This window comes from Capricornis sumatraensis, chromosome 9, assembly GCF_032405125.1.
Source record: "Capricornis sumatraensis isolate serow.1 chromosome 9, serow.2, whole genome shotgun sequence".
Classification (NCBI taxonomy): domain Eukaryota; kingdom Metazoa; phylum Chordata; class Mammalia; order Artiodactyla; family Bovidae; genus Capricornis; species Capricornis sumatraensis.
The window spans coordinates 68711815-68783903 of NC_091077.1; the positions used below are offsets into that span (position 1 = coordinate 68711815).

Sequence of the window (72089 nt, forward strand, 5' to 3'; positions counted from 1 at the left end):
GAGCAACTGAACAACAACAAAAGACTCTGGCCAATATTCCACTATCATTCTTGGGGAAATGGTAAAAAAGTTTAAAACAAAGACTCCATATTCAAAACAATGCTTTCACTCTCTGGTTTATAAAGTGAAATATCACTGAAAGGTACAGCTTTGATCATTTTTGTTTTCCAAGTAAGGTTGAAGCTGTCTGATAAAAGCACCCCAGGTACTAATAGCTATGTGTCTCCAGTTCTCTTACAGGGTCTATGTATCCTGGCACTTATCCCATGCCTTTCGAATAGACCTGACACAAGTTCAGCTATAATCTGCTTTTGTGAGTGAACTTCAGTGATTTCAAACTCTACAACTGCATAGCACAACATGCGTAAGTGTAGATCTACGTAGATCCAGATGATTCAATATTCAGTTTAATCATTAGAATGATCAGCTTATCTCAATTTGCCCAGGAATTTCCTGGTTTTAGCACTGGTCCTAGATCCTCCCCTCCCCCTCAACCTCACCCCTCAGTTTGAGCAAACCAGGACCATTGGTCATCCTATACATTTCCACTACTGTGACCCAAGTGATTATGCACAGCTTAAAAGAAAAGATCCTTTCCGGGAGGGCTTATCAGCCTCCACAGACCATGTCCAACATAATACAGGCGAAAACATGGCTTTTGGAAGTTCTTCCTTTGAAAAAATAATACATATAAAATGCTGTTCATTATTTTTTAGAAACAAAACATTTCCTGAAGTGGTTTCAGAGAAGCTGGAGGTATAAAAGTATACCAAACAGTTCTCCTCCTACATCTCCATCTCCCCACTTTTCCTGCGAGCATTCATCATTTAGTGAAAAGTTAACTACGATTCCTATGTGTTACGCATCAGAAAGAAGACATGTAGGGTTAGGTCAGGCAGTTAGAAGGAAGAAGGTAGAGATAAAGGGTAAATCTGTCTAGAGGATGTGGAACTTCTCATCAAGTAGAACTAGAAAGTAACTTGCTTGCAGAAAAGTAGTTTTATACTTGAAGCCCTTGGAATCTCTTTAAAATCCTAAAAAGTTAAGATGATTCAGAACGCTGGAAAAGGATGTTCCTCAGTAGAATCTATCCTAACACATAGGCTATATTTTTTCAGACTAACACTGTTCACCTCAAAATTATATCTCTTTAAGATACTGCAAGTTGTGCATTGAATCCCCAGAACTTTATTTTGACATCAAATGATAAAAATTCCAAACGAGTACTTTCAAAAGTACTTGTATTTTTGGCTCAGAAATAATCCATCTGACAGCTGGTTTTCACTGTGAAAAATATACTTATATGGGAATTTAATACATTTGTCCACTTGAAGCTTTGGATGCAGTATCAACTTTCATTAAAAAGTCAGTTTGGTGGACAATCGAAATTTATAACAACTCTAAGTTTGAGCTCTTCAATCTTTTAAGACCATCAGATACTTAATGGAGAAAACAGTTTAATGAGCCACCACCTTCTTTCAGTAAAGGATTTGAGGATTTTTCCAGTTAATGCAGAAAACCAAATTGGAAGCCAGCAATTGAAAACTGAAGCAACCAACTATAAGTAGCATTTTTCAGAATGGATTCTGTTAGTAGACATTATGTTAAAACAAATAAATAGAAAAAAATTATACTCAAGCTAAGGTAGAAAAGCACAAGATAAACTGGGGTCAACATAGTTCTTCACAGCAAGATTTTTGAGAAGCAAGCAGGGGCTACTCTCTAGTTGTGATGCATGGGCTTCTCACTGCAGTGGCTTCTCAGTGGCAGAGAATGAGCTCTAGGTGTGCGGGCTTCAGTAGTTTGGTGCATGGGCTTGGTTGCTCCATGGCATGTGGGATCCTCCTGCACCAGGATCGAACCAGTGACCCTTGCATTGCAAGCTGGATTCTTAACCACTCGAACACCAGAGAAGCGCCTCCAATTATAATAGGAATGAACAAGGCATCGAAACCTATTAGAATGCACTTGTGGTTTCCAGCTTGGAGAATTTCACTCTGACAACTTGGAGAGGCAAATGAATTCATTCCTAGGGCAGCACTCTGTTTAGTCTATAGGGTCTCTAGTCAGGGCTAACAATGCTTTGAAGAGCTATAAATGAGCTTAACTGCTACTGGATATTGTTTCACCTAAGAGATACCCATATTTCCCAGCTGAAATTATACTGTAGATCTATAAACCATCAAACTGACTTCTGTTCCCAGCATTAAGGAAGAGGAGGGAAAATATTAAAAACGGGTTGCCCTGACTCAACAGTCATTAAAATGAAGATGGAGGGGTTAGAATTTGCAGTGCAGGACTAGCCTAAAGACATAGTTCGGAAATACTGAACCATGCTCTATATTATTCCACTGCCTTACAAAGGCATTCCCCCAACCAATTTGTAAGAACAAGTTCTGTTGGAAATACTGTCCCACACCTCTCAGAATGGCTATCACCAAAAAGTCTACAAACAACAAATGTTAGCACAGATGTGCAGAAAAGGAAACCCCAGTCAGGTGGCGCTAGTGGTAAAGAACCCACCTACCAATGCAAGAGACATAAGAAATGTGGGTTCAATCCCTGGGTCAGGGAGATCCCCTGGAGAAGGAAATGGCAACCCACTCCAGTATTCTTGCCTGGAGAATGCCATGGACAGAGAAGCCTGGTGGGCTACAATCCATGGGGTCACAAAGAGTCAGACATGACTGAAAGCAACTTAGCACATACTACACTACTGGTAGAAATGTAAACTGGTAAAGCCACTGTGGAAAACAGCATGAAGATTCCTCAAAAAACTAAATATAGAGGTGCCATATGACCCAGCAATTCCACTCCTGGGTATGTACCCAAAGAGAATGAAAACATTAATTTGAAAAGAAACATGTACCCCAATGTTCACAGCAACATTATTTACGAAAGCCAAGATACGGATGCAACCTAAGCGTCAATACATGAATGGATAAGGATATACAAGCACACACATACACACACAAAATGGAATATTACTCAGTCATAAGAAAAAAATGAAATTTAGCCAATTTGCAGCAACATGGATGGAGTTGGAGAGTACTATGCTTTTTTTTTGGCTGTGCCATGTAGCATGAGGATCTTAGTTCTCTGATCAGGGATCAAATCCATGCCCCCTGTAGTGGAAGCCCACAGTCCTAACTACTGGACTGTCAGGTAATTTCTTATTATGCTTAATGAAATTAGTCAAATAGAGAAAGACAAATACTGTATGTTTTCATTTACATGAGAAATCTAAAATATAAAACAAATGAATATAGCAAAACAGAAACAGATTCACAGATATTGAGAATTAGTTTGTGAGGAGAAGAATTGGCAGAGGGGCAAAATAGGGATGGGGGTTAAGAGGTACAAACTACCACGTATAAAATAAGCTACTGGATATAGTGTACAGAACAAATATACCCAGTATTTTATAATAACTTTAAATAGAGTATAACCTATAAAAACACTGAATCACTATGTTGTACATCTAATACTAATTAGTATAATATTGTAAATAAGCTATACTTCAGTAAAAAAGAGTAAGTTACTCTAAACCCAGTTTAGTCACTAAGGTGTTATTAAAATGAGATGGGATAAAATGGCTCAAACTCACATACAATGGTGTAGACATCTGTCAGGTGTAGACATTAAATGTGCTGTATTTCCAACATGAAGTTACATGTTCATTCTCTACCAAGAAATTCAAGTTTTGATCCTTAACCACATTCACATAACACTGCACAGAGTAATAATAAATATAAAATATGAAAATAAAAATTTTATTGGGAAAAGGAAATGCTACATATAATAAGTCTATGGTTGATGAAATATATTACATTAACAGCCTTTGTTTAAGGGGCAAATACAGGTTTAGTAAAGGAAGAAGTTGGAAGCTTAAGACAGGTATCCCTACACAACTTCCAAGCAGTTTTAAGTAAAAAAAAAAAAAAACCTCAATTTGCATAAATTATATATATCATTGAGGGAAAGCTATATTGGTTTGTGGTTACTTCTAATCATCAATTCACTTTGTGTCTTGTATTAATAGATCTTTTCTACCCTGATCCCAGCTCTGGTGGTTCCCATCCAGTTCTAATATGGTTCTCTCTGTTCATAAGTGGGTATTTACCAAGAGGTCACACTGCAAACAGAATTCTTTTGCTCATTGTGAATTAAACAAATGCCACGTGCTCTTAAATAAACTCTATGGTTTTAAAGACAACTGCCTGAACCAAACTTGGAAGAGCTCTTCCACTGAGGGGAGTGCTTAAGTCATAGGTACAATTTGTAAAGAGTTTGGAAATGGCACCAGAATATGTGCACACCATCTTCACTGATACAGCTTCAAGTAAACTAATAGGATCTGGACAATTCTAGAGACTATTAAGTAAAAATAAATATCTGCATGTGGTATGGGCACCATTCTCATTTGAAAAATACTCGTTTGGCTTACTTCTATCCCCTAATAACAAAACATCCAACAAGAACAATTTTCTCTATGTTTATTTAATTATAACAAAAGTAGAACAATGCACACCAAATGGAAATATATCCAAAAAAGATGATAAAAATGTTTAGGAACAGAAATGGCTAATTTAGCTGAAGGAATTACTCAGGTTCCATTAAAACACATTTGCAACTTATAATTGGCTATTAGTATAAATTAAATTTAGTAACTGAGTCCCAATTTACTACTAAAAGTTATCAAAATATTTTCAAAATGTTACATAAAAACTGAAATATTTGTAAGTATTACATAAACACCAAACCAAAAAATCATATAAAGAAAAATAAATGCATCCTGAGATAAAATACAAATCACACTTAAGACAAATTATACACTCCCTTTCCTCTCACATATAATTGTGAGGATTCAGTATTTTGCACATTCCAAGATAAAGTAATGATAATATATGCTGATGCAAATTTCAGCCATAAAAATAAACTACTTCATATCTTAAATATTCTTATGATGAAACATCAGACTCCAGTTTCACTAATCAAAACTTTATGAAGGCATAAATTGCATTTGGTTTTGACTACTCAAATCATGGCTGAAAACTCTCAGCAAAGCATTCTAGGCTTTTTTTTCTCACACCAAGTGACCCAGAATATATTCAAGAAATGTTTATTTTCTGTGCATATTTGTTTTAAAATTATAAATTCCTGAGCACTTTTTCTTCTTCCTCCTCATCACTGTCAGTGACATTGACTTGCTGGATACTAGAGGGAGTTGATGTCGGGGCTGTGAAGACATTCTCCAAGGCTCCAATGTCCAGCTGAGGCATGGGATTTAAGTATTCTTCCCCACTGTGGCTATGACTATTATAGTAAGAAGTCCCATCCATGTTCTCACAACTTCGAGAATCTTCATTGTGAGCGCGTTCATCTGGGTAGTCTCTAAAAGGATAGTCTCTATTTAAAGCTGAAAACATAGCCTCATGTTTTTGGTACCTGTCTTCATAATAACCAAGGCATTCTGGCATTGAACTTGGAAAATTTCCATAGCCAAAGGGAGGCCGACTATAAGGGCACGTGCTGTAGCAGAAAGACAAAAAAGGAATTACATCATACATTGCCCACATGTTGTCTTGTGTGCAGATTAATTGAGCAAGTTTAACTACACCATCTCTGGAGCCTACAGAGCTCCCAAGATAACTTTTTGCAACCACTTCATGTATTCATCCACATGTTGCCTAGTCCTAACATGAAATAACTGGCAAAGTAAGCTTGTAACTATTATCTCTCATCAGCCTCACACTTTGTATCTTTTGGTAGCCTCAATAAAATAAAAATTATTAACAGTTATCTGGTCCTTTTTCTCACAACACTTTATGCCATGTAAGGTTTTAGAAATGCAGACACCTGTTGTGCTTGCTTAAAAACTGACACTTGGTAAGCAGTGTAACAATTGTTCTTACTACTAATGAAACAAACCTTATGGTGGGGGAAATGTGAAACTGGTTGAAACCAAGAATTCTTGGGGTGGAGGGAGGGCACTCAGAGGATAACAATTTAACTTTTAAATTCACATTTAGTAATGAATTATATTAAAAACACTCAATACTGGAATGACTTAGAACTGATATTCAGCTGTAATTTTTCAGACTGTTTCTCAAAAAAGAAAAAAATTTGGAGAATGGAGATATGAAGAATTGAAAAGATTATTTTGCTGTTTTAAAACCAATGGTTATTCTTTTAAGGCAAATCTAAAATTCTGCCATTCAAGCTTACTTGTCAGTTTTTTTTCAACAAAGTATTACTCTCCACGTCAAAGGCACAAAACAGGAATCATAGGAAGACATATACAGAAAAGTCTATCCAAAATTTGCCTGGACTCACAGACTCCATTTAGTGACAGATAAGCATTAGTCGCGCAGTAGTGTCTGACTCTGTGACATCATAACTATATATATATATCCCACCAGGCTCCTCTCTCCACGAATTCTCCAGTCAAGGATACTAGAGTGGGCTGCCATTTCCTCCTCCAGGAGGGACAGATAATATAAGTATAATTACCATGCTCATTAACAAAACCCAAGACAAGCTGGGTGTTTCATTTCATGCTCCCACTTCTCTTCTAAAGGTTAACTTTGTTTCCTTCCCTTTAAAAATGTAAGTGCAACTAATAGACTCCAATCTCAATTTCTTTGGAAATGGAGGGTTTCTTCGGTGGTGGTGATCTAACCCACATCTTCAATGCTAGAGACTTGACCCAGGTTCAATATTAGAAATATGGAGCATGGCTTCTGAAACTTTCCAGATTTCCATTGCTATTGCCACAGCCTCACTCAGGCATTTTAATTTATCTATATGTGCTGAACACATAGTACTGGAAGCTGATGACTTGGCTCCGGGGCTCTTCCACCTTTATGTCTCTCCACCTGTTGGATTCCACATGCTTCATATTCCACAAATATTTCACAAAGTTCAGTCCCTCAGTCGCGTCTGATTCTGTGCGACCCCGTGGACTGCGGCACGCCAGGCCTCCCTGTCTATCAGTAACTCCCGGAGCTTACTCAAACTCATGTCCATCGAGACGGTGATGCCATCCAACCATCTCATCCTTTGTTGTCCCCTTCTCCTCCTGCCTTCATTCTTTCTCAGCATCAGAGTCTTTTCAAATGAGTCAGTTCTTCGCATGAGGTGGCCAAAGTACTGGAGTTTCAGCTTCAGCATCAGTCCTTCCAATGAATATTCAGGACTGATTTCCTTTAGTATGGACTGGTTGGATCTCCTTGCAGTCCAAGAGACTCTCAAGAGTCTTCTCCAAAATCACAGTTCAAAAGCATCAATTCTCTGACACTCAGCTTTTTTTTTATAGTCCAAGTCTCACATACATACATGACCACTGGAAAAACCATAGGTTTGACTAGACAGACCTTCATTGACAAAGCAATCTCTCTGCTTTTTAATATGCTGTCTAGGTTGGTCATAACTTTTCTTCCAAGTAAGCGTCTCTTAATTTGATGGCTGCAGTAACCATCTGCAGTGATTCTGGAGCCCAAGGAAATAAAGTCTGTCACTGTTTTCACTGTTTCCCCATCTATTTGCTATGAAGTGATGGGACCGGATGCCATGATCTTAGTTTTCTGAATGCTGAGTTTTAAGCCAATTTTTTCACTCTTCTCTTTCCCTTTCTCTTTCCTCTTTAGTTCTTCTTTGCTTTCTGCCATAATAGTGGTATCTGCATATTTGAGGTTATTGATATTTCTCCCAGCAATCTTGATTCCAGCTTGTGCTTCATCCAGTCCAGCATTTCTCATGATGTACTCTGCATATAAGTTAAATGAGCAGGGTGACAATATATAGGGTGTCAACGAAGGTCCGTCTAGTCAAACCTATGGTTTTTCCAGTGGTCATGTATGTATGTGAGACTTGGACTATACGTACTCCTTTCTCTATTTGGAACCAGTTTGTTGATCCATGTCCAGTTCTAACTGTTGCTTCTTGACCTGCATACAGATTTCTCAAGAGGCAGGTCAGGTGGTCTGGTATTCCCATCTCTTTCAGAATTTCCCACAGTTTGTTGTGATCCACACTGTTAAAGGCTTTGGTGTAGTCAATAAAGCAGAAGTAGATGATTTTCTGGAACTTTCTTGCTTTTTTGATGATCCAACCGATGTTGACAATTTGATCTCTGGTTCCTCTGCCTTTTCTAAATCCAGCTTGAATATCTGGAAGTTCACAGTTCACGAACTGAGAAGTCTGGTTTGGAGAATTTCGAGCATTACTTAGCTAGCGTGTGAGATGCGTGCAACCGTGTGGTAGTTTGAGTATTCTTTGACATTGTCGTTCTTTGGGACTGGGATGAAAACTGACCTTTTTCAGTCCTGTGGCCTCTGCTGAGTTTTCCAAATTTGCTGGTATATTGAGTATAGCACTTTCACAGCATCATCTTTTAAGATTTTAAATAGCTCAACTGGAATTTTATCACCTCCACTAGCTTTGTTTGTAGTGATGCTTCCTAAGGCCCACTTTACTTCAAATTTCAGGTGAGTGAGTGATCACAGCATTGTGATTATCTGGATTATGAAGATCTTTTTTGTATAGTTCTGTGTATTCTTGCCACCTATTCTTAATATTTTTTGCTTGTTAGGTCCATACCATTTCTGTCCTTTATTGTGCCCATCTTTGCATGAAAAGTTCCTTTGGTATCTCTGATTTTCTTGAAGAGATCTCCAGTCTTTCCCATTCTATCGTTTTCCTCTATTTCTTTGCACTGATCACTGGGGAAGGCTTTCTTATCTCTCCTTGCTATTCTTTGGAACTCTGCATTCAAATGGGTATATCTTTCCTTTTCTCCTTTGCTTTTCACTTCTTTTCATAGCAATTTGTAAGGCCTCCTCAGACAACCATTTTGCCTTTTTCCATTTCTTTTTCTTAGGGATGGTCTTGATAACTGCCTCCTGCACATGTCACACGGAGAAGGCAATGGCACCCCACTCCAGTACTCTTGCCTGGAAAATCCCATGGATGGAGGAGCCTGGTGGGCTGCAGTCCATGGGGTCGCTAAGGGTCGGACACGACTGAGTGACTTCACTTTAACTTTTCACTTTCATACACTGGAGAAGGAAATGGCAACCCACTCCAGTGTTCTTGCCTGGAGAACCCCAGGGACAGGGGAGCCTGGTGGGCGGCCATCTATGGGGTCACATAGAGTTGGACACGACTGAAGTGACTTAGCAGCAGCAGCAGCACATGTCACAAACCTCCGGGCTTCCCTGGTTGCACAGACAGTAAAGAATCTGTCCACAATGCAGGATACCCAGGTTCAATCCCTGGGTCAGGAAGATCCCCTGGAGAAGGAAATGGAAACCCACTCCAGTTTCCTTGCCTGGAGAATTCCATGGACAGAGGAGCCAGGCAGGCTACAGTCTATGGGTGTCTCAAAGAATCAGACACAGCTGAACAACTAACAAATATTACAATGGGGGACTCAAATCAACTTCCTCCACAGTCTTCTTCTCTTTAGCTAGAAACAATTCACCTACTAACTAGTCTTTCAGAACTCAGTATAGTCAAGACACCAAATCACAAGATTTAGTGGACAATTTAATTAAAAAAAATCTAAAATCCAAGTAGTATATACTTGATATGTGCTAAAGTGTGCTGTAATGCAAACATCACATGGCTATATTGGTGTGGTAAAACAAGTTAGTATTATTTCTGGAGAACAAAGACAAGAATCATCCTAAAAGGTTACCTGGATGAAAATGAATAACTGTAGAAGCACCGCAGTGTAGTGGGGAAAGCACTACCATAGTGATAACTCAGTGTTGTTTAAATTTGCAATTCCCTAATGATACATGATGTGGAGCATCTTATCTATGCTTGTCATTTTTTATGTTCTCTGCTGAGGTACCTGATGAGGTCTTTTGTCCATTTTTAATTGGGTTGTTCATTTTCTTATTATTGAGTTTTCAGAGTTCTTTGTATATTTAGGTAACAGTCCTTTATCAGATACATCTTTCAGAAATATTTTCTCCTAATCTGTGGCTTGTCCCCTCATCCTCTTGATAACACACTTTTTGACACTAAATATTAATAGCATTGTGGAATTTGAAGCAAAGAATTGTGAGTCCTTCATCTTTGTTTTCCTTTTTTAAGATTTTCTTTTTACTATTCCAGATCACTTACAATTCCATATAAATTTTAGAATCAGCTTTTCCATTTCTGGAAAAAAGTCACTGGGATTTTCAAAAGGATTGTATTGATTTTGCAAATCCTTTCGGGAAGTATTGTCATCTTAATAATAAGTCTGTCCGTGCATATACATGAACACCTTCCCATTTACTTCAGTCTAATTTATTTCAGCAGTTTTATGGATTTCAGTTTACAAGTTTTGTACTTCCTTGGTGAGATTTATTTCTCTATATTTTACTCTTTTTAATGCTACTATAAAAAGTAATTGCATTCTCAATTTCCTTTTTGGTTTGCTTACTGCTAGTGTACAAAAAGACAACTGAATTTTGTAAATTGATCTTATCCCCTGCAACTTTGCCAAATTCATTCATTCGCTCTAATAAATTTTTGTGGATTTTTTGGGACTTTCTATTTATAAGATTATCCATATATAGGATCATGTGTGAAAGACGTAATTTTGAATTAATGTCTTTAATTTGAATGCCTTTTTTTCTTGCCTAATTGCTCAGGCTAGAACTTCCAGTGCCATGTTGAATAGCAGTGGTGAAAGCAGACATCCTTATCTTGTTCCCCAAATTATAGAAGGAAAGCTTTCGGGCCTTCATCATTGAGTATAATGTTAATTGTCAGTTTTTGATAAATGTCTGTTATTATATAAAAGAACTTCTATTCCTATTTTGCTGAGTAAGTTTTGAAATCAGGAATTAATTTTTATCATGAAAAGGTGCTGAATTTTATCAGATGCTTTTTCAGCACCAGTTGAGATGATCAAATGGTTTTGCTCATTCATTGTTCTAATGAAGTGTACTGAATATGACACTGATTGATTTTCTGATGTTCAATCACACTTAGAATTCTTGAGGGAAATCCCACTTGGTCATGGCATATAATCCTTTTAATACACTGCTGGATTCAGCTTACTAGTATTTTGTCGGTCATATGTTTCTATTCACAATATTCTTTTTTGTGATGTCTTTTTCTGGCTTGGGTAACAGAGTAATGCTGGCCTTAGAATCATTCCCTTTTATATATTTTGGAAGAATATGAGCAGGATTAGTGTTAATTCTTCTTTAAAACTTTAGTAGAATTCACCAGTGAAGAAGAAGTCCAGGGTTTTTCTTTGTTGGGAGGTTTTTAATTACTGATTCAATCTCTTGATATATTTAGTCAAGACTTATTTCTTGATAAGTCTGGTTCAGATTTTCTATTTCTTCTGGAGGCTGCTGCTGCTACTGTTGCTGCTGCTGCTAAGTCACTTCAGTCCTGTCCGACTCTGTGCAACCCCATAGACAGCAGCCCCCAAGGCTTACCCGTCCCTGGGATTCTCCAGGCAAGAACACTGGAGTGGGTTGCCATTTCCTTCTCCAATGCATGAAAGTGAAAAGTGAAAGTGAAGTTGCTCAGTTGTGTCCGACTCTTCGGGACCCCATGTACTGCAGCCTAGCAGGCTCATCTGTCCATGGGATTTTCCAGGCAAGAGTACTGGAGTGGGGTGCCATTGCCAGTTTTGGTAATTCATGTGTTTGTCCATTTCATCTAGGTCTTCTAACTTGGTATACAATTATTCTATAATTATTATCCTATAATCATTTTTATTTCTGTGAGATCAGGATAATGTACTTGACTTCATTTCTATAGATTTCATTACTACAGATTTAGTAATTTATGTCTTTTTTTCTTAGCTTAGCTATAAAAGTCTGTCAGTATTGTTATCATTTCAAAAAGGTAATTTTTTTTACTTTTTTTTCTCTATTTCATTAAGCTATTGTTTTTCTACTCTTTACTCCATTACTAGCTTTGGGTTTTATTTGCTCTTTTGTTTCTAGTTCCTTAGGGCATAAAATTAGGTTGTTAATTTGAGATCTTCCTTTTTAAATGTAGGCTAGGGCAGCTATGAATTCCTCTATCAGCACTGCTTCTGTTATATAATTCCTTAAGTTTGGGTATGTTGTGTTTTCATTCATCTCTATTTCCTAATTTTCCTTATGATGTCTTATATGACCAATTGGTTGCTTAAGAGTGTGTTGTTTAATTTCCAATATTTGTGAATTTTCCAGTTTTTCTTTCTGTTATTGATGACTAGTTTCATTCCATCATAGCTGGAAAAGAAACTCTGTATGGTTTCAAACTTTTAAAAATTTCTGAGACTCGTTTTGTGATCTAACATATGGCATATCCTACAGAATATACCATTTTCACTTGTTAAGAATGTATAGCCTGTTGTTGGGTTCAGACCATATATATCTGTTAGATCTAGTTGATTCATAGAGTCTTCTATTTCCTTTTTGCCCTTCATCCATTTTTAGATGAATGATCTTCCATTATTATATAAAGTATTCATAGCTGATATCATACTCAATGGTTAACAGTTCATAAAGTTTTCCCTCTAAAATCAGGAACAAAACAAGGATGCCTACTCTTGCTTTTATTCAACATAGTACCAAAAGCCCTGGCCAGGGCAGTTAGGTAAGTAAAAGAAATACAAAGAATTCATATTGGAAACAAGGAAGTAAGATTGTCTCTATCTACAAATGGCATAATAATATATCTGAGTGAGTGAGTGAAGTCGCTCAGTCGTGTCTGACTCTTTGCAACCCCATGGAGTGTAGCCTACCAGGCTCCTCCATCCATGGAATTCTCCAGGCAAGAGTACTGGAGTGGGTTGCCATTTCCTTCTCCAGGGGATCTTCCCGACCCAGGGATCAAACCCGGGTCTCCTGCATTGCAGGCAGATGCTTTACCATCTGAGCCACCAGGGAAACCCCAATAATATATCTAGAAAACCCTAAAAAGTCAACCAAAAAAAAAACCCTGTTAGAATTAGTGAACTCAGTAAAGCTGCACGATACAAAATCAATTTGCAAAAATCAGCTGCATTCCTATACACTAACAACAAACTGCCAGAAAAAGAAATTAAGAAAATCAAGCCCATTTATAATTGCAACCAAAAGAATAAAATACCTAGAAATAAATTTAACCAAGGGTGTGAAGACGGATACACTGAAAACTGTAAGACACTGATGAAAAAAATTGAAGAAAGCACAAATAAATGAAAATTTATTCTGTGCTCACGAATTAGAAAAAATAATATTGTTAAAATGTCTGTATTATCCAAAGCAATCTACAGATTCAATGAAATAACCTATTAAAATCCAGTGGCATTTTTCACAGAAACAACATATCATCCCAATTTTTTTGTGGAAACACAAAAGACAGTGAATAGTCAAAACAATCTTGAGAAAGAAGAATAAAGCTAGAAGCATTACAATCTCTGATTTCAAACTATAGTAAGCAAAACAATATGTATTGGTATAAAAATAATGCATAAGCTCAGTGGAACAGAAAAGACAGCTATAAATAAACCCATGCCTATGTGGTTAATTAATTCATAGCTATTAACAAACATAGATAATGGGGAAAAGACAGTAACTTCAATAAATGGTGTTAGAAAAATTAAGATAGCTAAATGCACATATCATACATAAAACTCAAGTCAAAACGGATTAAAGACTTTAACATAAGGCCTGGAGCCTTAAAACTCCTCGAAGAAAACATAGGCAGTAAGCTCCTGACATCTGAATTGGTGATTTTTTTTTTGATTTAACAGCAAAGGCAACAAAAGCAAAAATTAACAAGTGGGCTACATCAAACTAAAAAGCTTCCGTACTAAAAGGAAGCCCATCAACAAAATGAAAAGACAACCTACCAAATGAGAGAAAACATTTGCAAACCATACAAAACATTTGATACAGAATTAATATCCAAATTTATGAAGAATTCATATAACTCAATAGCAAAAAAAACAAACAAACCTCATTTAAAAATGGGCAGAGGATCTAAATACACAATTTTTTTTTTTTTCCCACAAAGTCATACAGGTATCCAACAGGTCCAAGAAAAGGTGCTCAGTATCACTATTATCAGGGAAATACAAATTAACACCACAATGCTATCAGGAAATGCTGCCATTTGCCACAAAATGGATGGACCTTGAGGACATTATGCTAAGTGAAGTAAGTCAGAGAAAGACAAAAACCATTTGGTCTCACTTATAAGAGGAATCTAAAAACAAAAACCAACCAAACAAAAAAACCCATCTCATAGATACAGAACAGTTGGGTGGTTGCCAGAGATTGGGAGTGAGAGGTGAGCAAAATGGATAAACATGGTCCCAATACGCAAACTTTTTATTTAAAAAATAAGTAAGCCCTCAGGATGTTATGTAGAGCACAGTGACTACAGTTAATACTGAATTGTATTTTTGAAAGTTTCTAACTGATTAAATCTTAAAATTCTCATCACAAGAAAAAAAAAATTTACGTTGTACACCTGAAACTAATGTCAATTATATCTCAATAAAAAATAAAGTAGTAAGTCTTCAACAATTATTACATAACTGTGGATTTTTCCCTTCAATCCTGTCAATTTTTGCTTCATATAGAGTAATCATATATGTATGTAATTATAATTGCTATATCTTTTTAATGTTTTAAAGTAAATATATGGGAGTTCCCTGGTGGCCTAGTGATTAATTAAGGTTTCCAGGTTTTCACTGCTGCAGCCTGGGTTCAATCCCTGGTCAAGGAATTGAGACCTTGCATAGCCAAAATAGAGAGAGATAAACAAAATATGTAATGACTTTGTCTCTTGTAACAATTTTTAACATAAAGTTTATTTTGTTTAATATTATCGTAGCCATCTCAGCTCTCTTTTGGTTCCTATTTGCGTGGAATATCTGTTTCTTTTTCACTTTCAACCTATTTGTGTCATTGGATCTAAAGTGAGTCTCTTGTGGGAATTCCTTGGTGGTCCAGTGGTTAGGATTCTGCACATTCACTGCAGGGTGCACAGGCTCAATCTCCGGTCAGGGAACTAAGATTCCACATGCCACATGATGTAGCCAAAAACAAAAAAAGTTAAAATCTGCTCAGTGAATACTATGTTTATTTAGTGTATGTGCTGCCAAAGCGAGCACTACCATGTTTATTTAATAAAGTGAGTTTCTTACAGATAAGATTTTTTCCCCCAAGTTTCTTCTAAGCTTTTTCAGTCTGTCTGCTGCTTGTCCTGTCTGTTGTCCCTTAACCCAGGCAGCTGTGGACAGTATTACATCTTTAAATATTTTCCACAAACACAAGCTGGGAGGCCACCCCACCCCTAAGGGAGTTCTTAGGAGAGTCAAATTAAGGTTCCCCCTGAGCCAACTCCTCAGGAAGTCAACAGACAGGTCAAAAAGCACAATCATAACACTCTCTTTAAGAACAAGGTCTGTGTTGCCTCCTCTAATAGCAACAAGTCACACGAGGAACATGAGTCACCATTTCCTTGCCCATCACTGAACAAGATAACCAGGGATAGTTGTGGCAAAAATTTCACAATGCTATCTTATCAAAATTTAGCAGCTTCTTTCTTCATTAAACACCTCTTCAGATGATTCTGACACTGTTTTTGCCAACATAATTATTGCTTCAGTGGAGAGGTAGATTCTTAGAGATCCCCATTGTGCAACTCTTTGTGACATTCTACCTCAACGGTATTTCATGTTTTTCAAAGTTTTGAGATTATGTTGTTAAATTTATTCCAAAGGTTCTTAAAATCTTCATTTTATTGTAAATGGGATTGTTTTCTCAATTTCATTTTCTGTTTACTCATTGCTACTATATAGCAATACAATTCTTTTATATATTTATATAGGTCTTATATCCTGAAAACTTGTTGAATTCTTGTGTTACTTGTAATAGCTTTTCTATGGATTCCTCAAGACTTCCTGTATATAACATTGTGTGACACATAAATACAATTTTACTTCTTCTTTTACAATCTAGATACCTTCTAGATACCTTTTGCTGCTAAGTCACTTTAGTCGTGTCCAACTCTGTGCGACCCCATAGACGGCAGCCCACCAGGCTCCCCTGTCCCTGGGATTCTCCAGGCAAGAACACTGGAGTGGGTTGCCATTTCCTTCTCCAATGCATGAAAGTGAAAAGTGAAAGTGAAGTCACTCAGTCATGTCTGACTCTGTGCGACCCCATAGACTGCAGCCTACCAGGCTCCTCCATCCATGGGATTTTCCGGGCAAGAGTACTGGAGTGGGGTGCCATTACCTTTTATACCTTTTATTTTTCATGTCTAATTGTCCTATACTAGTGAGAGTGACGGAGAAGGCAATGGCACCCCACTCCAGTACTCTTGCCTGGAAAATCCCATGGAAAGAGGAGCCTGGTAGGCTGTGGTCCATGGGGTTGCGAAGAGTCAGACACGACTGAGCGACTTCACTTTCACTTTTCACTTCCATGCACTTTTCACTGCCATGCATTGGAGAAGGAAATGGCAACCCACTCCAGTGTTCTTGCCTGGAGAATCCCAGGGACAGGGGAGCCTGGTGGGCTGCCGTCTATGGGGTCACACAGAGTCGGACATGACTGAAGTGACTTAGGATTAGTCAGAGTGAAAGTCAGTTGTGTCTGACTCTTTGCGAACCCATGGACTATACACTCCATGGAATTCTCCAGGCCAGAATACTGGAGTGGGTAGCCTTTCCCTTCACCAGGGGACCTTCCCAACTCAGGGATCGAACACAGGTCTCCTGAATTGCAGGCAGATTCTTTACCATCTGAGCCACAGGGGAAGCCCAATTGTCCTAGACTAGACCTCAAAAAAAATACTGAATAGAAGTGACAAAAATGTACACCTGTCTTATTCTTGATATTAATTGGATCTTGCTGATCTCCAGTCTCTGCCATTAAGTATAACGTTAGGTGTTTTTTGTTGACTGTGAGGGTTACTCCATTTCTTCTAAGGCATTCTTGCCCACAGTAGTAGATATAATGATCATTTGAGTTAAACTCACCCATTCCAGTCCATTTTAGTTCACTGCTTCCTAAAATATCAATGTTCACTCTTGCTACGTCCTGTTTGATCACTTCCAATTTGTCTTGATTCATGAGCCAATGAATTCCAGGTTCTTAGGCAATATTGCTTTTCACAGCATTAGACTTTACTTCCATCACCAGTCACATCCACAACCAGGTGCTGTTTTTGCTTTGGCTCTGTCTCTTCATTCTTTCTGGAGTTATTTCTCACTGATCTCCTGTAGCAAATTGGGCACCTGCCGACGTGAGGAGTTCATCTTTCAGTGTCCTACCTTTTTGGAGTTTCATGCTATTCATTGGGTTCTCAGGCAAGAATCAGTTCAGTTCAGTCGCTCAGTCATGTCCAACTCTTTGTGATGCCAGGCCTTCCTGTCCATCACCAACTCCCAGAGTTTGCTCAAACTCATTCCATTGAGTTGGTGATGCCATCCAACCACCTCATCCTCTGTTGTCTCCTTCTCCTCCCATCTTCAATCTTTCCCAGCATCAGGATCTTTTCCAGGGAGTCAGTTCTTCGCATCAGGTGGCCAAAGTATTGGAGCTTCAGCATCAGTCCTTCCAGTGAATATTCAGGACTGATTTCCTTTAGGATGGGCTTTCCCTTCTCTTCTTTTCTCAGCTATTTGTAAGGCAAATATCCATACAATATCACAGTAATCCAAGGCTATGCCTTGACCAGTAATGCTGAAGAAGGTGAAGTTGAATGGTTCTATGAAGACCTACAAGACCTTCTAGAACTAACACCAGAAAAAGATGTCCTTTTAATTCTAGAGGACTGGAATCCAAAAGTAGGAAGTCAATACCTGGAGTAGCAGGCAAATTTGGCCTTGGAGTACAGAATGAAGCAGGACAAAGGCTAATAGAGTTTTGCCAAGAGAACACACTGGTCATAGCAAACACCCTCTTCGAACAACAAAAAAGAAGACTCTACACATGGACATCACCAGATGGTCAAAACTGAAATCAGATTGATTATATTCTTTGCAGGCAAAGATGGAGAAGCTCTATACAGTCAGCAAAAACAAGTCTAGACGCTGACTGTGCCTCAGAGCATGAACTCCTTATTGCCAAATTCAGACTTAAACTGAAGAAAGTAGGGAAAACCACTAGACCATTCAGGTATGACCTAAATCAAATCCCTTACAATTATACAGTGGAAGTGAGAAACAGATTCAAAGGATTGGATCTAATAGACAGACTGCAGAACTATGGACAGAGGTTCTTGACATTGTACAAAAGACAGGGTTAAGACCATGCCCAAGAAAAAGAAAGGCAAAAAGGCTAAATGGTTATCTGACGAGGCCTTACAAATAGCTGAGGAAAGAAGAGAAGGGAAAGCCAAAGGAGTAAAGGAAAGATATACCCATTTGAATGCAGAGTTCCAAAGAATAGCAAGGAGAGATAAGAAACCCTTCCTCAGTGATCAGTGCAAAGAAATAGAGCAAAACAACAGAATGGGAAAGACTAGAGATCTCTTCAAGAAAACTAGAGATACCAAGGGAACTTTGCATAAAAGATGGGCAGAATAAAGGACAGAAATGGTATGGACCTAACAGAAGCAGAAGACATTAAGAAGTGGCAAAAATACACAGAAGAACTACACAAAAAAGATCTTCATGACCCAGATAATCACAATGGTGTGATCACTCACCTAGAGCCAGACATCCTGGAATGTGAAGTCAAGTGGGCCTTAGGAAGCATCACTACTAATGAACCTAGTGGAGGTGATGGAATTCCAGTCGAGCTATTTCAAATCCTAAGATGATGCCGTGAAAGTGCTACACTCAATATGCCAGGAAATTTGGAAAATGGAGCAGTGGCCACAGGACTGGAAAAGGTCAGTTTTTATTCCAATCCCAAAGAGAGGCAATGCCAAAGAATGCTCTAACTACCACACAATTGTACTCATCTCACACACTAGTAAAGTAATGCTCAAAATTCTCCAAGCCAAGCTTCAACAGTATGTGATCTGTGAACTTCCAGATATTTGAGCTGGATTTAGAAAACATAGAGGAACCAGAGATCTAATTGCCAACATCAGTTGGATCATCAAAAAAGCAAGAGAGTTCCAGAAAAACATCTGCTTCTGCTTTATTGACTACACCTTTGACTCTCCTCTAAGACTGTGACCAAGCCTTTGACTGTGTGGATCACAGCAAACTGCGGAAAATTCTTAAAGCTATAGGAATACCAGACCATCTTACCTGCCTCTTGAGAACTCTGTGTGCAGGTCAGGAAGCAACAGTTAGAACTTGACATGAACAACAGACTGGTTCCAAATAGGAAAAGGAGTATGTTGGGCTGTATATTGTCACCCTGCTTATGTCACTTCTGCTTATATGCAGAGTACATCTTGAGAAACGCTGGGCTGCATGAAGCACAAGCTGGAATCAAGATTGCCAGGAGAAATATCAATAACCTCAGATACACAGATGACACCAACCTTATGGCAGAAAGCGAAGACTAAAGAGCCTCTTGATCAAAGTGAAAGAGGAGAGTGAAAAAATTGGCTTAAAACTCAACATTCAGAAAACGAAGATCATGGCATCAAGTCCATCACTTCATGGCAAATAGATGGGGAAACAGTGGAAACAGTGACAGACTTTTTTTCTTGGGCTCCATAATCACTGCAGATGGTGACTGCAGCCAGGAAATTAGAAGAAATTTCTAATTTCTTGCTTGCTCTGTGGAAGAAAAGCTATTACTGACCTGCTGCTGCTACTCCTGCTAAGTTGCTTCAGTTGTGTCCAACTCTGTGTGACCCCATAGACAGCAGCCCACCAGGCTCCGCCGTCCCTGGGATTCTCCAGGCAAGAACACTGGAGCAGGTTGCCATTTCCTTCTCCAATGCATGGAAGTGAAAAGTGAAAGTGAAGTCGCTCAGTCGTGTCTGACTCTTCGCAACCCCATGGACTGCAACCTACTAGGCTCCTCCATCCATGGGATTTTCCAGGCAAGAGTACTGGAGTGGGTTACCATTGCCTTCTCCATTACCAACCTAGATAGGATATTAAAAAGTAGAGACATTACTTTGCCAACAAAGGTCCCTCTAGTCAAAGCTATGGTTTTTCCAGTAGTCTTGTACAGATGTGACAGTTGGACTATAAAGAAAGCTGAGCACCAAAGATTTGATGTTTTTGAACTGTGGTGTTGGCGAAGACTCTTGAGCGTCCCTTGGACAGCAAGGAGATTCAACCAGCCCATCCTAAAGGAAATCAGCCCTGAATATTCACCGGAAGGACAGATGCTGAAGCTCCAATACTTTGGCTTGCCTGATACGAAGAACTGACTCCTTGGAAAAGACTGGGAAAGATTGGAGGTGGGAGGAGAAGGGCGCAACAGAGGATGAGATGGTTGGATCGCATCACCGACTCAATGGACATGAGTTTGAGTAAACTCTGGAAGTTGGGTGATGGACAGGGAAGCCTGGTGTGCCGCAGTCCATGGGGGTGCAAAGAGTCAGACACTACTGAGCAACTGAAGTGAACTAGGTCTTTTTTGGTAGTTTTTAACTAGTTGAGGAAGTTTCCCTATATTCCTAGCTTGCTGGAATATTTCACATTCAACATGAAGTGTTGTTCATTCATGTCAAATGCTTTTTTCTGGAAAAAAATCTTTCTGAAAAGATAGTGTAGTTTTGTTCCTGATTTTAATTCATAAGGTATATTACATTAATCAATTTCCAAATGGCTTGATTTTCAAACAACTCACAATCCTGGAATAAATCTAAGTTGTTTATGGTGTATAATCCTCTTGTTAGCCTGCTGAATTTAGTTTGCTAGTATTTTGTTGATCATTTTTGTCTCTCAAAGAGATACTGAACTGTAGTTTTTCTTTATTGTGTTTGTCTTTCTCTGATTTTTGCTATCAAAGCAATGCTGACCTCATGGAATTAGTCCCTTCTATTTTTTGAAAGTTTGTCTATAAAGTGTTAACTGTAGATAACATATATTAAGATCTTGATTTTTATCCAATTATATAATATATGCCTTTTGAGTATTTAATCATCAACATTTAATGTGATTTATGTCTGCCACTTTAGTTTTTGCTTTATATGTGTCTCATATTTCCCTTTTTGCCTTCTATTCCTTCTTTACTGCACAAAGTAAATATTCCCCATTGTAACTTTTTAGTTCCTTTAATAACTTCTCCACTATTTCCTTAGTGATTGCTCTAGCATTAATCATATACATCTTACCTTATCAAAATCAACTTCAGATTTTTACTAACTTAATTCCAAGAAATACAGAATGTTGCTTGTATATAGCTATTCCTTCTTATTCCTTTTTGTACTATTATTGTTATATAAATTAAGCCTATATGTGTTCTAAAACCAGCAATATATTGGTATGATTATTACATAATTTTATGCCTATTAAATAAACTTAGAGAAAGGAAAGCACATACATATTCTGAAGTTTCTTTTCTTTTCATTTATACTTATTTTCTTAAGTTTTGGCTGCACCTCACAGCATGGAGGATCTTAGTTCTTTGATGAAGAACGGAACCCAAGCCTCCTGCAGTAGAAGTATGGACCACTGGATTGTCAGGGAAGTCCCTGAAGTTTGTTATAGTCACCACCTCATGGATTATTGACGGTTCTCTTAATTTGTTCCTGTGGATTCAAGTGACCATCTGCTATCATTTCCTTATCCAAAACAACTTTGCCTCCAACTCCTTCTGCTTTTATTATCAAATATATTTCTATATATTATGGTCCCCAAAATTATTATTTGCATATTGTTTATATAATTGCTTTTCAGTTCAGTTCAGTTCAGTCACTCAAGTCATGTCCGACTCTTTGTGACCCCATGAATTGCAGCACACCAGGCCTCCCGGTCCATCACCAACTCCCAGACTTCACTCAAACTCACATCTATCCAGTCGGTGATGGCATTCAGCCATCTCATCCTCTGTCGTCCCCTTCTCCTTCTGCCCCCAATCCCTCCCAGCATCAGAGTCTTTTCCAATGAGTCAACTCTTCGCATGAGGTGGCCAAAGTACTGGAGTTTCAGCTTCAGCATCAGTCCTTCCAGAGTATACCCTGGACCGATCTCCTTGCAGGCCAAGTGACTCTCAAGAGTCTTCTCCAACACCACAGTTCAAAAGCATCAATTCTTCGGCGCTCAGCTTTCTTCACAGTACAACTCTCACATCCATACATGACTACTGGAAAAACCATAGCCTTGACTAGACAGACCTTTGTTGGCAAAGTAATGTCTCTGCTTTCGAATATACTATCTAGGTTGGTCATAACCTTTCTTCCAAGGAGTAGGCGTCTTTTACTTTCATGGCTGCAATCACCATCTATAGTGATTTTGGAGCCCAAAAAAATGAAGTCTGACACTGTTTCCACTGTTTCCCCATCTATTTCCCATGAAGCGATGGGACCAGATGCCATGGTCTTCGTTTTCTGAATGTTGAGCTTTAAACCAACTTTTTCACTCTCCTCTTTCACTTTCATCAAGAGGCTTTTTAGTTCCTCTTCACTTTCTGCCATAAGGGTGGTGTCATCTGCATATCTGAGGTTATTGATAATTTCTCCCGGCAATCTTGATTCCAGCTTGGGCTTCTTCCAGCCCAGCGTTTCTCATGATGTACTCTGCATAGAAGTTAAATAAGTAGGGTGACAATATACAGCCTTGACGTACTCCTTTTCCTGTTTGGAACCAGTCTGTTCTTCCACGTCCAGTTCTAACTTTGCTTCCTGACCTGCATATAGGTTTCTCAAGAGGCAGGTCAGGTGGTCTGGTATTCCCATCTCTTCCAGAATTTTCCACAGTTTATTGTGATCCACACAGTCAAAGGCTTTGGCATAGTCAAAAAAGCAGAAATAGATGTTTTTCTGGAACTCTCTTGCTTTTTCCATGATCCAGCAGATGTTGGCAATTTGATCTCTGGTTCCTCTGCCTTTTCTAAAACCAGCTTGAACATCTGGAAGTTCACGGTTCATGTATTGCTGAAGCCTGGCTTGGAGAATATTGAGCATTATTTTACTAGCGTGTGAGATGAGTGCAATTGCGTGGTAGTTTGAGCATTCTTTGGCATTGCCTTTCTTTGGGATAATTGCTTTCAAAACCAGTCAAAAGAAGATTCATACAGCCTTTATGTTGTCTTATAGTATTTTTTGTTAACTTTTATTAGAATATAGTTGATTTACAAAGTTGTTTGTAAATTATAGCTAGTTTCTGCTATATAGGAAAATTATATACATATATATGCATGTATATATATATATATCTACTCCATTTTAGGTTTCCTATACTATCTTTTGTAACTCTATTTTTACCTTTGCTGGGGCTCTTCGGCATTTTGTGTTTTTTTATCCCAACTACCATTTGGGATCATTTACTTTCAGCCTGAAGAACTCCCTTTGTATTTCTCATAATGCAAATGTGCTAGCAATCTCAGTTTTGGATTATCTCAGAAATGTCTTCACCTTGGCTTAATTTTTTAAAAATGGCTTCACCGAATATAAAATTCTTAGCTGACTGGGGTTTTTCTTCAGTACTTCAAATATATATTCTAGTGTCCATTGCTTCTGATGGAAAGTCAGGTGTTAATTTTATTGGGGTTTCCCTGTACATGATATGAGTGTCTATCTGCCTGACTCTCTCACTTTCTCTTTCGGTTCAGATTTCAGTATTTTACTATGATGTGGCCCTCTGTGAATCTCCTGGCTTTCTTAAATGTATAATATTTTTCATAAAATATGAGAAGTCTTCAGCTATTAAATCTTCAAATACTTTTTGCTGTTCCTCTCCTCCCTTCCGATACTTTTACATATACATTGGTGCACTTAATGATCACAGTTCTGATGCTCTGTTCATTTTTCTTCATTCTTTTTTCTCTTTATTCTTCAGGTTATGTAATCGCTACCAGTCTACTTTAAAGGTTTCTGATTCGTTCTCATGTCAGTTCAAGTTTACTTTTGAGCCCCTCTAGTGAAGTTTTCATTTTGGTTATTGTGCTTTTCAATTCCAGAATTTCCATTTGGTTCTTTTTATAATTTCTATGCCTTTAATGATAGTATTTGTGAAAAGACATCATCATCACAACTTCTTTTACTTCTTTAAAAATGGTTTCCTTTAATTGCTTGAATATAGTTATAACGTCTTGGAAGCCTATGTTAAATCTGAGATACGAGCCCTACCACAGGTAGCTCCTGCTGCTTATTTTTCTCCTCCATGTATGAATGGCGCTTTCCTTTTCTTTGCATGTCATAATTTTTGGTTGAAAACAGGACATTTTCAGTAACTCAGGAGCAATAACTTTCAGGAATTTGGGACAATAACTCTCTTTAACTTTTCCAGGTCTAGTTTTTTTTTTTTTGCTTGTTTTTTTTTTGACTTAAATTTTAGTGAAGTGTATTTTCTCTGTAGTGTAAACCCTGAGTGTCACTTCTTAGAGGGCACAGATTTGGACATGAATACAGTCACCCTAGGATGATAATGGTTTTAGCAGGACTCTATCTCTTTCTTTGATTTTTGTGTTAAGCTCTTGATTCATTTGCCATTACATACAGCTTGAGGATTATACTTATTGCTGGCTGATTGCTCCAACGTTTCAAAATGTCTTGGGGCAGAGACTGTTCCACAGTGTGATCCAATTAAATTCAGACAGGGGTCAATTTTGAGAAGTCTCTGAGGTTTGTTCTGACTGCAGGAGGGTTCTTAGCATTTCTTTCCCTAGATTTTTGTGTACTAGTTGGCATACAGTTAGATTCTTAGTCTTAGTTCTCAGATCAGGAATCAAACCCTTACCACCTGCAGTGGAAGGCCAGAATCTTAACCAGTGGACCATCAGGGAAGTCCTAGCTTCTTAGTTTTGATTAAGTGATGCCTCTTTTATTTGCCTACCACCAGAATCTCCTTGTTTTCAAGAATATCCTTATGTATGAACTTCCCCACACTGTTTCAGAGAAGTCAAATTCCTTTGGAGAGAGTTTCTGAGCTCTCTGTTCTTATGGAAAAATTTCTGGTTTTCTTCTGCCAGCATAGAACATCTCTTCTAAAAGTGACCTGGATCAAGGATGCTCAGGGTCACAGTACTCTCTGTTTGTCATCCTTAAGAGTTGAACACTTATCCTGTTAGCAGGTGCTGAACAAAAGAAAGGAACCCCCAATCTCTTGGTCACACTCACCATGAATTTAACCTCTTTACTAAGAGCTGGAGAGGATGAAAAATGCTACATCTCTCTGTAAGATATTGTATCCCTTGATTAGGAGCTGAGGGGAGAGAAAGCTATTTTCTTGGCCACTCAGAGTTGGATTCCATCAAGTTAACTGAGGGTGCTGCTGCTGCTGCTGCTGCTGCTGCTAAGTCACTTCAGTCGTGTCCAACTCTGTGAGACCCCATAGACGCCAGCCCACCAGGCTCCCCCGTCCCTGGGATTCTCCAGGCAAGAACACTGGAGTGGGTTGCCATTTCCTTCTCCAATGCAGGAAAGTGAAAAGTGAAAGTGAAGTCATTCAGTCATGTCTGATTCCCAGTGACCCCATGGGCTGCAGCCTACCAGGCTCCTCCATCCACAGGATTTTCCAGGCAAGAGTACTAGAGTGGGTTGCCACTGCCTTCAGTAAGGGAGTATTTTTCATGGCCCAAGTGTCATAGACTCTTGCTCTTCTTACGAAGTTTTAAGGTGTATTCTTGAATACATGTTTCCTTATCTGCTGTATGCCCTTAGGACACTTCCCAGAGAATTTAAGTAGTTGGTCTTTAAAAATAGTTGTTACCAGTTATGGTTGTTTGCTTGGGAGTAGTAGATTCACAGAACTCCTCGTGCTGCCACTTCAGAAATGAAACTCCCTCTCTCTTATCCTTATAATCATACTATTTCTATTAATATCCTTAAGCTTTGTTTTAGATACAGTTAGTTACTAGAAAACAGTAACTTTGATCACTTCAGGTCTTGATTTTAAGAATTTTTAGATAAAACCATAGCAACATTTAGTCTAGATCTACCTAAAACAAGACTCTCCAAGTAGTCAATATCCCATCAAGGTTTTCTAATCTGTTTGGTGAGAAAAATAAATATTCCCAGCCTGGTGTGAGTGCTGGGCAATGCTGTCTCTGATTTGTTGGACAGTTTTTTCACCAATCTTGGGTAATATTCCTCACATGCATCAGCTGATCAGCATTCAGCTGAATACTCAAAAAGGAACCTATGCAGAGATTCAGAATTCTTGCACTGTGCAACCTTCTTCTCTCAAGCACTCTATCCCAAGAATTCTAGCTAACTTGGTTTCACTGGACTCTCGGTTCTAGCTGCTCAACTTGGCGAGTCTACAAGGATCTCCTTCCTGTTTCCATGGTTTCCATGTGTTGCTCCTTCCTGTTTCCATGTCTCCTTCCATGGCTTCCAGGGCGGTAAGCAGGGGAGATTTCACGGTTTACCTCATTTGTTTTCTCTCTCTCAAGGATCTTCATATCATTGCTGATAAACAGTGTCTTGAAAATCATATATTTTGCCTTTTTTAAAAAATCATTTCAGATGAGGGTAGATTCAGCCCTAATCTTGGCTGATACAGAAGTCCTCTTTAATTATTTGAAATATGGTTTTTAGTCTCTTCCTGATATTCAGTTCTGAAATCTGAAATCAGTTCTGAAATTCTGAAAGAGATGAGAATACCAGACCACCTGTCCTGCCTCTTGAGAAACCTGTATGCAACAGTTAGAACTGGACGTGGAACAGACTGGTTCCAAATAGGAAAAGGAGTACATCAAGGCTGTATATTGTCACCCTGCTTATTTAACTTCTATGCAGAGTACGTCATGAGAAACGCTGGGCTGAAGAAGCACAAGCTGGAATCAAGACTGCCGGGAGAAATATCAATAACCTCAGATATGCAGATGACACCACCCTTATGGCAGAAAGCAAAGAGAAACTAAAAAGCCTCTTGATGAAAGTGAAAGAGGGCAGTGAAAGAGTTGGCTTAAAGTGCAACATTCAGAAAACAAAGATCACGGCATCCAGTCCCATCACTTCATGGCAAATAGATGGGAAAACAGTGGTTGACTTTATTTTTCTGGGCTCCAAAATCACTGCAGATGGTGATTGCAGCCATGAAATTAAAAGATGCTTACTTCTTGGAAGGAAAGTTGCAACCAACCTAGACAGCATATTAAAAAGCAGAGACATTACTTTGCCAACAAAGGCCCATTTAGTCAAGGCTATAGTTTTTCCACTGGTCATGTATGGATATGAGAGTTGGACTATAAAGAAAGCTGAGAACCAAAGAATTGATACTTTTGAACTGTGGTGTTGCAGAAGACTCTTGAGAGTCCCTTGGACTGCAAGGAGATCCAACCAGTCCATCCTAAAGGAGATCAGTCCTGGGTGTTCATTGGAAGGACTGATGTTGAAGCTGAAACTCCAATACTTTGGCTACCTGATGCGAAGAGCTGACTCATTTGAAAAGACCCTGATGCTGGGGAAGATTGAGGACAGGAGGAGAAGGGGAGGACAGAGGATAAGATGGTTGGATGCCGTCACTGACTCAGTGGATATGGGTTTCAGTGGACTCTGGGAGTTGGTGATGGACAGGGAGGCCTGGCATGCTGCAGTTCATGGGGTCTCTCAAGAGTTGGACACGACTGAGCGATTGAACTGAACTGAAATTCAGTTATTTCACATTCTTGGGTATTATTCTTACTATTTGTAGCATGTATTGACTCTTGCTCTTAATGAATCCTGTCCTTGTGTTCTATATGCTAAAGTTCACCTTTAATAATAATTCTCTCCCTTTGGAAATTCATAAGTGGCTTGAATGGTTGAGGTATCCCCTTTAGAATAGTTGTCCCAGGTAAGTCATCCCAGAACTAATTTGTGTGTTAGTTTATCAAGTGGATAGGGTGATTTCAGATTCTCAATCAGTGTGCAGTGTAATCTGGAGTTTTTATATCTAACAGAAGGCCTTTTTCCATATATAGCCCTGGATAAAGACAAGTTTCCTTTGTGCTTGTGCAGTGATAAAAAAATCTTCTATTCCTTTATCAAAGTTGAGAGGCCTTTCTAAGGTCTTAGCTTTATGAAGGGGCTTCCCTGGTGGTTCAGAGGATAAAGAATCCACGTGCAATGTGGGAGACCTGGGTTCTATCCCTAGTTTGGGAGGATTCCCTGGATGAGGCCATGACAACCCACTCTAGTATTCTTGCCTGGAGAATCCCCATGGACAGAGGAGCCTGGTGGGCTACAGTCCATAGGGTCACACAGAGTCAGATATGACTGAAGTGACAAAGGAGCAGCAACAGAAGCTTTATGAAGAGGTTTTAGTTTCACCTCCTCACCTTGAAAAGAGTCAAGACCTCTCCTATGTAGGCATTAAAACCCAAGTTTATAAATGCTGAGACTATTTCTGAATCTGCAAACTATCCCCAAGACCACGGTACAAGTTTTCAGCTTATTGGTCATTTGACAAAGGAGGGTTTATTTTCCTTTCTTGTGATTTCAGCTAGGTATTAAATTGTTCATATTTCAAATTCAACATTTATAATAGTTATAGCAGAAGGTATTCCATATTACGGAGAAGGCAATGGCACCCCACTCCAGTACTCTTGCCTGGAAAATCCCATGGACGGAGGAGCCTGGGCTGCAGTCCATGGGGTCGCTGAGAGTTGGACACGACTCAGTGATTTCACTTTCACTTTTCACTTTCATGCATTGGAGAAGGAAATGGCAACCCACGCCAGTGTTCTTGCTTGGAGAATTCAAGGGATGGCGGAGCCTGGTGGGCTGCCGTCTATGGGGTCACACAGAATCAGACACAACTGAAGCAACTTAGCAACAGCAGCATTCCATATTAGCTGAATCTATCTTGTTTGGGAACTATAAATTCTATCCTCCATAAGAATTTGGCAAAATATTGTATATGTATGTAGATGTACATTATAATAGGAAATGGTTCGAAAACCTCAATCAAATTCTTTCATAGATCTATAAGCCAAACAAGGATTAAGGATAACTGCTTTGTAACATTTGATCTGTTTGTCCAAAATCTTACAATTAAGATGCTATATATTACCACAATATAGAATTTTTTGACTTAACTTCCCTAAGAGATATACAGATATGTTTGATTATAGCTTTATATATTTAAAGCTAATAAATTTCAAGTTATCATTCATATCCATTCTATAACCCTAATCGCAATACACTTTTGAACACATTTTTTTACTCAATGGCCAACAGAATGAAGATTCTAGATATCTTCATTGTATGTGAAAGTATAAATACTGCAAAAAGAAGGAAGAATAGAAGAAAAGGTGGGGGTAAAAAGGATAACTAAGAAAGTAATGGATTGATTATATTCTTTGCAGCCAAAGATGGAGAAGCTCTATACAGTCAGCAAAAACAAGACCAGGAGCTGACTGTGGCTCAGATCACAAACTCCTTATTACCAAATTCAGACTTAAATTGAAGAAAGTAGGGAAAACCACTAGACCACTCAGGTGTGACCTAAATCAAATCCCTTATGAATATACAGTGGAAGTGAGAAATAGATTTAAGGGACTAGATCTGATAGATAGAGTGCCAAATGAACTATGGACGGAGATTCGTGACATTGTACAGGAGACAGGGATCAAGACCATCCCAATGGAAAAGAAATGCAAAAATGCAAAATGGCTGTCTGGGGAAGCCTTACAAATAGCTGTGAAAAGAAGAGAAGCGAAAAGCAAAGGAGAAAAGGAAAGATATAAGCATCTGAATGCGGAGTTCCAAAGAATAGCAAGAAGAGATAAGAAAGCCTTCCTCAGTGATCAATGGAAAGAAATAGAGGAAAACAACAGAGAAAACTAGAGATACCAAGGGAACATTTCTTGCAAAGATGGGCTCGATAAAGGAAATGGTATGGACCTAACAGAAGCAGAAGATATTAAGAAGAGGTGGTAAGAATACACAGAAGAACTGTACAAAAAAGATCTTCACAACCAAGATAATCACAATGGTGTAATCACTCACCTAGAGCTAGACATCCTGGAATGTGAAGTCAAGTGGGCTTTAGAAAGCATCACTACAAACAAAGCTAGTGGAGGTGATGGAATTCTAGTTGAGCTATTTCAAATCCTGGAAGATGATGCTGTGAAAGTGCTGCACTCAATATGACAGAAAATTTGGAAAACTCAGCAGTGGCCACAGGACCGGAAAAAGTCAGTTTTCATTCCAATCCCAAAGAAAGGCAATGTCAAAGAATGCTCAAACTACCACACAATTGCACTCATCCCTCATGCAAGTAGAGTAATGCTCAAAATTCTCCAAGCCAGGCTTCAGCAATATGTGAACAATGAACTCCCTGATGTTCAAGCTGGTTTTAGAAAAGGCAGAGGAACAGAGATCAAATTGCCAACATCTGCTGGATCATGGAAAAAGCAAAAGAGTTCCAGAAAAACAACTATTTCTGCTTTTTTGACTATGCCAAAGCCTTTGACTGTGTGGATCACAATCAACTGTGGAAAATTCTGGAAGAGATGGGAATACCAGACCACCTGACCTGCCTCTTGAGAAACCTATATGCAGGTTAGGAAGCAACAGTTAGAACTGGACATGGAACAACAGACTGGTTCCAAATAGGAAAAGGAGTACGTCAAGGCTGTATATTGTCACCCTGCTTATTTAACTTCTATGCAAAGTGCATCATGAGAAACGCTGGACTGGAAGAAGCACAAGCTGGAATCAAGATTGCCGGGAGAAATCTCAATAACCTCAGATATGCAGATGATGCCACCCTTATGGCAGAAAGTGAAGAGGAACTAAAAAGCCTCTTGATGAAAGTGAAAGAGGAGAGTGAAAAAGTTGGCTTAAAGCTCAACATTCAGAAAACGAAGACCATGGTATCTGGTCCCATCACTTCATGGGAAATAGATGGGGAAACAGTGGAAACAGTGTCAGACTTCATTTTTTGGGGCTCCAAAATCACTGTAGATGGTGACTGCAGCCATGAAATTAAAAGATGCTTATTCCTTGGAAGGAAAGTTATGACCAACCTAGATAGTATATTCAAAAGCAGAAGTGTTACTTTGCCAACAAAGGTCCGTCTAGTCAAGGCTGTCGTTTTTCCAGTGGTCATGTATGGATGTGAGAGTTGGGACTGTGAAGAAAGCTGAGCGCCGAAGAATTGATGCTTTTGAACTGTGGTGTTGGAGAAGACTCTTGAGAATCCCTTGAACTGCAAGGAGATCCAACCAGTCCATTCTGAAGGAGATCAGCCCTGGGTGTTCTTTGGAAGGAATGATGCTAAAGCTGAAACTCCAGTACTTTGACCACCTCATGCAAAGAGTTGACTCATTGGAAAAGACTCTGATGCTGGGAGAGATTGAGGGTAGGAGGAGAAGGGGATGACAGAGGATGAGATGGCTGAATGGCATCACTGACTCGATGGACTTGAGTTTGAGTGAACTCCGGGAGTTGGTGATGGACAGGGAGGCCTGGCGTGCTGCGATTGATGGGGCTGCAAAGAGTCGGACACAACTAAGTGACTGAACTGAACTGAACATAGTACAGAAAGAGAGAGTCTTAATAAGCATAGTGTGAAGATGGTTACTATATAAGGGCAGGAGGATTTAGCCCCAGACCTAGGGATCAGTATTTCTAAGTGTCTCTCTGTTTCATAAAATGATTCCTTGATTAAACTGCCTAAGCTCCATGGTTTCTACTCTAGATAAACAGGGAAAAATATCAAATATGTTTGTTTGGGATATAGTTTCCAAATATATATATCAAATGTCATTATAATTATGGTATTGGAATGGCTGAACAAGTGCATATGTAATTTGATTAGGGAAGAAGTATCTTTATAGAAGATTCTGTTATTAGTTGGGAGAAGAGCCAAAAATTGAGAAAAAATCAATTAAATCTGATATTTAGCCAGACTCGATTTTACTAAAGTATATTATCTAAACAAACATAAATAAGATTACCCATATCCTTGGGGAAGTTATTATCACACACATTAACAGGTAGAAGTTATAAAGGAAATTAGACAATATTATAATTAATAAGGCCGGTCTTATTTTGGAAAACTATATTTGGCTTAATGTTTATAGCTGACATACTTCTTTGACATTCTTACATGAAATAAAATTCAGTATAATACTGCTGACTCACTTCATTTAGTTCATCTAATAGCATTATTCAGTTCAGTTCAGTTCAGTTGCTTGACTCTTTGTGACCCCATCAATCACAGCATGCCAGGCCTCCCTGTCCATCACTAACTACCAGAGTTTACTCAGACTCACGTCCATCGAGTCAGTGATGCCATCCAGCCATCTCATCCTCTGTCGTCCCCTTCTCCTCCTGCCCCCAATCGCTCCCAGCATCAGAGTCTTTTCCAATGAGTCAACTCTTCGCATGAGGTGGTCAAAGTACTGGAGTTTCAGCTTTAGCATCATTCCTTCCAAAGAAATCCCAGGGCTGATCTCCTTCAGAATGGACTGGTTGGATCTCCTTGCAGTCCAAGGGACTCTCCAGAGTCTTCTCCAACACCACACTTCAAAAGCATCAATTCTTCGGCGCTCAGCTCTCTTCACAGTCCAACTCTCACATCCATACATGGCTACTGGAAAAACCATAGCCTTGACTAGACGGACCTTTGTTGGCAAAGTAATGTCTCTGCTTTTCAATATGCTATCTAGGTTGGTCATAACTTTTATTCCAAGGAGTAAGCATCTTTTAATTTCATGGCTGCAGTCACCATCTACAGTGATTTTGGAGCCCCAAAATAAAGTCTGACACTGTTTCCACTGTTTCCCCATCTATTTCCCATGAAGTGATGGGACCGGATGCCATGATCTTCGTTTTCTGAATGTTGAGCTTTAAGCCAACTTTTTCACTCTCCTCTTTCACTTTCATCAAGAGGCTTTTTAGTTCCTCTTCACTTTCTGACATAAGGGTGGCATCATCTGCATATCTGAGGTTATTGAGATTTCTCCCGGCAATCTTGATTCCAGCTTGTGCTTCTTCCAGTCCAGCGTTTCTCATGATGTACTCTGCATAGAAGTTAAATAAGCAGGGTGACAATATACAGCCTTGACGTACTCCTTTTCCTATTTGGAACCAGTCTGTTGTTCCATGTCCAGTTCTAACTGTTTAATTAGCAATAATACCATTCAAGGTGGAGATATATTTTCTGTCTTCTAATGACATATTTTCCCGAGTTTCTTTTCAAAATGTTCTTTAAGCCATCAATGGTTTGTAAATTAACAGCCAGTTCCTGTAAATCTTGTCATGAGTAAGGAAGATAAATTTCCTATGATTTTATTTATTTATTGTATAAAAAAAAACTTCCTGCCCAAAAGTCTACTTGACTACACTACTTTTCCATTCAAAAATACAGGATGCATTTTACATGTGATTCTCTTCTAGCAACTAACAGCTACCAAGCAAGAGAAGCCATTATATCGAGAAGCCTTAGTGATACAGTGAAAAAAAAAAAACCACCATAGAATTAAAAATCAGATATTAAATCTAAGTTTGACTACTGGCTCTGCTGTTTACCAGCTGTGTGACTTTGCTTCTGCTGCTAACTCACTTCAGTCATGTCCGACTCTGTGAAACCCCACAGACAGCAGCCCACCAGGCTCCCCCATCCCTGGGATTCTCCATGCAAGAATACTGAAGTGGGTTGCCATTTCCTTCTCCAATGCATGAAAGTGAAAAGTGACCTTAACAAAGCTATTTATTTAACAGCTGATCAGTTTCTTTATCTGAAAAAGTAAAGGGATAATTATGCCCAAAACAAAGGATTACTGTGAGAATTTTAGATAAAAATACCAAGCTCTCAAAATGCTAAAAAGAAAAAAACAACAACTGCAGTAAGATTGTGCTATACACCTATTCTAGATGCCTCTTCTTCTCCTTTAATATAAGTACTGTTCAAGTCTTTCTTGTACTACAAAATGAATTATGTAACAAAGATAAAATTTCACCAATTTTAAGTTTGTGAACCTCAAGGTTCTAACTAAGGCTGATCTTTTCAAACCTACTCATTTATTAAATTCCAGCTATGTCCTTAGCACTCTTCTCATATGTTAAAAAAAAAAACAAAACTGTAAAATTCTCTAAAATTCCTATAAAATCTCAGGCCCTAACAGCAATAAGAAGAGATCCTAGCCTTAGGAGTCTCTTAAAGTTTGATTTCTTGAACTAAAAGACTTCTGAAAGCTGTTAAAGAAGAGCCCATTGGAAAAACAAAACAAACCACAACAGCAGTATCTCCCTTTCTCCTAATTTGATCTTCTATTTTCACTTTCTTTTAGTTCTGTACTAAAGACTTGAAAGCCAGCAATTCCACTATGAATTGAAGCAACATAATATTTACTGCAAAACTTCTTTGAGGCTTTGATACACCCAAGTAGGGAGTAGTTTTACTTTCTAAATATAAAAGATGGGTATTAAACATTCTGAACAGAAACCATCTCTGTTTATACCTTTAAGAGCAACTGAAAAGTAGAGATTAGTGCCACTCTATCAAAATGCTTTCAAAGTTAAATTCTATCACTCCAAAATGAAAAGTTACAAATTTGTTTTCCTTAGACACATACCTGTGAAAATAATTTCTTTTACTGGTAATTTACCTAATAAACTTTTTGGTTTATTAACAAGAGTCCTGAGAGGGTAAATAACTTTGGACAAGTCATTTAACCTCTTAGGCCAGTGTGTTCTATATTGTTGCTATTCAAAGTATTCCACAAACCACAGAATTGACATCACTTGGGAGCTTGTTAGAAATGCAGAATATCTGGCTTACTGTAACCCTGTATAGGAACCTACTGTAACCCAGACCTACTGACTCAGAATCTGCATTTTATTAAGATCACATGTGATTTATATACATATAGAAGTTTTAGAACCACACTTACTATTCAGTAAGGGGGTTGACCTAAATGATCTTAAGATCACTTACAACTGATGATTTTTTTCAAGAGAGAAATCAGATCTGACAACATTGGAGCCTATATTCTCATGTGGCAACAGTAGGCTGGAACTCAGTAGCAACTGCCCCATAAGATGGGGCATGCACTCTCCTTGGCTCCCCAAGTCCTATTCAGCCCTTCCATGTACTCATGTCAACTGGTTGGCCCCTATCTGGCCACTAAACTAAATTAGATACCAAACAGGATTGAGGAAGTTCCTTTTTCAGTAAATAAGAGAGGCTTTTGGGGGTTAAAATTCATTAACTATGAATGAATAGTTTTAGGTGAAAGGTGAAAGCACTTTCAGGTGAAAGGAAATAAACTATTCATTTACCTTGATGGGAAGTAGTGAGGTCCAGGTAGGAAGTAAGGGTGATGAAAAGAGAATCTTGGTGGTGTCCCAAACAATGCAGCTGGATGGCCAAGGGGAGGGGGCTGGTAGACATGTGAGTGTGGAATAGGAGGAGCCTGGGAAATTGGAGTACTTCTGGGACAAGTGGAAACGCTGGGATAGTCCTTGGGAGGTTGGATGGTTGAGGTTGAAAATCTGGAATGGGCAGGACTTGCACTAGTCGGAATCCTGTTGGTGCTCTCCAGAGAAACAGGAGTGGGTCTCTTCACAGAGCGATTGACTCCAGAATGCAGCCGATGAGTGTCCGCTTGGGAGGGCCCAGCAAAGCGCTGGGGTGGGAGTGCTGGACGAAGGGGCAGACTTGGAGCTTGGACAGGCACCTGGGCAGTACTGGAGACGCTGGGCTGGAAAAGTGTGATGGGACTTGGACGCTGGACTGCAGGTGTGGGCAGCTGGATGGTCGGTGGAGATTCACCTTCAGAAATAAAAACAGCATAGGTCAGGCATGAATTGAGTCACTATTTTTTCTTTTTTCAACAGAACTTAATGAACTGTATAACCAGAAGCCTCCATTAGCCTCCTTACCTAAGAACATCACCATTCTATTTCTTTCATAGCATCCTGACAAACTGAAGCCATCTTGTTCATTTATTTTACATTCTTGTCTCTCTTTTCCACCTAGATTCTAAATGCCCTAAGAGGAGAGACCTTTTCTGTTTTGTTCATTACTATATCCCCAGGGTTCAAAATTCTGCCTGACACAGAATAGGTCCTTAAAAAAATATTTTTTGGATGAATAAATAAATGAATAAAATGTCTGAGTGAATGACAAATACAAATGCTGGAATATATATATAAATATTTCTAAAAGAAACAATATGAAACTATTGATAGTGGTTCCTTTTAAAAGATGGTCATCTGGAAGAGGAGACAGGGCCATGGGAAGCCAGACTTTCATTTTATACCTATTGGGACTATCTGAATTTTCTATTCTCTCAATATATCAATTTTATGTATTAATAGAGGTTTCATCATAACAGTATGGGTCATTTTTTTATTTTGTATACTCTATGATAAACTAAATTATGAATGACATTTTTTAATTGAAAAAAACTAAAGAAACCATCAGTAAAATTATTTTGCTTTATTGCCTCCAATGTGAATACATAAGGAAATTGCCAAAAGAGACCATGACTTGCCATCGGTCAGCAATTTGTGAGATAGGAAAGAATATTATTGCAGCATGGCAAGATGGAGATAGCAGAATTTTTAGAGGCAACTAAAATAATCATGTCTTTTATCTTTTTGATCTTGAAGAAGAAGGACTGCTGACTGAGTTACTAAGTTACTCAAAAGACACATTTAGCCTAAATTTAACTAAACTTCTCCGAAGAAATACAGAGAGAAGCCAAAGTAAGAGATTCATGATCGAGTTTATTTCAGTGCAGTTACGTCTCTGTTAGTATAGAAAACGCAGTCCAAGAGCAGACTCTGTGGTTAGGAATGTTTCTGCCAGAGGTCAAAAGGACTGTCAATCTTCTCTCAGTCTTGGCCAGGTAACACATCCCTCTCCTTCCTTCTCTCCAGGTAAGTCAAATAACTACCACCCTTAAACCTGGAAGTAGGGAATGGAGATATCCATCTGCTTCAAGATGGCCTCTGACCCAGTGAAATAGAGGCAACACAGAGCAGTGTACAGATGAAGCTATCATGATTCTCAGTTAATGGGGTTAAATGGACTAGCCCTCCCATATGTGAGGCACAGGCTTTAAGCCTTTCTGATTAATCAAGCATAAAGTAATCTCCCTTTTCATGTTCCTTCAGAAACTATAAATCTATCACATATTATAAAAATAGTGTAAATTTGCAGGTCTGCTACCCTTACCACAATCACAAAACTGGGAGCTCAAGAGCAGGAACAGTTTAATTCATAGCAGTAGCTCCATTTTCTGGCACAGAACCTGGTTAATAACAGTTAAGAAAGGTATGTATGACTAGATGGAAAGAAAAAACAAACAAGCTTACAGCTGACAGAACCTCTATCTCTGATCTTGTACGAAAAAAATCTCCTCCTCTAAATACATATTACACCAGGCTGACTTGTAAAATCTCTCAGTTTTATTCACTGAATAATCACTGCACTCAAGACATCTGCTCCTAAAATCTACCTCTGATGCAGATTTTCTTTTCCTGTGCAGTATGAAGTTTAGTAAGAAGAAGTGTTGTGTACCACTTCTGAGACTGGTCCATAAAAATCTCTCATGCACAATCCTCTAGGCTGTTAGTCCTCAAAAAAGAAATACGCTCTTTTTAGGCAAAGGAAACAAAAAATTATAGGAGCTGTAGTTACTTCAGTTACTGAAGAAGAAAGGGACTCAATCTTTTAGCTGATAGCAAATGTTCTTTTCTACCAAAGATATTTTTTTATAAAATAAGGGGAACCGGTCAAGCAAGAGGTGATAAAACCATGCACTCATTTACTTAAACAAACATTTACAAGCAACTAACATTTTGACCTGAGGTAAAAAATCAGATGCATAGAGAGTTATATGGAAGTATAATAAAGATGTCCTAAATGTCAAAATTCAGGTTGCTATACCAAGAGGTTAATGTGTCCAACACCTAATCATCACTGATAAACTCAGTGAATAGGGAAGACTTGTGGAAAGGGCAGAGATCTAACATATCGCACTGTAGATAAGGTGCCGGGGTCCAGCCCCGGTGGATCCAGGGAATTTGAAGCGGAGACGGTATTGGTGAGGAAAAAACTTATTTATTTATTAAGATAAGATTAGATTAGGAAGAAATAGTGTAGTAGGAAAATTAAGTGGAGAAAAAGAGGCTGAATAACTTGGTTTATGTGGAAAGCCAATAAAGTTCCAGACAAGGAGCTTGCACCATCTATGTTAGGCCACCGGTGTCCTCTTGAATAGCGGGGGGTGCCCCACCCTGGGCTCCCCCTCTGTGGATCTTAGAAGCCGAGGCAAGTAAGTAGACATGGCGAGCCTCCACACCCCAGATGGGAATTCAGCCAGAAAATAGAGTAAAGAGGAGACACGGGGGAAACCAGTCCAGTGACTTGCCCAGCCTCTATTGTCTAGAAAGGCCTTTTATACCTCTTTGATTGTACATAGAGATCAATGGGTAATACAAAATTATGCAGCGTTAGCAGCCCAGACTCTTATCAAAACCAGGCTTTTCTCTCTGCATACCTAGTTGTATACACAAGTCTTACGTGATTTACATCATCTTCCGGCCAAAAGGGCCAATTAACATTTTACAGCCTTTTTTCTGATAAGGGTTTGTCAACCAGAAGACTTATTTGTGTTGATCTTCCCAAAGTCTGGTGCCACTCTCAGAAAGCACTAAATAAAGTTACATTCTTACATAGCAAAGATACAGCAATTTATAACAAGCAAAAGGAGTACAGTGATTTATAACAAAAGAAAAGTAATTAACTCAAAAGTCTAGTGTTGCTAACATCAAAACTATTATATGTCCTTTTCCATATCCCATTTACATTGATTAACATCCTCCCAGGTGCCTAAAAGATAAAGAATATGGAGGCCTGGCAGCAATCATTGAGTCAACAGTGAAATCTCACCACCAATATGATTTTTTAGCTCTTTAGAAAAGGCTCTGTATCTTAAGATGCTTTAAGCTTAGTGCCTCTTGCGGTTGTGGGGCTGTAAGCAATTCCCAAGCTGTAAGAGGTCCGGGGGAACCTGTTAGGCAAGCTAGAGAGTTATCAGAGGGGGTTTAACTGAAACATCCCTTTCAAATGCAGGAGACTAAAGCCCTGAGTTGACTTTTTCCAGAGTGTGTCAGAAGAGTGGAAAAGCAGAGTACAAAGGCCGGCAGATTTTTGGTTTTTGGGGTACATGCTCAGGAAATACCAGGGGGACACCCTGAGATCTGATTCGCCTTGCCCATCAGATCTCTGCCACATGACCTTGTCACAGGTGGGATTCCTCACGCTGGCTCCCAGCATCAAGGTATGGAAAAGACTATCTAGTCACTTGGTTTCTCTCTTACTAGCACACAGCTAGGTTACACTTTCCAGCCTGCCTTGCAGTTAGGAGTGGTCATACGGTTCAATACAACCGATGAAGTAAGTGTTGTATACCACTTCTGAAACTGAACCATAAAAAAAACTCTCATGTACAATCCTCCATGCTCTTTTCCCTTCTGCAAGTTCATGCACACTTGGCTAATACATATCAGAGATGGAAGAGCCATAGGGTAGAAGAAACCTGTGTCTATGAATCCCTTGGAAGAAAGTCAGAGATTTTTATTTTGGACTTTACATGGGTGAAAATGTAAACCATGATTCTATTTAAACTATTATGTTTAGGAGACTGTTGAAGCAGCTAGCATTATCTAATTGTAACATGAGGTAAAGAGCAGAATTTTAGATCTATAGGACACTATGTAAGGAAAGGAAAAAATTATAGTTATTACTAGCTGTCCATAGTTTCGACAAATTCCTCTCACCCATTCCTAAAGAAGAAGACTCCACTACCTGTGCTGAAAGGATGAAGGATGTAACCAGGCTTTTGTTGTGTGACTGGGATGAACAGAAAGGAGTAGAGAATGGCAGAAACTGAGGACAGACCAAATTTCTCTGCAAGAAAAAGCTGTAAAGAAGTAGAAAGAAGGATAGAAGACCAGCGTATGGCTAAGAAGAGAGAAACAGAGGCAGAAAAAGGAGGAGAGGAGAGAGAGAGAAATAGGGTAAGAGTCGGAGGCATAGAGACAGATGGAAAATGGAGGCTTGGGAAGAACAGTTAGATAACTGCTAAGGATGGTGGGGCTTTGGGGAGAGAAATGGTAAAGAGGAGTCCTAAGAAGACTTAATATAGTTTGAGCCATATGATTCCTCCTCCTTTGCTCCACAAGAAAACCCACAATGAGCTACATTACTTTTCAAGGAATTTTCAAGCCATATTTTTGTTTCTTCTGAACATAAAACTTCACAAGAACTGATCTTTAGACAAGGACAAGATAAGATTGTTTTTGGATTACAAAAATATTAGAATATTGGAGGTTTTTTGTGTTATTTCTGTTAAAAAAGAAGAGATGGATAAACCAAAATGATATTATATGTCTACAACCAAAAAATTAGAAGAGTAGTAAACATTTTTGAGCAAGCTCCGGAAGTTGGTGATAGGCAGGGAAGACTGGCATGCTGCAGTCCATGGAGTCACAAAGAGTGGGACACGACTGAGCGACTGAACCAAACTGAATTTAATATAAAATTAAAATGCTGGCATAACTGGCATCAAAGACATTTAATAAAGCGAAGTGTCCAAAAAACTATTCTGGACTATTAAGTTGTAAGTACTTTCAGAAACTGGAAACAGGAGATAAGCTCAATATGGGGGATTAAACGTGAGAGACAAATTAGATTTTTGGAACTACAAATACGGGCTAGGAAAATAAGGCTCATAGGGATAACTAAAATAAAAAGTTTACAGAAGAATGAAGGTTATTTTATATGATAATGCTAAAAACCCAAAAGGAAAAAAATGTGCCTTAAAAATCAAAAAGTTGTTGTGGCTAACTGACCAAATCAAAGTAAAAGTGAAGTCGTTCAGTCACGTCTGACTCTTTGTGGCCCCATGAGTGGTAGCCTGCCAGGCTCCTCGTCCATGGGATTTTCCAGGCAAGAATACTGGAGTGGTTTGCCATTTCCTTCTCCAGGGGATCTTTCTGACCCAGGGTTTGAATCCAGGTCTCTCATACTGCAGGCAGACTCTTTACCATCTGAGCCACCAGGGAAGCTTGACCAAATTAAAGAGTACCCACAAAAAGGAAAGATGTCTTTAAAATGAAGAGCTCGTCCAAATCGTAAAAGAGAAGCCAGAGTGTGTAAGTGTGATGCAAGTAAAAATTAGACAGTTTAAAAGAAAATTGAAGAAATTACATCTGTAGGACCTTAAAATCAATAGTAAGTGCCTTTTAAAATACTTTTACAGAAAGAAGAGACTCAATGGAATCAATGGGATAATCATTACAGTGTAAAAGTCAACTGAAAGAATGGAGAGACTCAAAATCCACTTCCTACTACAGACCTTAAGAAGATATCTGAACCTACTTCATTTTCACAGCAGATAGTTTAAAAATATTACATCAAATGCAGTATAATAGCAAGTTCACAGAATGTTCTAATCCAAATTGATAAAATGAATATATGAGATCTCAGGTGGCATTAACCTAAGAGCTTTAAAGAAACTCAAAAGTTAGAACTGAGAAAATATTGGATGAAGTAGATACAAATGGTCTCTCTGCCAAAAATGTCAATCAAGAGCATGTTTGGAAGGTCAACATAATACCAGGTTATCAGAAGTAGTGAACTTGTTTTTGGAAGTAGTAAGTTTACTTTAGAGCCATAGTTTGGTGAGTCGATTTTCTACACTAGTAAAATCTATACAATATATTTGTATACAAACCTTTCTAGAAAAAGAACAAATTGTTTCTGTTGAGATAAATTATACCTCACTAATTTGGTATCTTTCTTCCATGGAAATAAACAAGTTTGAAAGAACACAATTACCATGATTTCATATTTAGAATATAAAATTAGTTGATCAAACACAAAAAAGGAATGGTATGAACATTTGTATCTGTAGATAATGAGCATTTAAAGGTAGACTTTAAAAGCAGATTTTCTGAGGGATTTGTACTATAATTTTTTCTTATTTAAGAGTTTTATAAATGATTTACAATGTAAAATATACAGTGACATTTCCAAACTTGCAACTGATACCAACTCCTCAAAGTACTATACACCAAGCTGATGAGTAAAACTAAAAGAACATATTTCAAAAGCTGTATGATTGGGCAGCAGAACAGCCAATAAGTCTCATCATAACTATTGTATAACAATTATATATATGTAACTATTATACATATAACTATATATATACCTGGGGAAAGAATTTCAAAATTTTATATTTAAAAGATAATGATTTTTATAATTTGAGGTCCAAGAAACAAATCTTTACTGATACTACCTAAGAAGAAATAAGAGAAATTTAAAAATAAAAAAGCCAACAAAAAAGATACCTAGATTTGATTACTTTATATATGGTTCTAAAAAACTTCCTATAATTTTGTTTTTCATACTTATATAAAACATCATGAATGTAAGAGCTCTACCACTTTCAATTTCCCCAAACCTTTGCTCAGAACTGCATAAAGTTAATATATTCTATTAAAATGTCAGCTGCCTCAAGCAAGAACACTGATAAATATGTTTCTGAAAAAAGAAAACATACAGCATTTATTTAACTGTGGATAGAATGACATGGAAGAAAAGCTTTAGAAAAAGGTGTAAAAAGAAGGAATATAGATGATAAAAGCATAAATCATAAATAACATAACAGATTACACAAGGTAAGTTTTTTTTTTTAAAAAAAAAAAAGCATAATTAAACCCAGTTTGAATATAGAATTAAAAGAGATACTACAAAATAGCAAAGGTACTGAGAGAGGAACAGGGTGATAGGAGCAGCTTTCTTTGCCTTGAGTCTGGATACCCTTGATCTGGCCTTGTTGGTATTTATGACTATAATAATACACAGGGGAAAAAAACGAAAATGCCTAAGTTCGTAATAAGTCAATTTTAAAACTGGAGAGAACAGCAGTTTTAGGACAAGAGATAGTAAGCAGGGAATGTACAAAGCTCTGCCTCAGAGATGACTAAAATAGGCTCTGGAAGAACAAACTAATGATGGATAGCCCTATAAACGTTCTTAAGATATTAAATTCTCAATTTGGGGTTCTTAAAAGCAAAAGACAGGAATGAAGTAAAGAACTGATAATAGAGGAGAAATTTTAGAGAAAGACAATATAATGAACCAAATATCTGGTAGAAGATAGATTACTTCCATTGCTTTTCTAGAGCAGCAAAAAAAAAAAAAACAAAAAAAAAAAAAAAAAGGTCTTAACAGGTCAGTCACCATTATTAAATTCCAGGACAGGATGCCTCATACCTCATCAGCAAGGCATGCTAACACTAAAAACACATTCCTATTTCCTATTGAATTACCTCAAGTCATTTCATGCATTATCTGCATAATCTATGGACTCATTCTGATTTGCTTAAAAGGTCTGACATGGAATATTTACTAGCCTGGCAAACCAAGGACTTTGATGTCTACTGAAAATTTTCCTTCTCTGATTTAATGTTTTCACTTTCTCACTTTTGATTTTTTTCTTAATATTGTTGTTTAAACTCTTAAGCTATCAGAAGCAAAATTTCAAGTCGAGAGGCAAAATTACCACATAAGCCATTACAAAATTATAATCTACAAAACCAACTCACCAACTGGATGAGTGATGGTGTTCTGTAGGCTGGGAATTACCACAGAGTAGGTAGGTGAGCGATAAGGATAAATTGTTGTTGGATTTGTAGAGATGATATTCTGTGTGGTACCAGAAAATACATTGGAAACGCTTAGAGGGAAGCGTTTTCGCTTCCCTGGACGAGGTTGATAAACCCAACCTAGAGAAGAAGATTAACCATTTTTAATTTGAACCTACAAATCCTATTTAGCCTTTAAATAGTTCTTTTCACATTAAAAGTCCAAAATGCTTCTAAGTCTTAGTTGTCTAAAGTATCTTTTCCAATTCTATGATACTATTTTTGAGCATTTCAGCATATCTATCCATATGGCTCCTAGCTAGTGGTCAATGTTGTAACTAATAATTCAAAGGAAGACCAAGAGCAAATGTCTTTTCTCCAAAGACACATGATGAATTTACAGTAAAATCAACATTAAAGGCACTGAGTCTGAATTCCAAAGTTTTTCCTCTACCTATTAAAAAAAAAATGCCCCAGTAAGATGCTATTTGTCTCCTCCCGTTTTTTTTACTTTCTGTAAGATACAATTATCTATGTCTTACCATGAAGTGGTTATTAATGACCAGTCACTATTTTTATGCCTTCTTTGGGAAAAGTCACCCTTTTAGACTTGGCAGACTCCACATCCACAAACCACCCAATTTCCTTCTAAACTCAGAAAAATGGAGTTATGGCAGTTGTTGCCACTGTACAACCAAAAGAATCACTGGTTCCCTGTAACCACTACTCTGACCATTGCCAGCCTGAATCTCTCTATTACTTTAGGAAAAAAATTCTTTCCATGCACAATGTGTTGGTCATACCAACATATATTAAGCTTTTACCAAGCTTAATAACAATGTCCTCACTGCTGGGGAGAAAGTCAGAATTTATTTCAAACTATATCATGATGAGGATAAATTTATCAGGCAGGAGGCAGGACTAAATTCTGATAACCATATAACATTAAAATGGAGCTTGGTGCTAATGCCTGCAGTGTGCACTGCATATTTTTCTGTTGCTATGAGCCGAACACTTCATTTTCTAATATATTTGAAATATCATAGCATAGAACTCTGGAGCTTCATCTTCATTAAATTTATATTTTTATATTAAATCAAAACCACTGTAAAACTGTATATCCCCAGGTTTGCATTAGTAGGCAAATATAAGACCAGATCAGGTTTGCATTGGTTGGCAAATATGAGACCAGATATCGTTCTACTTTGTTCTGTTTAAGAAAACTTAACGTCCAGTGTCAATTCAATCGTTACTATAATATTAACCATAATTTTCTCTATTGTACATATCAGACCAGAAAAAAATTACATTTTGTCTTTCAATCTCATCCTAACCTATTCTTTACCTAAATAAATAAATTTAAAAGAAATTAGAAAGAGGCTTTGTTCATTTCATTTGATTACCAGGAAATTCCTCTCTGTGCTTTTCTTTAATCTTTTGTGCTTCATCATAATAGGGTTTCTTTTGTTCTTCACTAAGTTTGTTCCACTCTAACCCGAGCTGGACACTGATTTCTGCATTGTTGGCTGCTGGGTTAGCTTTGGCTAGTGCTGGCCGGTGGATTCTTGCCCAAACCATAAATGCATTCATGGGTCGCTTCACATGACCATTTCTGTCCTTACTGAAGGGAGTATCTGGTATTCCTATGTGACAAAAATTAAAAGACTAAATTAATGTGCCACACACACACACACAATTTTAAAGTGAAGTGCACCTCCAACTATATTTACTTTTTAAACATATGGAGAAAATATTCACTTCAGTATAGTCAAAGAACTGCCAGTATTCCATAATTCCTCATAACCCTTGAACTCAGCATTCTAAACTGTGGTTTAGAATGATTGTTCTTTTCCTCAGAAAGAATATTATTATTGAAGACACTGTAAAATGCTGGCTTATTACTTCCTTGAGTTATATTAATGCTTCTAACAACAATTAATATTTGGCTTATTTCCCATTAAAAATATTCTATTAATGGGGAACAAGAACTATAACTGATTCATGACTATAATCCTAGCACTAGGTGGGTGTACCCTAAAAATTTAAAGGAATTCACTTACATGCTGCTGAGTGCCCATTCAAGCAAAAATACTTATAATATTACAGTGTTAGTTATATTTCATTATTAAAGTGAAGCACCTGCCAAGGTGGGTCATTAACACTAGTCCCATGTCCTGGGAAAAAAGAGGAAAATAATAAAGGTGACTTTCTGAAAGTCACAGGGGCAACTGAAATTACAATAAAGGAAGTTGTTTAAAGTCACATTTCTTATATAATTCATCAAAAGCCACTGTCTACAAATTTCACATATTCTATCTTAAGGTTACTTGACATATAAAATTTTAAAATGCACAAAGGATGAAACAAGTATTATAAAGAAAGCTTTCCCTTTCTCTTCTTTAGAAAATGAAAACGAAGTTTAAAAATTACTAAAAGTGAAAAGCAAGAGGGTGGGAAGGAAGAATCAATAAAGAAAATAAGAACAAATACAGTAAATATAAAATTAATGAAAATATAAAGTGAAGATTAATATGAATTTCCACATTTACAGGCATAATTGTCTGAATTAAATCTTAAAATAAGAATTTTCTAGGTATGTATTTGGAAATAATGGATAGAAATAAGATACCTACTTTTAATTGTTACTACTATAATTATGGTTTTATTTGAAAACTTTTATTCTACTTTCATTTTCTGTATTTCTGTAAGTCCTTAGCTTTTAGAATACTGTTACAATTAATTATGTAGTCTTTTCTCCTAGAAAATGCTTACTCATTTTTAAAAAAAGAAAAATTATTTCTAAATCCAGTATAAACTTTCCCTTTTCTTACACTTTTTTTATTAATACACGTAAAAACACTGAGCTACAATCACACAACATTTTAAAATGTTGATTACCTGCAGCAATATAAACTGAGAATGTTGTATTTACGTAGAAAGACTATTTCTATTTTTGTGTATAAGCATTAGTCACACCTAAATCTCATTTAATGGGCCTTTAAAAAAAGAGGTTATTTTTAATGTTTGGGAATCTTGAACGTGTTAGTGTATTTTACTGGTATATGTACAAGTCAGAAGTGATACCTGTGCAGACTTTGCCCTGAATCCATGATTTTATTTTTCTAGTTTAGGCTTCTCAACAGCTGATATGTCAGCTATGGGCAATAGACGAAGTCTGAAAACCAGATTGATTCCCCTGCTGTCTAATACCTGCATCTGAGGGAAGCACCGTGAGCGGGACATCTTTGGTTTCAATTTTTACAGAAGGCTCCAGTAAGGACTGCATTTTAATAGGCACTGGTGTCAACGGGACCTTGGTCAATCGTATCAGCTCTGAAGGTGGTGGTCCCTGAAACTGGATCCTGGCCCCAGGGGGTACGGTGTGAAGAGTCAAAGGGATCCTGAGGTCTTGCTGATGTGGCCCAAAGGCAGTGGACGGCTGGGTCAGGATGACATCCTTGCTGCCATGGGCCAGGCCATTGGACGCGGGCTCTGTACTGAGCCTGCAGTCCTCTCGAAGTCTCTCAGGCGCCTCCGTTTTGATGACTCCTTCTCTGAGGGCTGCCAGGCTTTTGCCTTCTTCGCCTTTTGCTGCGTAGCTCACAATCTCCTCCGCCTCCAACTTGCCCTTCTTCTCGTCCCGCCGGCGGCTGTTGAGGGGCCCAGAGCCTTCTGCCTTCACCGTCCTGGAGGTTTTAGGGCACGCCTCAACGGCCCTCCGAGGCCCAGCCAACAGATCCAAGCCAGGTCCCGGCTCCTGCTTCTCCGCCTTAACGTGCAGCGCTCGGGGCTGCAACGGGTGCAACTCAGGCCTGCAGGGGACGCCCTCAGATGCGGGGGGCGGCGGCGGCAGCAGGAGCAGCTCGGGCCTCAGCTGCAGCAGCCGCGCCTGCGCGGGAGAGGTGGCTGCGCCTTCCTCCCGGGCCTGAGGCAGTGGTGGCCCGGGTGGCAGCAGTAACACCTGCTCCGGCTTCACCTGCAGCAGCCGTCGTGCCGCTGGCTGTACGCTCAACGCCGAGGGCTCCCCACACGACGAGGCGACGGTCGCAATGGCGGCCGCGCACGGGGTGGGCGGCGACGGACAGGGCTCCGCGGCCGCTGCCCGGAAGGAGGCACCCTCGACGGGCAGCGAGGGCGGAGCAGGACGCAGCGGGCGCGGCGGGGTCGCCCGTGGCAGTTGGCGCTGCTGAAGCGGCTGCTCCGGCCTGGCTCTCTCCATGGGGGGAGGGGGACGCCCCGGCCTGGTCCCAGGACGGATTGTGAGCTCAGCCGTTTGTTGGCGACCTTCCCCCTACCCCTTTCAGTTAAGACCCTTCCAAGGTCTTTGCTACCCAGAAACCTACGCGGTTCAAAAAGCAGTCCTTGGTCTTGGCCTCGCCCAATCACAAGCGTTCTGGTACCCCAGCCCGCCAATCACAGGGGCGTTCTCCGGCCCCTCCTGACTTCCGCGCTCCTCTCGTGCGGAGCCCTCGAATCACTCTTGATGGCCTGGGCCGTGACACATGCTGCCTATTTTCCCTGTCTGACTATCCCTCTCTTCCGGAGTTCTCTTCCGGCCGTTGTCCTTAGTTACCCCTCCCCCGCCCAGAGCGCCCGACAATGGCGTTGCCCGGAAACAGAGCTGTTCGAAGCCACTAACCTCCAGGGGCTGAAGTCTCGTGAGTCATTTACTAGAGCTGGAGATCCCGGCCTTGTATACGCAGTTTGCACTTCCGGAATAACCCATGGACCCCTACCGTCAAGGGGGACTTTGGATTTATGCTACGGGAAAGGGCAAATTTTGCAACGTCTCAATAACCTTATTACTTAATCTTGCAGGGGAGAGTGTTGGACTTAACCATTAGTGCTAGACTTTACGTTAATCACCACTCCTATGGGCAGAAATACACCACTTGTACTTGCAAAACACATCCCAAATTCTTCCACCTCTTGCGGTTTTTCCCATTACTCCGTTCTGATCTTACAGCATCTTTTCACCTGGATACTGCTATAGCTGTATATAGTAAATAGTTTTCTTGCTTTTCGTTTTGGTACCACTACACTCCAGTTGCCAAGAATCTGAAAAATACAGATCTAATCCTCTCATAACCTTCCCCGCCCCCACCCCCAAAAATCTTCTCAGGACTCTCCACAGGTCAGACAATAAAGGTTTACTATTCTTGGCGGAATCCATAAGGCCTCAAATGGCTTGGGCTCTAGTTCTCCTACTTAATCACTCTAGCTCTAGCTTCAGCTACTGCTACCTCTTATCATTTCTACTACTTCAGAGATGTTTGCATATGCCCGCAGTTGTATTTTTCCCTTGTGTCTCCTTCACATCTCCTGGCATTTCAAATAGTTCAACTAGCACTTCCTCAAAGAAATGTTCTCTGACTCGGAAAATAAGGTCAAATCTCCTTTATGGCCTCATATCTCTATCACTTCTTTTAAAGCTCTTACCACAATTTGTTATTATGTATCTCTTTGTCATTATTCTCCTGCCTCCCCCACTTTGCTTTACAGCAAGCCCCGTGCATAGGAATGTTCCCAGAGCACCTTTATAAATTGAATTTGTCTGTAAGTCCAGCAGAGGTACCCACCAGAGGTATCCTAGGTACCCAACTGTACATAAAACAAAACATTTTTAATCTTATAGTAGTGTACCTTGAAAAGTATGGTAGAACAGTGTGAAGATTGGCATACAGGGGCTGGCATCAAGGGAATAAACAAGAAAGGTGGGAAATTGTAGAACTGCAGTATTGTCAGCAATAGGAGACAAAGAGTAAGCTGCAGTTTCACTTGTGCCTCCCGTGACTGGACATGCAAAAACACGTTTGCATCTTTAAAATTTTGCAACTTGAAGGTTGGTGTGTAGGGGACTTGTATTCTCCTTGAGGACAGACTGTGTTTTGTTCATTTCTGAATCGCCAACGCCAGTCATGGAGCCTGGTGTATAGTAGACATTCCACAATACTTGCTGAGTGAATAAGGACTGCCAAAATCTAATAATCGGAGAAGGCAATGGCACCCCACTCCAGTACCCTTGCCTGGAAAATCCCATGGACGGAAGAGCCTGGTAGGCTGCAGTCCATGGGGTCCCAAAGAGTCGGACACCACTGAGCGACTTCACTTTCACTTTTCAATTTTATGCATTGAAGAAGGAAATGGCAACCCACTCCAGTGTTCTTGCCTGGAGAATCCCAGGGACGGGGGAGCCTGGTGGGCTGCCGTCTATGGGATCGCACAGAGTCGGACACGACTGAAGCAACTTAGCAGCAGCAGCATAGTCTAATAATATAATAATCACAATCTATATTAGGGGCTTACTTTTATCTAGGCATTGGTTCAAGTTCTTTGCATTCTTATGCCTCTCCTTTACCTAGAACTGTGTTTGTTTCCATTAAATATCACCAAGAAAAAGAAAGAAATCTTGTATTAACATTTGTTATATTTCTAAGTGATGTCCTGACCAAAAGCTATAGATAAATCTTGAAGCAGATAATTATTTTGCCACCAGGACAAGTTAGCTCTCAAAGACCTGAACCCAGTTCTCTTTCTAATACCATGTTGTCAAATGTGGCAAATAGGAGTTCTTACAACTGGAAGGTAAATAAAAGCAGTGGTTCGCAAACTTTTACCTCAGGAATCTTTTATATCCACAAAAATGAAGATTCCAAAGAGCTTTTATTTATGTGATTTTATTTATCAATGTTTGCCATATTATAAAAAAAAACTGGAGGACTTAAAAATAGTTATCAATTCAAATATCAATAATAAACCCATTAGATATTAACATAACACATTTTCATGATAAAACTGTTTACCCCCGAATTAGAAGAGTGGAATTGTGAATCTAATGTCTAACTTAGGTTTTTTAAAAAAAGTTAGATTCTCATGGCTGTTTCTGCATTCAGTTTGTTGTGATTCAGGTCATACAGGCTCTAGATAGCTTCATTATACACTCATGAGTGTATGAAGTAAAAAAGGCAAATATTGTCTAAGACTTATTATAAAAGTAGTGTTAACTTAGCAGGAACTCTGAAAGAGTCAGTTCCTGAACCACACTTTGATCAAGCTGGTTGCACAGTCATGTCAGGCTCTTTATGTTCCCATGGACTGTTGCCTGTCCAGATCCTCTGTCCATGGGATTCTCCAGGCAAGAATACTGGAGTGGGTTGCCATTTCCTTTGATGGGGTATCTTGCTGACCCAGGGATTGAACCCACATCTCCTGCATTGCAGGCAGACTCTTAACCAGCTGAACCACTAGGGCAGCTTTGCACTTTGAGGACCGCTGACAAAACAAAGGCTAATGAAAGAGGCAGAGAAATAAATCATGTTAGATTTTGTGCAAGACTAGTTCATATATTCCAGTCTGAATTAGTAATTTAAAGCAAGTGATCTGACAATCCTCTGTGACAGCAGTGCAAACGGTATCTGCTCCCATCTTCAACCCCAGACAACCACATATATGCTTTCTGTCTCTATAATTTTGCGTTTTCTAGAAATTTCATATAAATGGAATTACATAATATGTCGGCATAAACATCTGGCTTCTTTAACTTAGCATGTTTTTGAGGTTCATCCAAATATAATGTATCAATAATTCTTTATTACAGCATGATTATTCCATAGTATGGAAATACCAAATTATACAGGGATGTTTTGTTTAAGATGTTTCCCATTCATTTTGTTTATCCATTGACTGGTTGATGAGCATTTGGATTATTTCTAGGTTTTGGCTTCTATGAATATGATGTCCATTCATGTACAAATATTTGTGGGGACATAGATTTGCATCTCACTTGGGTAGGCACCCAGAAGCAGAATTGCTAGGTTATGTGGTAAGTTTATGCATAACATTTTACAAAACTTCCAAAGGACTTTGCAAATGTGTCATTTTAAATTCCCACCCATAACCTATGAGGGTCCCGGTTTCTTTACCTCTTCTTCAAAATTTAGTATTGAGAGGGTAACAGGCAGGAAGGCCAGGGGTCTCCAAACGGAGGAAATAGGCTGCAAGTGTCTCTTAAAATTCTGTTTTGCTATGAAGACACCTGGTTCCACCTGAACTTAACTTTTCTCAAACCTTGAGCTAACCTAAGCTGAAACTCCAATACTTTGGCCACCTCATGCGAAGAGTTGACTCATTGGAAAAGACTCTGATGATGGGAGGGATTGGGGGCAGGAGGAGAAGGGGACGACAGAGGATGAGATGGCTGGATGGCATCACCGACTCGATGGACGTGAGTCTGGGTGAACTCTGGGAGTTGGTGATGGACAGGGAGGCCTGGCGTGCTGCGATTCATGGGGTCACAGAGTCAGACACGACTGAGTGACTGAACTGACTGAACTAACTGACTGAGCTAACCAATGCATTTTTCTTATGGAAATATTTGTCTTAAGCTATGTTAATGAAACTATATATTTGCTTTGGGCTTTGCCTTTCTTCAAAATGGTTTCACCTAAGCCTAACTTTTTTCCTTTTCTCAAACCTTGGGCTGGTAATAGCTCAACAAACCAGTATTCATATCAATTGCTTTATGGCTGGGGGATGACACACCTCGTGCCATTCTATCTCAGAAATGCATGTTGTGAGAGAGGGGCCCAGTGAAACTTGCCTCAGCCTTGAGGTGTCTCTCTTATCTGATTAATAACTTTCTAACAGACATAAAACAGCTTGCTAAAACTAGCGGGGGTGGGGGAAGCGCAGAGAGCAGGGGGGCACTCTCCCTCCTCCTTCTGATGTCTATGTCAGAAGCTTTCTGTGTCCCTTTTTCACTTTAATATAACTCTGCTACACAAAAGCTCTTGAGTGATCAAGCCTAGTCCCTGGTCCCGAAGTTGAATGTTCTTCAGAGATCACGAATCCCACACTGCTCACCATAACCTATCAGTATCAAAAGCCTTTTAAATGTTATCCATTCTATTTAGTATATATAGAATATATTATAGTAGTAGAATATAATAGTAAATCATTGTATTTTAAAACTGTATTTCCACACTGAATAATACTGTTGAGCATCTCCTCATATCCTTAGTTGCTATTCATGTATCTTCATTACCTAGTTCTGTTAAAGTTTCTTTTGCCAGTTATTTAGATTGTGATGGTTTTCTTTTTTGTTTTTAAGGATTCTTAATATATTCTGAATATAAGTTCTTTATTAGATATGGGTTTTGCAAATATTTTCTTCCAGTATGTAGCTTGTCTTTTCATTCTTAGTAATCTTTCCAAGAGCAACATTTTTACCTTTAATGAAGTCCAATTTATTAATATGCCATTATTCATATGTAAGAAATCTTTGCTTAGCCTAAGGTTACAAAGATTTTTCTCTTGTGATTTTCTCTAGAAGAGTTTTAGTTTTAGCTCTTACACTTAGTACTGTGATCCATTTCAAGTTAATTTTTCTGTGAAGAAGAATCTAGATCCTTACCTAACACCATACAGTTGTTTCAGTACCATTTGTTGAAAAGACTATCCTTTTCCCATTGAATTACTTTAGTACTTTTGTTGAAATTTAATTGACAGGATATACATGGCTCTATCTCTGAACTCTGTTTTATTCCTCTCACCAATGTCTGTCTTTAGGCTAATATTACATTATCCTGATTACAAATCTTTATGGTAAATGTGGGGATTAGGTCATATAAGTTCTTAAACTCAGTTCTTTTTCAAAATCATATTGGCTAGTCTTTGTTCTTTGGGTTTTCATATAAATTTTAGAATCAGCTTATGAATTTGTACCAAAAACAAGCATGTAGCCTGCACTAGATCTATAGATGAATTTTGGGATAATGGATATCTATTTCTGCTTTATTGACTATGCCAAAGCCTTTGACTGTGTGGATCACAATAAACTGTGGAAAATTCTTCAAGAGATGGGAATACCAGACCACCTGACCTGCCTCTTGAGAAATCTATATGCAGGTTAGGAAGCAACAGTTAGAATGGGACATGGAACAACAGACTGGTTCCAAATAGGAAAAGGAGTATGTCAAGGCTGTATATTGTCACCCTGCTTATTTAACTTCTATGCAGAGTACATCATGAGAAACGCTGGGCTGGAGGAAGCACGAGCTGGAATCAAGATTGCCAGGAGAAATATCAATAACCTCAGATATGCAGATGACACCACCCTTATTGCAGAAAGTGAAGAGGAGCTAAAAAGCCTTTTGATGAAAGTGAAAGAGGAGAGTGAAAAAGTTTGGCTTAAAGCTCAACATTCAGAAAATGAAGATCATGGCATCCAGTCCCATTACTTCATGGGAAATAGATGGGGAAACAGTGGAAACAGTGTCAGACTATATTTTTAGGCTCCAAAATCACTGCAGATGGTGACTGCAGCCATGAAATTAGAAGACGCTTACTCCTTGGAAGGAAAGTTATGACCACCTAGATAGTATATTCAAAAGCAGAGACATTACTTTGCCGACTAAGGTCCGTCTAGTCAAGGCTATGGTTTTTCCTGTGGTCATGTATGGATGTGAGAGTTGGACTGTGAAGAAGGCTGAGTGCCGAAGAACTGATGCTTTTGAACTGTGGTGTTGGAGAAGACTCTTGAGAGTCCCTTGGACTGCAAGGAAATCCAACCAGTCCATTCTGAAGGAGATCAGCCCTGGGATTTCTTTGGAAGGAATGATGCTAAAGCTGACACTCCAGTACTTTGGCCACCTCATGCGAAGAGTTGACTCATTGGAAAAGACTCTGATGCTGGGAGGGATTGGGGGCAGGAGGAGAAGGGGACGACAGAGGATGAGATGGCTGGATGGCATCACGGACTCGATGGACGTGAGTCTGAGTGAACTCCGGGAGTTGGTGATGGACAGGGAGGCCTGGCGTGCTGCGATTCATGGGGTCGCAAAGAGTTGGACACGACTGAGCAACTGAACTGAACTGAACTGAAGCAATATAGGGAGATAGTGAAGGTCAGGGAATCCTGGCATGGGGTCGCAGAGAGTTGGATGTGACTTGGTGACTGAACAACAACAAAGCAATATTGAGTCTTCTATTTGCAGACATGGGATATATGTCCATTTGTTTCAGTCTTTAATTTTTCTTGACAGTGTTGTATAATATTCAAGTGTTGTATAATATTCAGTGTACAGTTCTGCCCTTATTTTGTTAAACTCTTTCTTCAGTTCAGTTCAGTTCAGCCACTCAGTTGTGTCCAACTCTTTGGGACCCCATGGACTGCAGCATGCCAGGCTTCTCTGTCCATCACCAACTCTCGGAGCCTACTCAAACTCATGTCCATTGAATCGGTATGCCATCCAACCATATCCGCTGTCATCCCCTTCTCCTCCCACCTTCAATATTTCCCAGCATCAGGGGCTTTTCCAATGAGTCAAGTCTTCGCATTAGGTGGTCAAAGTATTAAATACTTTAATTTTGATGCTGTTATGAATGTAATTGTTTTAATTTCATTTCTAGTTGGTTATATACTGATTGTATTTTCATTGTGTTATTGAACTGGCTAGATGCTCTGGTGCAGCATGAAAAACAAGTGGACATCCTTGCTTTGTACCCAGTGTCAGGGGGAAAGCAGTGTCTTTTATCTTTAAGCATGATGTTAATTGTAGATTTTGTATAGCTATTATCAAATTAAAGAAGTTTCTTACTCTCCCTAGTTTATTGAGAGCTTTCTCATGAATATTTTCTGCATTTTATCAAATGATTTTTCTTATTATAATCATATCTAAAAATGATTTGACTTCTGGTATATTATAAATATTAATATTTTATCAACAGCTTTTTCTACATCTTTTGAGATTATCCTATTCCCCTTTAATCCAAGAGTCAGCAATATTTTCCAGAAAGGCCTATATAGTAAATATTTTTGGTTTTGTGAGCAATATGATCTTTGTTGCAGCCAATCAACTCTGCTGTTGTAGAATGAAAGCAATTATAGACCACGTGTAGATAAGTGGGCATGATTGTTTTCCAATAAAACTTTATTAACAAAAACAAAAGCCATGCTGGATTTGGTCTATGAGCTGTGGTATGCAGACTTCTGCTTTATTCTGTTACTACTATATGTATTACATTAGTTGATATTCAGATGTTAAAGTAGCCTGCATTACTGATACCCTTACTTGGTCATAATGTGTAACCTTTTTTTATACATTATTGGATACAATTGCTATTCTTCATTACTGTGCCAAAGGTCGCTCTAGTCAAAGCTATGGTTTTTCCAGTAATCATGTAAGGATGTGAGAGTTGGACTATAAAGAAACTGAAGTGAGTGAAAGTCGCTCACTTGTGTCTGACTCTTTGCAACCCCATGGACCATATAGTCCATGGAATTCTCCAGGCCAGAATACTGGAGTGGGTTGCTTTTCCCTTCTCCAGGGGATCTTCCCAACCCAGGAACTGAACCGAGGTCTCCCACATTGCAAGTGGATTCTTTACCAATTGAGCCACCAGGGAAGCCCGAGTGCCAAGAAAGTTTAGTTCAGTTCACTTCAGTCGCTCAGTCGTGTCCGACTCTTTGCGACCCCATGAATCGCAGCACGCCAGGCCTCCCTGTCCATCACCAACTCCCGGAGTTCACTCAGACTCACGTCCATCGAGTCCGTGATGCCATCCAGCCATCTCATCCTCTGTCGTCCCCTTCTGCTCCTGCCCCCTATCCCTCCCAGCGTCAGAGTCTTTTCCAATGAGTCAACTCTTCACATGAGGTGGCCAAAGTACTGGAGTGTCAGCTTTAGCATCATTCCTTCCAAAGAAATCCCAGGGCTGATCTCCTTCAGAATGGACTGGTTGGATCTCCTTGCAGTCCAAGGGACTCTCAAGAGTCTTCTCCAACACCACAGTTCAAAAGCATCAGTTCTTCGGCACTCAGCCTTCTTCACAGTCCAACTCTCACATCCATACATGACCACAGGAAAAACCATAGCCTTGACTAGGCGGACCTTAGTCGGCAAAGTAATGTCTCTACTTCTGAATATACTATCTAGGTGGTCATAACTTTCCTTCCAAGGAGTAAGCGTCTTCTAATTTCATGGCTGCAGTCACCATCTGCAGTGATTTTGGAGCCTAAAAATATAGTCTGACACTGTTTCCACTGTTTCCCCATCTATTTCCCATGAAGTGATGGGACTGGATGCCATGATCTTCGTTTTCTGAATGTTGAGCTTTAAGCCAACTTTTTCACTCTCCTCTTTCACTTTCATCAAAAGGCTTTTTAGCTCCTCTTCACTTTCTGCAATAAGGGTGGTGTCATCTGCATATCTGAGGTTATTGATATTTCTCCCAGCAATCTTGATTCCAGCTTGTGTTTCTTCCAGTCCAGCATTTCTCATCATGTACTCTGCATAGAAGTTAAATAAGCAGGGTGACAATATACAGCCTTGACATACTCCTTTTCCTATTTGGAACCAGTCTGTTGTTCCATGCCCCATTCTAACTGTTGCTTCCTGACCTGCATATAGATTTCTCAAGAGGCAGGTCAGGTGGTCTGGTATTCCCATCTCTTGAAGAATTTTCCACAGTTTATTGTGATCCACACAGTCAAAGGCTTTGGCATAGTCAATAAAGCAGAAATAGATGTTTTTCTGGAACTCTCTTACTTTTTCCATGATCCAGCAGATGTTGGCAATTTGATCTCTGTTCCTCTGCCTTTTCTAAAACGAGCTTGAACATCTGAAAGTTCACGGTTCACGTATTGCTGAAGCTTGGCTTGGAGAATTTTGAGCATTACTTTACTAGCATGTGAGATGAGTGCAATTGTGTGGTAGTTTGAGCATTTTTTGGCATTGCCTTTCTTGGGAATTGGAATGAAAACTGACCTTTTCCAGTCCTGTGGCCACTGCTGCGTTTTCCAAATTTGCTGGCATATTGAGTGCAGCACTTTCACAGCATCATCCTTCAGGATTTGAAATAGCTCAACTGGAATTCCATCACCTCCACTAGCTTTGTTTGTAGTGATGCTTTCCAAGGCCCACTTGACTTCACATTCCAGTATGTCTGGCTCTAGATGAGTGATCATACCATCATGATTATCTGGGTCATGAAGATCTTTTTTGTACAGTTCTTCTGTGTATTCTTACCACCTCTTCTTAATATCTTCTGCTTCTGTTAGGTCCATACCATTTCTGTCCTTTATCGAGCCCATCTTTGGATGAAATGTTCCCTTGGTGTCTCTAGTTTTCTTGAAGAGATCTCTAGTCTTTCCCATTCTGTTGTTTTCCTCTATTTCTTTGCATTGATCTCTGAAGAAGGCTTTCTTATCTCTTCTTGCTAAGTCTCTGGAACTCTGCATTCAGATGCTTATATCTTTCCTTTTCTCCTTTGCTTTTCGCCTCTCTTCTTTTCACAGCTATTTGTAAGGCCTCCCCAGACAGCCATTGTGCTTTTTTGCATTTCTTTTCCATGGGGATGGTCTTGATCCCTGTCTCCTGTACAATGTCACGAGCCTCATTCCATAGTTCATCAGGCACTCTATCAGGTCTTGGCCCTTAAATCTATTTCTCATTTCCACTGTATAATCATAAGGGAGCTGAGTGCCAAAGAACTGATGCTCAGAGGTGAAAGCATCTGCCTGCAATGTGGGAGACCCAGGTTCGATCCCTGGGTCGGGAAGATCCCTTGGAGAAGGAAATGGCAACCCACTCCAGTATTTTTGCCTGGAGAGTCCCATGGATGGAGGCGCCTGGTAGGCTACAGTCCACAAGGTTGCAAAGAGTCAGACGTGACTGAGCGACTTCACTTCACTTTCACAATTGATGCTTTTAAACTGTGATGTTGGAGAAGACTCTTGAGAGTCCCTTGGACTGCAAGGAGATCCAACCAGTCCATCCTAAAGGAGATCAGTCCTGGATGTTCATTGGAAGGACTGATGTTGAAGCTGAAACTCCAATACTTTGACCACCTGATGCGAAGAGCTGACTTATTTGAAAAGACCCTGATACTGGGAAAGATTGAAGGCGGAAGGAGAAAGGGATGACAGAGGATGAGATGGCTGGATGGCATCACTGACTTGATGGATGTGAGTCTGAGTGAACTGCAGGAGTTGGTGATGGACAGGGAGGCCTGGGATGCTACAGTCCATAGGGTTGCACAGAGTCAGACATGACTTGAGTGACTGAACTGAACTAAGAATTTTAGCATTTATATTCATAATGTATTGGTTCATAATTTTCTTCTGATAATTTTGAAGTTTTGGTATCTGATTAAAATGAGCTGGAAAGTGTTCCATTCACTTCTAGTTTTGAAAGAGGTTGTGCTGGATTGGTATTATCGTTTCCTTAAGTGTTGATAGAATTCATCAGTGAAGCCATTTGGGCCTGGATTTTTTCTTTGTAGGAAGATATTTTAGTAACCCAATTAAATAATTTAATGTCTTTTCTTGACTTAGGTATTTTCAGATTTTATATTTTTTCTTGAGTCAATTTGATAATTTCTGTCTGTGAATTTGTCCATTTCAGCTCAGTTGTCAAATCATTGACATAATATTTCTTTATAATATTTTAAATTTCTGTAGGGTTCAGGTTGTTTCCTTTTTCATTCCTAATTTTGATAACCTATATATCTTTCCTCTTTTTTATTGGTCATTTTACTAAAATTTTGTCAATTCCACAGATTTTTTTGAAGAACTAACCATCTGTTTCACTGATTTTTCTCTATTTTGCTGAGTTTTTTTTTTCTTTTAATTTCTGCTATATAGTCTCTATTACTTCACTCAACTTACTTTGTGTTTGATTTGCTTTTATTTTTCTAATTTCTTAAGGTGAAAGCTTAGCTAATTGATTTTTTAAGTTGTTTATTTAAAATCTTACTTCCTTTTTAATAGAAGCATTTAAAGCTATGTTTCCCTCTATGCACTGCTCTACCTGATTTCCAGTTAAAGATATTTTCTAATATGATTTCTTCTTTTCCCTATGATTGATTTAGAAGCATAATGTTTAATTTCCAAATATATGGATATGTTCCAGATTTCCTTCTGCTATTTATTTCTAATTAATTCTACTGTGGTCAAAGAACATTCTTTATATGGTTTCAATCCTTAAATTATGATTTCAATCTTTATGTGACTTGTTCTATCACCTTGTATATGATCTATTATATAGAATGTTTCATGTGTGCTTGAGAAGAATGTATATTCTACTGTTGTTAAGTGGAGCATTCTAGCTGTTTAATAGTATTCATGTATCCTAAATGCTTTCTGGTTTGCTTCTTGTCATACCTATTAGTATTATCAATTATTGAGAGAGAAATACTGAAAATATTCAGCTTTAGTTACTGAATGGTCTTTTTCTCCTTTAATTTTGTCAAATTTTGCTTCACATATTTTGGGGCTCTCTTGTTAGTTTCCAGTATATTTGTAATTGTATCTTTTTGATGAACTGGCACTTTTGTCATTATGAAATGTCCCTCTCTGTCTCTAGTGATATTTTTGGAATTAAAATTCATTTTAGTATAAACTCTCCAGCTTTCTTTTGCTTGGTATACCTTTTGCCATCCTATTACATTTGAAGTATTTTAAGCCAAGTATTTCTCCTTTAAACAGAACATGCTTTTTAATCCCATCTGATTGTTCTGCCTATTAGTTAGAGTTTTTAGTCCAGTACAATTTAATTATTGATATTCTCAGAATTGTGTTTGTCATTTTGGAATTTGTTTTTTATGTGCTTTTGTTATTTGGCCTCTCCTATACTACTTTTCTTTGGTTATACAAATATTTTTTAGTTTACCATTTTAACAACTCTGAGGTTTAGTATGTTCTATAAGAGTATATATGTGCATACACACATGCATGCTCTTTGGATTACAGTATTCACCTTTAACCTATCACAGTCTTCTAGAGTCTTCCTATACTGACCTAATTCTGATAAAAATATCACATTTCACTAGTAGAGCTCCATCTCCTCCTTCCTTTATGATATTACTACTATATATATATTAAGGCTATATATGTTATAAACCAAATGATAGAGTAATATATTTATTGCCTTAAACAAGCTTGTATTTTTCAAAGAAAATAAGAGAAGAGAAAAATTATGTAGTATTTTATATTTACCCACACATTTACTATTTCCCATGTTCTTCTTTCCTTCCCACAGGTACAAGTTATTGTCAAGCATCCTCTCCTTTAGTATTTTTTGGAAGACATATCTGCTCACAACATCTTCTATCATTTCTGTTTATCTGCAAATATATTTCACCTTTATCTTTGAAGACTAGTTTAATTGGGTGTAGAACTCATGGCTGACTTTTCTTTTTTATTTCATCACTTTGAGTATGTCATTCCACTACCCTTTTGTTTCTGAGAAGTCAGCCAGTAATTAAATTTTTGTTTTCTCTTTACATAATGAGTCATTTTTCTTTTGTAGCTGTCACAATTTTCCCTTTGTTTTTGGATTTCAGGAGTTTGACTATAATAAACATAGATGTACTTCTCTTTATTTTTATCCTCCTTGGAATTGTTGAGATTCTTGGATCATCTGTTTTGTTTTCTCTTAAATCATATTTGGAAAAGTTTTAGCCATTATTTCTTCATGTATATTTTTCTACCCATTCACTTTGTTGTCTCCTTTGGGGACTCCCATTAACGCATGTTGGGACCCTTATCGTTATCCTGTAAGTCTCTGATACTCTGTTCATTTTTCTTCAGTACGTTTTATCTGTAATCTTTGGATTGGATCATTTCTGTTGATCCAGTCTAATCTTCAAACTCACAGATTCTTTCTTTGACATCTCAGTTCCACTATTGACTATCTAGTGAAATTTTAATTTTAATTGAAATACATTTTAACTCTAGAATTTCACATTTTAATAACCTCTGTTTATTAAGATTTCCTACTTGTTTGTTATCATTTTTAATTCTTTGAACATATTCTTAATAGCTTCTTTGCCGTTTTTCCTGCTAAATCCAGTATCTGAACCCATTTACAGTAAGTTTCTACTCACAGAAAATTGTCTTTTGATTTGCTAATTGGTCCAATAGACTCTTGTTCTCTTCTCTCATCTCTCATGCAAGGATATCAATAATAATTGTCAAATAACATAAGATATTAATTTCAGTAGTTTGTTCCTTGACAGTTTATATAAGGCATAGTAGAAAGTGTTGTTTACTTATTTACTTAATGATGTAAATCTATCTGCCAGTAGTAATTTCCATCAGATTCCTTATAGTGTGCAGAACTTCACAATCTGTCTTTGGAGATGTAATTACATAAGAAATGAGACGAAATCATACTGAATTTGTGTGAACCTTAAATCCAATGACTAGTGTCATAAGAAGAGGAGAGGATACAGAGAAGATGATGTAAAGATGGAGGCAGAGATTGGAGGGATGCATTTACGAGCCAAGAAATGCCAAGGATTGTTGAGAGCCATCAATAGCTAGGAAGAGGTATTGAACAGATTTTCCTTCAGAGCTTCCAGAAGGAATCAGTCCTGATTTCAAAGTGCTAGTCTCCAGAACTGTGAAAGAATAAATATCTTGTTTTTAAGCCACTTAGTTTATGATATTTTGTTACAACAGTCTTTGGAAACTAACATATTCTCTTTTCTTAGTAGAGGATTTGTAACAGAGAGTTCTGGGATTATTTCTTTTCTTTACTGCTAACATCCATTGATTAAGGCCTAGAGGAGAAATTCGGTGCACTAATTGATTTATTCATTGAACAAATATTTGCTGAACCCCCTAGTATGTGCTACATTCTCTAGTGAAGCCCTGCCCTACAGTGTGCCTGTGTTTAAGGTTGGATCTCTAAGGAAGTAATTAAGGTTTAATGAGGTCATAATGGTGGGGTCCTAAACTGATAGGATCAGTATCTTTATGACTCACCTCAAGAACACACTGAGAAAAGATCTTATGTGGACATAGTGGGATGACCATCTGCAAGGTAGGAAGAAAGCTCTCACCAGGAACCAACTCTAGTGGACCTTGATCTGGGACTTTCAGCCTCCATAACTGTGAGAAAATCAATGTCTGTTGTTTAAGCAACCCAGCTTGTGGTATTTTGTTAGCCGCAGCCCAAGCAGATTAATACAAACAGGAATCAAATATCCATGGTAATTAGTGGAACAAGGTATTTTTGTCCTTAAAAAATTATGAAATGAGTTTGATTAACTTATCTTTTAGAAATTTTAAATTATAGGTGCCACTACATGCTAATTCTTAGAACAAAGAGAATGAACCAAGTGCTGTTTATAGGGGAAGATAGACTTTTGGGGGTGGAGGCTTTCATTCAATGTAGAAAATTGAGTTAATTATTTTCCACAGATCCAGCAGATTATTATTTTTGGTTTGTGCAAGACCTTGTATTAGTTTCCTATTGCTGTTGCAGCAAATCAATCACCATTATCTTACTCCAGAATATTTTCATCATCTCAAAAGTAAACCTCACACCCATTAGTAGTTACTCCCCATTCCCTTTTTCCCAGGCCCTAAAAACCACTGATCTACTTTCTGACCCTATGAAGTACAATTTTAAAGAGATCTTACCCTTGTCATTATCGGTAAGTCTGGTCTGGTTCTGAACTCCTGAGTTCTGTATACTGGGAATCAAGCACTTTTTTACTTCTCCATTCCTCTAATGATGGACTCCTAGGGTGCCTCCACTGAGCTCCCTCCACAAGCAGCATTGTGGATATGCCCCCATAAACCTGTACAGCAGAGTCTCTGCAGATATACCCAGAAGTGGCATTGCTGTATTCTAGGTATGCACATACAACTCTTCACTAACTATTGCTTTCCAAGGTGGCTATTTCATTCCACTTCAGACTCCTGACAGCAGTACATAAGGATTTCCTTTTTACAACTTCCTTACCAACACTTGGTTTTGTTCAATAAAATTTGCCCATCTTATCAGTGTATAGAAACATCCAACTGTTCTTTTAATTTTCACTTCTCTGATCTTTAGATAGGTTGATCATCTCTTCATAAACTTTTTAGTCTTTCAACTTCCCCATTACAGATGTGCAGTTAAAACCCTCTGCCACTTTATTATTGTGTTTTCCACTTTTTCCTTGTTGATCTGCAGGAGTCCCTTATTTATTACAGATATTCAAACACTGCAAATACCTTCTTCTTATCTGTGACTCATCTCATCTGTTCATTTGTCTCTGACATCCTCTGTTGAACAGAAATCCTTAACACAGTTGCATCCATTATTTTTTACCTTATATTTTATGCTTTTAGGTCTTGTTTAAGAAATACTTTTCCAGCTCAGATTTCTCAAAGAAATTCTCGTATATTTTCTTCCAGTAGTTATATAATTTTACCTTTTATATTTAAGTCTATAATGTTTATGGCATTTTATGTGATATAAAAATAGGTATCCAAGTTAATTTCATATAGTAATCTAGTTATACTGATACCATTTATTGGTTCATGTTTTCTCTGCTACTTTACCCTGTATCAAGTAGCCCTATGAAGAGATGACATGAGAGGTCTAAAGCTTCTTGCCAACAGTCATGTAAGTGAATCATACTTGAAGTAGATCCTCTAGCCCCAAACAATCCTTCAGATGACTATACATCCTGCTCACATCTTAATTACAACCTCATGAAAGACTGAGCTGAAAGAACCCAGCAAATCTACTGAATTCCTGACGTACAGAAACTATTTGAGATAATAAATATATATTATAGTTTTAGGCCATTAAGTTTTTGGATAGTTTGTAACACAGCAAAGAATAACTGCTGCTGCTGCTGCTAAGTCGCTTCAGTCGTGTCCAACTCTGCGACCCCATAGATGGCAGCCCACCAGGCTCCTCTGTCCCTGGGATTCTCCAGGCAAGAATACTGGAGTGGGTTGCCATTTCCTTCTCCAATGTATGCGTGCATGCTAAGTCACTTCAGTCGTGTCTGACTCCATGCGACCCTATGGACAGCAGCCCACCAGGCTCCTCTGTCCACAGGAGTCTCTAGGCAAGAATACTGGAGTGGGTTGCCCTTTCCTTCTCCAAAAGAATAACTAATACAGTTTTAATACTGAATAAAGAGTAAGTAGAGCTCTTTGGTCCCTATCATACAGTGCCCTGCAGTTTTTGTTTCATTGCTATCAGCAGAATCAAAGTAAGTGATGGCTTTTTAGTTTCAATGTTCCTAAAATAAAAATGTAAGATAGTTAATAAATGGAAAAGATGGAAAAAGAAAGAAGCTGAGGAAGGAACAAATATTTAAGACCCCTTACAGTGCCTACTATGTCCTTTATTATCTTGTTTTAATCAAAAGAGCATTTAGTCAGCTGGCAAAAATGTGGTTGTTGCATTTATATTATCTTCAACCTCCTACCACATATACTTGCTGTTGGCCAAAATGAGGAGACCAGAACACTGTTGGCTTTGATTTGGCTGAAGCCGTAGGTCACAAAAAGGAATGAAGCAGATTTGGAAAATACTGTGAAGGAAATGCACTTGTTGACAGAAATGGAAGTAAAAATAATGCTTATTAAACACTTGCAATATGTTTTACTTGTTTGTTAAAGGAACACCAAAATTTCCTTTTCCTTTCCTTTTTTATTTTAGGAACATCAAAACTGAAAATCCATAACTTACTTTGATTCTTCTGATAGCAATGAAACAGAAACTGCAGGGCACCGTATGATAGACACGCTAACCCTAAACTGTTAGCGTAGGGACTTTGTCTTAATCAGTTCCTAGCACCTTCTATACTTTCTGGTTTAGAATGGTTGCTTAAGAAGTATGCAGTGAAGAAATAATAAATAAATGAATGGATAAATCTGTAAATCAATGTGATGATGTTATTAGGAGACAGTGTAGAAAATGGTTAAGAACATAATGTCAGGTATTACATTTCTGGCTTCCAATCCTAGCTGTACCACTTATTAGCTATGTGACCTTGGGCAAGTCCCTTAATCTCTTTAAGGCTGTTTCCTCAGCTATGAAATGTGTATAATAACAGTATATTCCTAAAAGAATTGTGGGGATGTTAATTATTCTGTAAAAAAATAAAGAGCTCAATATATAATTTCACAGCTAACAAATACTAAGATGTTAACCATTATTATTAGAGAAAAATAGGAAAAAGCCAGCATGATTCCAAATTTTTAAGCCTGGTTAACTGGGAAAATAAAGGTAAGTTGAGCCAAAATTCACTGTGAACATGGAAAAGATGATGCTCATCTTCAGACATGGGTAAAACAAAGCCTAAATATAGTTAGAGAGTAAAGGTATTTTGGATATAGAGAGAGTTACTCTGTTTAGACTCTGATTTAATTGCAGTTACTCATCCTGAAATTCTATAATCACAGAATTGTATATAGTAATTTAAAGAGGATATCTACCAGATTGCATCTATAATGAGTCAAATCTAAAGAGGTAGTAGTTTCTGAGATTCTGCCTGAAAATGTGTTCTCAAGTATTATCTTCAAAAATAAAATATTACATAGAGAAAAGATTTCCTTAAATGGTGTAAATTCATGCAGTGTCAGTATGTGATGTGGTTCAGTCTCTAAAATCCCTTGAATCCTCTTCCCAAGTTGATTTCTTCACAGAAACAGAAGAAAACTATGCTGGAAATATTTAGAGGGAAAATTATGTGTATTAGTGTTCAACCACTTTTGTTCCCCAACTAGTCAGAACCAGTAATGAAAGTTAAGCATGGGGGTGGTGTATGGCTAAGATCAAAGTAGGAAGACCCTGAGCTCGCCTTCTGCTATGGGCACACTAGAGTTACAGCTATCTATGAGAGCAAATATCTGTGAGAATGACATGAAGGCTAGCAGAAAATGTTTGCCACAACTAAAAATATGAAGAAGGAACCACAGTGAGATGGGTAGAAGGGGTGGAGTTGCAGTACAGTGAAAACCCATAACCGTGGGATGGGCAATCCACAAATGGGAGGAAATAATGATTACAGGATTCTCCCCAAGCAGCAAGGAATCTGAGGCCCACATCACTCTCTCCAACACAGAAGTTTTGCACCAGGAAGATAAGAAGCCAGAGTGTCTCACTTTGAAGGCCAGTAGGGCTTGCATTATTAAAGCATGTTAAAAAACAGAGACATTACTTTGCCAACAAAAGTCCATCTAGTCAAAGCTATGGTTTTTTTCAGTAGCCATGTAAAGATGTGAGAGTTGGACTATAAAGAAAGCTGAGAGCTGAAGAATTGATGCTTCTGATGTTGGAGAAGACTCTTGAGAGTCCCTTGGACAGTTAGGAGATCCAACCAATCCATCCTAAAGGAAATCAGTCCTGAATATTCATTGGAAGGACTGATACTGAAGCTGAAACTCCAATATTTTGGCCACCTGATGCAAAAAACTGACTCATTAACCTGAGTTAATGAAAAGACCCTGATGCTAGGAAAGTTTGAAGGCTGGAGAAGAAGGGGATGACAGAGGATGAGATGGTTGGATGGAATCACTGGCTCAATGGACACAAGTCTGAGTAAACTCCGGGAGTTGGTAATGGACAGGGAGGCCTGGCATGCTGCCGTCCATGGGATCACAAAGAGTCGAACACAACTGAGTGACTGAACTGAACTGAACTGAAGGGCTTGCATACAGGAGAGCCAGGAGGCTGTAGGAAATAGATATTCTGCTCTTAAAGAATGCACACAAAATTTCTCATGCTCAGAATCCCATTACAGAGACAGCAGTTTTAAAAGGAGCCTTGGTCAGACCCACTTGCTGATCTCTGCAAATCTCACAAAGGGACAACAGGCAGCTAGGACTCCCCCTGCAGACATAGTTACTGGTGGCAACCAATTTTGGGAATTTGTTCTGCCATAAGGACACTGGTCGGAGAAGGCAGTGACACCCCACTCCAGTACTCTTGCCTGGAAAATCCCATGGACGGAGGAGCCTGGTAGGCTGCAGTCCATGGGGTTGCTAAGAGTCGGGCACGACTGAGCGACTTCACTTTCACTTTTCACTTTCATGAATTGGAGAAGGAAATGGCAACCCACTCCAGTGTTCTTGCCTGGAGAATCCTGGGGACAGAGGAGCCTGGTGGGCTGCTGTCTTTGGGGTCGCACAGAGTCAGACATGACTGAAGCGACTTAGCAGCAGCAGCAGCAGCAAGGACACTGGTGCTTGAAAGCACCATTTTGGAACATGATGCTAGTCTATTAGCACCAGGAATTACCTGCCCACAAGCAGGCCAGCACCAGCTTGGTGCCCCAGGGTCCCGCAGCTGACCACTTTGGGGCCAGACCCTGCCCACCAATAAATCAGTAGCCACCTCATAAAGCAGGACCTGAGAGCCAGCCAGGATTGGGGCCACTCCCACTACAAAAAGGACCCATGCAGCCCACATAGGGGGCACCCCCAGAGCATATAGCTCTGATGGTCAGAGGGGAATGTACTGTTGGGCCCTCCAGGACATCTATTGCATAGGGTCACTTTTCCAAGATCAGGAAACATAACCCGCTTACCTAATACATGGAAATAAACAGAGAATTGGGCAAAATGAGTATACCCTTAATGAATTAAGACATCTAGAAACCTAATTTAAAAGGAACTTATTGGCTTAATCTCAACAAATATTTATTGATTGCTTCCCATCTGCCAGACACTGTTCTAGACAAGGGGGATACAGCTTTGAAAAATATTAAAGTTTATGATTTTCTGGAACTTAAAAGAGTCTAGGAGTATCACTATCTCCAGGCATGGTGCTCAATGTCATCAGAAATTGTTTTCTCCATCTCTTGGACTTTTTCACTTTGTGTTGGCTAATTTGGAGGGAGGAGGGGCTCTTCCTACTTGAAGCTACATGGCCACCAGTGCAGCAACTCTAAAAGGAGGAGAGTCTCATTTTCACAGTCATTCTAACACAGTGCCAGTCTGTCTCATTGAACTGACTTGGTCTAGGTACGTATCTCTGAGCCTGATTAGCCAGATCTCAGTTATTAGTGAGGCCACCACAAGCGTTTGTGCTGGTTGTTATTCACTGCAAAGAAAACAAGCAGAAGCTGAGGTTGTAGGGCATACTTCGCACAGTTTTGCCTGGTACACAGCTATATCTCCTGGAAAAGAGTGCATTTCTCTAATTCACGTTGTGACACTTACAGTGGTTTTAGTCAAGTGCTCACCCAGGAGCAAAAGTGGAATAGGGTTATCCCCATGCAAGCCAAATGGTCTGAGGGTGGGGAAAGGAGAGTTGGGGTGCCTTTGCCAAAAGAGAGTAAAAGGGATGCTGAGTATGCAAAAACAGCAGCTATCCACTTCATTCCTTTAAAACATAGAAAGGCAGGGTGGTAGAGTGGAGAAGACCTGGACTTGGCATCAAAAGGACTGGGTTCTAATTCTGGCTTTGGAAGCTATGGGATATTGGGCATATCATTTAACCAGTTCCCGTAGAGTTTGTTTCCTTTCTTATGAAATGGTGAAGTGAAGTGAAAGTCATTCAGTCATGTCCAGCTGTTTGGGATCCCATGAACTATACAGTCCATGGAATTCTCCAGGCCAGAATACTGGATTGGGTAGCCTTTCCCTTCTCCAGGGGATCTTCACAACCCAGGGATCGAACCCAGGTTTCCCGCATTGCGGGTGGATTCTTTACCAGCTGAGCCACCAGGGAAGCCCAAGAATACTGGAGTGGGTAGCCTATCCCTTCCCCAGTAAATCTTCCTGACCCAGGAATCAAACCAGGGTCTCTGTGTTGCAAGTGGATTCTTTACCAACTGAGCTACCAGGGAAGCCCTTATGAAATGGAGAGGATTATTTTTCCCCCTCAGACTCATTAAAAGGAAAAATGAGATAATAAATGACAGTGTGGTTTGGGAATTATAAGTTTTTTACACCTGGAAGGTATTATTATTTTTTCTGTTTTCCCAGTCAGTACCTTGCGCAGTCCCCTTACACATTGAAGGTTCCCATTAAGTATTTATTAATTGGCTGATCCATGACATGGAAACTCACATCACTCCACGTACTTTTCTAAAACTTTATACAAGCAAAATGTTTTGGTGAACCATTCATTCGACAACTCTAGAAACATACAGAGCAAGCAGTCTTTTGATCTCATTTTTCAGACCTCAATTTAAGTGCTACTTCCTCAGGGAAAACTTCACGGTTTATCCCCAGTCCCTCAATCAGGGCAGGGCCCCCAACCTGTTTCACACCACGTAATGCAATCCTAGTTTAACAGTTACTTGTGAGACTCGTGTTTAATGTCTGTCTCCATCACTGGCCGTGAGCTCCATCATGCAGGTTGCTGTTGTGTTGTTTAGTCACTAAGCTGTGTCTGACTATTTTGCAACCCCGTGGACTGTAGCCTGCCAGGCTCCTTTGTCCATGGGGATTACCCAGGCAAGAATAGTGGAGTGGGTTGCCATTTCCTTCTCTGGGGGATCTTCCCAACCCAGGGATCAAACCCATGTCTCTTGCATTGGCAGGTAGAGTCTTTGCCACTGAGCTAACCAGGGAAGCCTCCACTGTGCAGGTAACGTGGCTATATTGTTCGCTGTTGCATCCTGTTGTGCATGGTACATAGTAGGAAATTAAGAAAGATTTGTTCAATGAATGAATAAATTTGTGAGAGTGAGTGGAACAAGATCAAGTGAACTATGAAACATACATCTAACTTCTCCTTTCTGTTGTATTATTTTTTCCAAGCCCTCCAGTGACCACATTGTGGAACCTCTACTAAGAAGAGAAAGAATGAGTAGTTGACTAAACCTGTCTCTTTAAGGACACACATCTCTTTAAGTCAATGACTATTCAGAAATGAAATCCATTCATTCTGACTTATGCAAGTGACATCTCAAAAATTCAGAATAAATGTATTACAGCAATTATAAGACCTGTAATCATTAATTTACTCTAGAGTAATCATTCTAAATCTTACACTGTGTATGTCCTGATATGTCCTAATGCTTCTAATCTGCATCCAAACTACATCAGAACCAAACAGTTCATTCCTGGAAGAATATACGTTAACTCCTAGCCAGAAATTTGATTAGAGTGTTTCAGAGCAGGGCAGGAGACTTTAGAGCCAAATTATTCCTTCTTAGCCAGCTCCACCCTAAATTTCATTTACATAATACAGCTCTTAGTAAAAATGAAATAAGTCAGCATCGGGGAAGACAAACTGAAATATGGCTTCCATACCAAAGGCAACTTTTCTTCTGTCAGTCTCAGTGAGTAAGTGATCTTCTAAATAATAGAATGTTTTAAAAAATAGACATCAGTGTCCAGTTAGTCTGCACAGTGTCCAGTTAGTCCAGTGTCACAAATGTTTTAATAAATAGACATCAGTGTCCAGTTAGTCTGGACAGTGTCCAGTTAGTCCAGTGTCACAAATATCTGTTGTGTGCAGAATTTTTTTAACTTTTAACTTTGTAAAATACACATAAAAATTTTACCATTTTAAGCATTTATAAGTGTACAATTCAGTAGTGTTAAGTACATTCACATTGCTGTGCATCCAATCCCCAGAACTCTTCGTCTTACAAAACAGAAATTCTATACCCAGTTAACAACTCCCTTCCCCCACTGCCCCTGTCCCCTAGCAACCATCATTCTGTGTTCTGTCTCTATGAATTTGCCTTTTCTAAGTACTTCATTGAGTTTCCAGAATTGTACAGTATTTGTCTTTTTGTGAAAAGGGTCCCCTTCCTTGAAGCCCCAACGCAGGCCAGGCCTCTTAGTTGAAAGGGCTTGGAGTGGGAGGCCTGGGGTCTGCTCTTTCACTCTGCTCGCTCCCCAACAACCTGAAGTCAAGGTGGGAGACATAGTCTGGTTCTGAGATTCTCTGCATCACTCCCCTGTTTTCAAGGTTTGATTCCCATCGAGGGCTAGACTGGGGTATGGACTCAGCAGGTGCATTCTATGTAATTGGCCTGGTGGTGGAAAGTCCTCTCTTCCTGGGTTGGCTAAAATGGTGTGTGGGGCCATTTTAGCACCAGCCAGATCCTCCAAGGATTCCTTGAAGAGGAGCAGCCATAGCTCCCTTTGGCCCTTCTTGCTCTGTCTACCTCCAAGTCTTCTCCAGGAGGGGTGGCTTTACTTGCCCAGGGGCCTCAGAGGCAACTACTGGCTCCTGCCTCCCACCAACCTCTGAGAGCCTTCTGATGGGACTAATAATGAATGACCTTTTCCAGGCCCCAAAGGCTGAAGGGGACCATAGTGAGGTATCCCCATCCTTTCCTCAGGTACCCCACATTACCGCTCCTTCTCGTCTTGTGGGCTAGGCTGCTCCAGAAACCTCCAAGTGGTTTGATATGATTTCAGATCCACTTGCTTATCACCAAAGTGAAGTTGTTTAAATGCACTTGTTTATGGCAAAAACAAAATACAAAGTTGTTTTTTTTTTAAGAAATAAAGCAGTTTTTCTATAAGAATGAAGTAAAGTTGTATCAGGATGTCATTATCTCATCTGTTGTGATCAAGAAGCAGTCAATAGCTCAGCTGTTGAGGGGGCCCCACTTGGGACTTATTAATAAAAATAGACTAAAAAGCAACTGTGGTGAGAAAAATATAGACAGTAAGTACCTAGAGTTTGTCAGGATTTTCCAAGAGTTTCCACCTGGGCATGGTGACTCTTTACTGACCT

General features: G+C 39.0%; 1 protein-coding gene across 1 annotated transcript; it reads right to left on the bottom strand.

The window, feature by feature from the left end:
• Positions 1–4792: 4792 nt before the first annotated feature.
• SOX30 (SRY-box transcription factor 30) lies at positions 4793–47860 on the bottom strand. The gene is made up of 5 exons (XM_068981164.1): positions 46852–47860; positions 45045–45284; positions 43603–43782; positions 35257–35749; positions 4793–5532 (listed from the first exon to the last, which is right to left on the bottom strand). The coding sequence occupies exons 1-5, from the start codon at positions 47858–47860 to the stop codon at positions 5151–5153; spliced, it is 2304 nt and encodes a 767-aa protein (XP_068837265.1). The 3' UTR covers positions 4793–5150.
• Between the last annotated feature and the right edge of the window lie 24229 nt (positions 47861–72089).

Excerpts from the sequence above, each read along its gene's own strand:
- SOX30 (XM_068981164.1), bottom strand. The coding sequence starts at position 47,860 with ATGGAGAGAGCCAGGCCGGAGCAGCCGCTTCAGCAGCGCCAACTGCCA. Across the intron at positions 43,783-45,044 it reads GCACAGAGAGGAATTTCCTG|GTTGGGTTTATCAACCTCGT; the intron begins GTAATCAAATGA and ends CTTCTTCTCTAG. Across the intron at positions 35,750-43,602 it reads CACCATCACTCATCCAGTTG|GTGAATCTCCACCGACCATC; the intron begins GTGAGTTGGTTT and ends TTATTTCTGAAG.